The sequence below is a fragment of the Salvelinus namaycush genome, chromosome 16 (assembly GCF_016432855.1).
Source record: "Salvelinus namaycush isolate Seneca chromosome 16, SaNama_1.0, whole genome shotgun sequence".
Taxonomy (NCBI): domain Eukaryota; kingdom Metazoa; phylum Chordata; class Actinopteri; order Salmoniformes; family Salmonidae; genus Salvelinus; species Salvelinus namaycush.
This window is the reverse complement of record NC_052322.1, coordinates 33,797,563-33,858,510: the sequence shown is the minus strand read 5'-3', so window position 1 is coordinate 33,858,510 and position 60,948 is coordinate 33,797,563. Positions and strand designations below refer to the sequence as shown.

General features: G+C 42.1%; 3 protein-coding genes and 1 long non-coding RNA gene across 4 annotated transcripts; all 4 read left to right on the top strand.

Moving 5' to 3' along the window:
* The first annotated feature begins 1,668 nt into the window (after positions 1 to 1,668).
* Positions 1,669 to 10,387, top strand: LOC120061345. Its single transcript, XR_005478320.1, has 4 exons — positions 1,669 to 1,753; positions 5,434 to 5,553; positions 8,925 to 9,122; positions 9,805 to 10,387. It is a non-coding gene; the product is annotated as an uncharacterized LOC120061345 (long non-coding RNA).
* Positions 10,388 to 16,886: 6,499 nt separating this feature from the next.
* Positions 16,887 to 24,287, top strand: LOC120061340 (androgen-dependent TFPI-regulating protein-like). Its single transcript, XM_039011088.1, has 6 exons — positions 16,887 to 17,113; positions 17,329 to 17,478; positions 17,634 to 17,735; positions 22,918 to 23,033; positions 23,186 to 23,358; positions 23,564 to 24,287. Exons 1-6 carry the CDS (start codon positions 16,949 to 16,951, stop codon positions 23,587 to 23,589), a joined length of 732 nt encoding a protein of 243 aa, XP_038867016.1. The 5' UTR covers positions 16,887 to 16,948; the 3' UTR covers positions 23,590 to 24,287.
* Positions 24,288 to 25,320: 1,033 nt separating this feature from the next.
* LOC120061337 (protein tyrosine phosphatase domain-containing protein 1-like) lies at positions 25,321 to 30,311 on the top strand. Its single transcript, XM_039011085.1, has 9 exons — positions 25,321 to 26,513; positions 27,039 to 27,204; positions 27,298 to 27,378; positions 27,488 to 27,609; positions 27,709 to 27,846; positions 27,957 to 28,999; positions 29,291 to 29,485; positions 29,902 to 30,012; positions 30,096 to 30,311. The coding sequence occupies exons 1-9, from the start codon at positions 26,504 to 26,506 to the stop codon at positions 30,228 to 30,230; spliced, it is 2,001 nt and encodes a 666-aa protein (XP_038867013.1). The 5' UTR covers positions 25,321 to 26,503; the 3' UTR covers positions 30,231 to 30,311.
* Positions 30,312 to 42,871: 12,560 nt separating this feature from the next.
* Positions 42,872 to 51,181, top strand: LOC120061338 (protein Wnt-7a-like). The gene is made up of 4 exons (XM_039011086.1): positions 42,872 to 43,208; positions 43,889 to 44,115; positions 47,510 to 47,781; positions 50,660 to 51,181. Exons 1-4 carry the CDS (start codon positions 43,138 to 43,140, stop codon positions 51,140 to 51,142), a joined length of 1,053 nt encoding a protein of 350 aa, XP_038867014.1. The 5' UTR covers positions 42,872 to 43,137; the 3' UTR covers positions 51,143 to 51,181.
* Positions 51,182 to 60,948: the final 9,767 nt, after the last annotated feature.

Sequence of the window (60,948 nt, the reverse complement as noted above, 5' to 3'; positions counted from 1 at the left end):
CCATTAAACTGTTTAAAGTTCTGAAGAAGAGGTCTAGCAACTGAGTCACTGACTAAAATTAAAGGACAGACTTTGTTAATCACCAAAAAAATCACAAAAGCACCTTCAAGATTTTTCCATTTGACATACATTCATCTACAAAAGGTTTCAAGTACTTTTTGGGGTGTGGCTTTTGGGGCCCAAACCATGAGCGTGCTTTTTTTTTATGTGTATGGATTTCCGAAGCAGGGCGGGCGCCTGTCGAGGGGGTTATTTATGGGGTTTTGCATTAAATGGATGCAGATGATAGGCCTATACCTGAAAAAGTAGATTAAGTGATTGGTGCACGTTGACTGACCTGTATGGTGGATGGAGTAAGGAAACCCACTTCATCCAAATAAAAAAGTGTTTATGAGTCTCTCCCTTCTCATGTCAGCTAGGCTTTATGAGATACCCTGTAAGAGCGTTTGTGCACAAGCCCCATTGCCGCGGGAAGTAGGGGTGCTGGAGGTGCTGCAGCACCCCCTGGTTGTGAGATGAAGACTGCAAGAATGGGTGGTGTTGCAAAAAAAATGGTACAAAATAAATCCAGTTGCATTATTGATCTAAATGATAATGGAATTGGGGAAGGGGAGAGAAAATAACATGGAATATTTCTATATGGGCCTCATTCTGCATGGAGAGCTATCAGCTCTGCTTTGTAAGCGGTGTGCTGATGATGTGCTTTTATCTATTCAGTTGTGGGGGTTTGGAGTTAGACAGTACGATAGACAGTTTAGTTTGAGTTGAGTTGGGTCTCTCTCTGTCCCTCTCCCATAGGCGGCATGTGAGTTTCAAGTTTGGGGAAGCTAATTTTCACCATAAAAATGCAGCTTTATAATAAAGTATTCCATGAATCTATCATTGCATTTGCAGACTTGTGTAAGATGGTTTGCTATTCCTAAAGTGATGAGTAGATTGGATAGTCATAATTTAGGCTAATCATAATTTTTTTTTAACTGCAGTGTTCAGTGCATGGCTGAGCATGTAGTGGCGTAGAGTAGGCCTAGGCTATAGGAAATATCATATCTGTTTCTTCTCCTTTTGTGTTTATAAACACATTTCAAACAATTCCACCAGACTTTGTCTGGAGACATTAGCAGAATCCTATTTTTAATTTGACAAAAAATGCAGGGTAGTATAGGCCAACAGGCTACGGCTGATGCTGACAAACAGATAAATAAAAACGACCATGTCTGCAACCATCTAATCTAGGCCTATGAAAAGGGAAAACACAAATTGTGCAATTTGAAGTCCATCTAACCTGGAGGAGGAAATTATTGTCCAAAAACAAAGTTTCAGGTGGCACTGACCCAACAATAATAAATAGTGAATATGCTCATTGCGCTTCTTTTGAGCCTATGCGCCTTTTGGAGCGCATTCTTCTCTGTCTCGATTAGCGCAACAGTGAAATGACTGACAACACTGTCAGCCAATCCGATGTCTAGCTAGTCAATTCAATTCACGGGGTTTTATTGGCATGGGAAACATATGTTAACGTTGCCTCAGCTTGTCAAATTGTCTCAACTAGCGAAAAGTCACCAATGGGAATACGAGACAGTCGCAAATAATTGTATCCAACCACCATCTCCTGTTTGACATGTGGTCCAATCATATTTGTCCTTTGACTTTAGACCCTGCCCCAACCAGAATTTTCAAAAAACTAGCGGCGGGCATGACGCTTTCCCCTGATCGGATCATTGTTGTTTACATCACACGAAGAGAGAGTTACAGCGTAAGTATATTTTATAAGCTGCATGAAATCCATTGTAATGTTATTGCTACATCTGTGAAGTTGTAAGAATGTAAAATTGAATTGTGAACATTATTATACGGTGCGATCTCTGGTGTCATCTACCTATGATGTACGTAGCATTGGTTTTGTCATCGGTAACGTTACCTAACTAACGTTAGAATCAGCCACAACTTGGCTGCATTTTTAAATAATATTTTTACAATCGTAACTATTTTAATGCGTACTATCGCTTAAAATCGTGCTTTGTTGTATGGTATAAAACGTTTGGGCAGTTGTGATAACGTTTTGAAAGCATGTGCACGCGATGCAGGCTAAAGTACAGTACAGTAACGTTAGCGTACAGTAGTGTTAGCGTACAGTAGTTTATTTTCGGTTCCAGTATATGGCACAATTTTCCAGTATATGGTACAATAAATCTAGTATTAGCTAATACATGTATTATGTTAGCTAGTTTAACGGTGTGAAAACCGTGATATTTGCCTTGCATTTCAATCTAGACATAGATATGCTTCTGCAACGTGTTGTTGCAATGTTAGGTAGGCTATTCAATCCCCTTGACGTTCTGCATGCATGAATACTTTACAATAATGGAAGATATGCATTGTGTTAATCTTACTATTTGCCCATGTAGATATGACATGCATTGAATGCTACACAACTTTATATGCATGCTTTCCATAAATGCAGTGTGTACTTTTGCAAAGATGAAAACCCTTCCATGATGACACTCCCTTCCTGTATCTTGTCATATAGGCCTATGCATTCTTTGTCTTATAGCTACATAACTAAATCTAGTAGCTGTCACTTACCATTCATGCTGCGGCTTGGCTGTAGATTTGTTCTCATGGTGCTGGGAATGCTTAGTACTGTAGCTGTCACTTATGTATTCTCTGTATGTATTATGTATGAACCCTTGAACATACAGGTACCTCCAGCGCTCCCTCCTGCCTCACGTTCGGCCCCTGCCCCTGGTAATCTACCCCAGGCCCCCTTGTATCCATCCCAGGCTTCTGTCCTTCCGGAGGCAGGAAGGACATCACCTATTCTACTGGTCTTCATGCTTTTTAAAATAATAAATGAGAAGCTTAGAAAGGATAATTGAGTATTTGCTAATGTTGCTTCTATATTGTCTGTAGCCTAGACTAATGGCAGGAACTCTCATGACAAACAAGTCTGAGGTGAGACACCAGCCTGAGATCTGTCCTTTTTTCAATGTTGGCCTCTGCCACGCTGATCTTCAACACAGGGGCCCCTCAGGGGTGAGTGCTCAGTACCGGTTCACTCATGACTGCATGGCCAAGCACGACTCCAACACCATCATTAAGTTTGCCGACGATACAGCAGTGGTAGGCCTGATCACCGACAACGATGAGACAGCCTATAGGGAGGAGGTCAGAGACCTGGCAATGTGGTGCCAGGATAACAACCTCTCCCTCAACGTGATCAAGACAAAGGAGATGATTGTGGACTACAGGAAAAGGAAGACTGAGGACACCCCCATTCTCATCGAAGGGGCTGTAGTGGAGCAGGTTGAGAGCTTCAAGTTCCTTGATGTCCACTTCACCAACAAACTATCATGTTCCAAACACACCAAGACAGTCGTGAAGAGGGCACGACAATGCCTATTCCCTCTCAGGAGACTGAAAAGATTTGGCATGTGTCCTCAGATCCTCAAAAGGTTATACAGCTGCACCATCAAGAGCATCCTGACTGGTTGCATCACTGCCTGTTATGGCAACTGCTTGGCTGCTGACCGCAAGCCACTACAGATGGTAGTGCGTACGGCCCAGTACATCAATGGGGCCAAGCTTCCTGCCATCCAGGTCCTCTATACCAGGCGGTGTCAGAGGAAGGCCTTAAAAATTACCAAAGACTCCAGCCACCCTAGTCATAGACTGTTCTCTCTGCTACCGCACGGCAGCGGTACCCGAGCACCAAGTCTAGGTCCGAAAGGCTTCTTAACAGCTTCTACTCCCAAGCCATAAGACTCCTGAACAGTTCTCTGTTTATTATCTATGCATAGTCACTTTAACTCTTCCTACATGTACATATTACATCGACTAACCTGTGCCCCCGCACATTGACTCTGAACTGGTACCCCCTGTATATAGCCTTGCTACTGTTACTGCTACTGTTTACTGCTGCTCTTTAATTATAGATTTTTTAAAATTACATATGTATTTTTTTACTTAACACTTATTTTTTCTTAACTGCATTGTTGGTAAAGGGCTTGTAAGTAAGCATTTCACTGTAAGATCTACACCTGTTCGATTTGATTTGAATTGGCCCAGTGTCGTCCGGGTTAGGGGACGGTTTGGGCAGGGTAGGCCGTTATTCTAAATAAGAATTTGTTCTTAACTGACTTGCCTAGTTAAATAAAGGTATATAAAAAAATTAAAATGAAAGTGATGCTGCTATTTGCATCATGTTTTTTTATTTTATTTTATTTCACCTTTATTTAACCAGGTAGGCTAGCTGAGAACAGGTTCTCATTTACAACTGCGACCTGGCCAAGATAAAGCAAAGCAGTTCGACACATACAACAACACATAGTTACACATGGAATAAACAAACATACAGTCAATAATACAGTAGAAAAAGTCTATATACAGTGTGTGCAAATGAGGTAGGATAAGGGAGGTAAGGCAATAAATAGGCCATGGTGGCGAAGTAATTACAATATAGCAATTTAACACTGGAATGGTGGATGTGCAGAAGATGAGTGTGCAAAGTAGAAATACTGGGGTGCAAAGGAGCAAAATAAATAAATACAGTAGTGGAAGAGGTAGTTGTTGGGGCTATTTATAGATGGGCTATGTACAGGTGCAGTGATCTGTGAGCTGCTCTGACAGCTGGTGCTTAAAGCTAGTGCGGGAGATAAGTGTTTCCAGTTTCAGAGGTTTTTGTCGTTCGTTCCAGTCAATGGCAGCAGAGAACTGGAAGGAGAGGCGGCCAAAGGAGGAATTTGCTTTGGGGGTGACAAGTGAGATATACCTGCTGGAACGCGTGCTACGGGTGTGTTCTGCTATGGTGACCAGCGAGCAGAGATAAGGCGGGACTTTACCTAGCAGGGTCTTGTAGATGACCTGGAGCCAGTGGGTTTGGCGACGAGTATGAAGCGAGTGCCAGCCATCAAGAGCGTACAGGTTGCAGTGGTGGGTAGTATATGGGGCATTTTGTATATGTGACGCAAAATGTATCATACGGGGTTGATTTCTGTATTTTGAAAGTTACATATCTTGAAAATGTGATTGCTGACAACCAAAACATTTTTGGGACTATGACAACAGTGGACTAATGAAACAAATACCAACATTTTGTTTTTGGGTGTAAGTTTCCTTTAACGTCAGCTAGCTAGGAAGCTAACTAACTAATGTTAACCATGTGGTTTAACCAAAGCCAAGGTGGTTTAGTTTTCTATACCGTTCCTGGTTTAACTAAGAGCATTGTACCATTAATGTGGATGCTACCATGATTACGGATAGTCCTGAATGAATTGTGAATAATGAGTGAGAAAGTTAGATGCACAAATATCATAATCGTAGTAGTACAAAAAGTGTTGATATGGAGGAAAATACCCTCATATTAAAGCTGACAATCTGCACTTGAACCTCATAGTCATTGTATCAAATATCTTATTTTCCTTTCTCTCATTCCAGTTGTTCTCGGGAGACAGATCAGTGTGTGTAGAGAGAAAACATTTTACCAGGTGGAGTCAGGCTTCTTCTTTGTCTTTGGACCACTACACCAACAAGGCAGAAGACGCCAAGTTTGGATCAGTGAGTCACCAACTCATCTTATGCCTTACACAACTCAGCACATACTTTTGTATATATAGTGTATGTGGACACCCCTTCAAATTTGTGACTGGCTGTTTCAGCCACAGACGTTGCTGACAGGTGAATAAAATTGAGCACACAGCCATGAAATCTCCATAGACAAGAGAATGGTCTTACTGAAGATCTCAGTGACTTTCAACGTGGCACCGTCATAGGATGCCACCTTTCCAAGTCAGTTCGTCAAATTTCGTCCCTGCTAGAGCTGCCCCGGTCAACTGTAAGTGTTGTTATTGTGAAGTGCAAACGTCTTGTAGCGACAACGGCTCAGCAGCGAAGTGGTAGGCCACACAAGCGCTGAGTACTCTTAGCAAAAATTGTTATCTTTAATTTATAATCTGTTGGAACGATGAGAATAGAAAGGTTCAGAACATTTGTTAAACATCACAGCACAGGTGAAAAATATATGGCAAAACTGGATGGCATGCAGAGATGGATGGGAGGGGTTGAATGGAGCTGAAGGGTGGGACTAAAAATAATAAGATAACTATTGTAAAATATACTGTGTCCGTAAAATGTATATAGCATGTAGTAGGCGAAGTGTTGTTGTCCATTAGTTTCGTGCAATTAAGGGAGGGGTGGTAGGGTTACGGGAAAATAATAAAGGAAAATATATATAGTGCCTTCGGGAAAGTATTTAGACCCTTTGACTTTTTCCAGATTTTGTTACGTTACAGCCTTATACTAAAATGGATTACATAAAACAATTTCCTCAGCAATCTACACACAATACCCCATAATGACAAGGCAAAAACAGGTTTTTAGACATTTTTGCAAATGTATTAAAAATAACAAATAAAAATACCTTATTTACATAAGTATTCAGACCCTTTGCAACAGTATGAGAGTCAAAATTGAGCTCAGGTGCATGTTTCCATTGATCATCCTTGATATGTTTCTACAACTTCTACAACTTGATTGGAATCCACCTGTGGTAAATTCAATTGATTGGACATGATTTCGAAAGCCACACATCTGTCTATATAAGGTCCCACAGTTGACAGTGTATGTCAGAGCTAAAACCAAGCCATGAGGTCGAAGGAATTGTCTGTAGAGCTCTGAGACAGGATGCCAAGCATCATGTCTGGAGGAAACCTGCCAACATCCCTACGGTGAAGCATGGTGGTGGCAGCATCATGCTGTGGGGATGTTTTTTAGCGGCACGGACTGGGAGACTAGTCCGGATCGAGGGAAAGATGAACGGAGCAAAGTACAAAGATCCTTGATGAAAACCTGCTCCAGAACACTCAGGACCTCAGACTGGGGTGAAGGTTCACCTTCCAACAGAACAACGACCCTAAGTACTCAGCCAAGACAACGCATGGGTGGCTTCGGGACAAGTCTCTGAATGTCCTTGAGTGGCCCAGCCAGAGCCCGGACTTGAACCCGATCCAACATCTCTGCAGAGACCTGAAAATAGCTGTGCAGCAACGCTCCCTATCCAACCTGACAGAGCTTGAGAGTATCTGCAGAGAACAATGGGAGAAAATACTCAAATACAGGTGTGCCAAGCTTTTAGCGTCATACCCAAGAAGACGCGAGGCTGTAATCACTGCCAAAGGTGCTTCAACAAAGTACTGAGTAAAGGGTCTGAATACTTATTGAAATTATATTTCAGTTTTTTATTTTGAGTACATTTGCAAACATGTCTAAAGACCTGTTTTTGCTTTGTCATTATGGGATATTGTGTGTAGATTGATGAGAAAAACAACAGTTTAATACATTTTAGAATAAGGCTGTAACCTTACAAAATATGGAAAAAGTCAAGGGGTCTGAATACTTTCCGAAGACACTGTATATACATATTTACGAAATAAAATTTATGCGGGATTGGAAATAATCCAGACAATTACATTGATGGAAGCCACAATACATCTGCAATATTAAAGCTGATATACCCCTGCCCCCCAAAAAACTATGTCTCAGCTGCGAATTGGTAGGCCACACAAGCTTACAGAATGGGACCGCCGAGAGCTGAAGCGCGTAAAAATTCCTCGGTTGCAACACTCACTACTGAGTTCCAGACTGCCTCTGGAAGCAACGTCAGCACAAGTACTGTTCGTCGGGAGCTTCGTGAATTGGGTTTCCATGGCCAAGCAGCCGTACACAAGCCTAAGATCACCATGCACAATGCCAACCGTTGACTGGAGTGGTGTAAAGCTCGCCATCATTGGACTCTGGAGCAGTAGAAACACGTTCTCTGGAGTGATGAATCACACTTCACAATCTGGCAGTTCAACAGACGAATCTGGGTTTGGTGGATGCCAGGAGAATGCTACCTGCCCGAATGCATAGTGCCAACTGTAAAATATGGTGTAGGAGGAATAATGGTCTGGGGCTGTTTTCATGGTTCGCGCTAGGCCCCTTAGTTCCAGTGCGGTACCGGAGCGCCAAGTCTAGGTCCAAAAGGTTTCTTAACAGCTTCTACTGCTGAACAGTTAATAAAATTGCTCCCTGGACTATTTGCAATTACCTCGACTAACCTGTACCCCCGCACATTGACTCGGGGGTACTTTTATTTTATTTTGTTACTTTTTATTTCGTATTTATGAAAATATATATGTTTTCCTTTAGTTTATTTTGTAAATATTTTCTTAACTCCTTTTTTTTCTTAAACTTCGTTGTTGGTTAAGGACTTGTAAGTAAGCATTTCACGGTAAGGTCTACACCTGTTGTATTTGGTGCATGTGAGAAATACAATTTTATTTGATTTGAAGGGAAATCTTAAAGCTATAGCATACAATGACATTCTATACGATTCTGTGCTTCCAACTTTGTGGCAACAGTTTGGGGAAGGCCCTTTACTGTTTCAACATGACAATACCCCAGTGCACAAAGCGAGGTCCATACATTAATGGTTTGAGATTAGTGTGGAAGAACTTGACTTGACACAGAGTCCTGACCTCAACCACATTGAACACCTTTGGGATGAATTGGAATGCTGACTGCAAGCCAGGCCTAATCGCCCAAAATTAGTGCCTGACCTCACTAATGCTCTTGTGGCTGAATGGAAGCAAGTCCCCGCAGCAATGTTAGTGGAAAGCCTTCCCAGAAGATGTTAGCTGTTATAGCAGCAAAGGGGGGCCTGACTCCATATTAATGCCCATGAGTTTGGAATGAGATGTTAGACAAGTAGGTGTCCACACCTTTTTGGTCATGTAGTGTATGTATCGCTCTACCTTGCTCAAACTCCAGTGCCCTACTTTTGTTTACCTTTTTACCTATGTCTATCCTTGTACAAGGATTTTAAGTTGGGACTTCGACTCCATACTAAATCTAATTCCATATCCTGTATTGTTCTGCACTCTCGATAGATTATGCTGATGCCCCACTAAGAACCTGGAGATCTTCACTGTTTCTGGGGGAGGTGACGTGGCCACAAACAATGCGTGGGACACCTTCCAACGCTACCTCTGTCTGCCAGAGGGTGATCAAGACATCTTCAACCCCATTGGAGGAGACGACCCAAGGTTCCTCGCCTCAGACTTCCTCCAATGGGTTTTGAGAAGGATGTGAGTAGTGAGGAGTTGAGCAGAGATTCATTGGGACAGAGCTCATGTCATTGTTTTAGGTGGAAATGTATTCTGTTTGCAGCACAGGAGGTTGGTGGTGCTGTACCTTAATTGAGGATAACGTGCTGGTGGTAATGACGAGCGGAATGAGTGGAGTAGTATCAAATACATCAAACACATGGTTTCCAGGTGTTTGATGCCAATCCATTTGCTCCGTTCCAGCCATTATTTTGAGCTGTTCTCCCCTCGGCAGCCTTCTGTGGTCACACTTACATATTTTGTTCTACTTGTGCTCTTTCCACAGATTGAAGGTTATTTATTTATTTATTTAATTGAACCTTTATTTAACCAGGCAAGTCAGTTAAGAACAAATTCTTATTTACAATGACGGCCTACACTGGCCAAACCCGGACGACGCTGGGCCAATTGTGTGCCGCCCTATGGGACTCCCAATCACGGCCGGTTGTGATACAGCCTGGATTCGAACCAGGGTGTCTGTAGTGGCTCTGGCTTGCTGATATCATCTGATCTGATGAGACTCCCTGCGATTTGACTCCTGTATTACTGACAGTTTTAAATAAAACTTCCTAAGATAAATTGAAATAATTTGAGATTCTGTAATTGAAAGACAATTGTAGTTCCCAATCAGACAATTACTATAAAACAAATCTGTTTTCCTCAGTGCAGTTGTAAACAACCATCAACGAGTCCATCCTCAGCTCCTCCATCACTGCAACGGATTGTCCGGTCTGCTGAGAGGGTCATTGGCTGCCACCTGCCCTCCTTCGAGGTCCTGCACGACTCCAGGGCAAGGAAGCGTGCAGGAAAGATCATTGCCAACCCCTTCCGTCCCCTCTGGCAAACGGTTCAGGTCAATCACGACCAAAACCTCACACCACCTGAACAGTTTCTTCCCCTTGTGCCATGGCCCTCATCCAGCCGGCAACCTGGTCTACGATGATCCTGTCATCCATGGACTTTGTACTCTGCGCTATTCATCCACAGACTATTCACTGCACTATCATCCCAGAACTGCACATGGCTCTTTGCACTGTCTGCACATCTCTTACATGCATCATTTATAATGTAGCTTATAGCGCTCACAGTGTACATACTGTATGTGAATCTGTGGAGATTCTGCATCTATATATTTTTTGGTCTGTAAATGTTGTTTATCGTCTGTCTGTATATTGTTTATTGTGGCAGCACCATTTCAGTCATTCCTGTACATGCAAATGTATTTGGCGAATAAAGCTGATATGTTAACCTGAGTTTATCATAGGTCAGTTAATATTCTATTATTTGAGACTGGTTATGTACTGAATGAACTGTAGCAGATTCTTCCCTTTGTGTCTTCATGTAATTCAACATTCCCCATGTGCTGTGTGTGTCCTTGGGCTTAACCTAAGCATTGGCTCCTGCCTGTAATTAGTGGACTTGTTTTATGGTGTTTGCTAGAGCTGACTGTCTGCTTTTACAGACACACATTTCTGGCTAACAAGTAATAAGCTATAACTGACTTTAGCAAGTAGATTCCACTGAACTCAACGTATAGTATACCTATTAGAATTTATTTGGTTATCAAGCTGCTGGGTTTCCCAAGTTGTTTGGCGCTTACTGCTCAAACCTACTAGCTAGCTAAAAAGACAGCTCTTCTATGGTATATTGGCGATTGCCCAATTGAATGTGCATCCCGCCACCTACTGTGTGGGATGGAAACAGCATCCCCCCTCAAAAAAACTGAAACAAACTACCAAAAAAACGACCATATCTGATCCCTACACATGCTCAAGGGGAGCCTGGGAGGGTGGGCCGTCTTCCGGCGCCAGTACCCCTTGCAAGTCTTCAGATGTAAAATCCTTAAGTCCCAAAAACTTCTCTGCCGCAGCCACAATAATGTCCAGTTTCTTAGATTTATTTTAGACTTATAGTTTATAACTGTGGCAATGAATGCCACAAAATCCACCTTAACACACAGGGTATCTTTTGACTGGCAGGGAACATTTACTACACGCTGTGGTGCATCCACTACCATATTGTCACTAGCATCACTTGTTTTCTCAATTATTTTAATTCCCTTTCTATAGGAGATTCGAATGGTTGCTCTAACTTTTGCCACCCCAATCTCCTTCACCTTTACAGGGAACTCCAGGAACTCGGGATCATGATCCCCACCACCACCATCTGACATAACCAAGCTTCTCATGCGTAGGTAGATGCTCTATATCAGGGGTGTCAAACTCATTCCACGGAGGGCCTAGTGTCTGCAGGTTTTTGGTTTTTCCTTTCAATAAAGCCCTAGACAACCAGGTGTGGGGAGTTCCTAACTAATTAGTGATGTTAATTCATCAATCAAGTACAAGGGAGGAGCGAAAACCCGCAGACACTTGGCCCCCCGTGGAATGAGTTTGACACCTGTGCTCTATATCAAAAAACAACAGGATGGACAGACTTTCTTATTTTTCTCCATTCACCCGGTGGGTCAGATGCCGGGCAGCAACCACACCAGGAATTATCTTCAGGTATTCAAATTGAACCCCTGCGATGACTCCTTTGACAGGTGCTCTACTCCGAAGTTCAAAGGACGAAACTTCTGCTGTCTGGATTCTTTTGAGGTCCACTGCAATCTTCCTCTGTTCTTCAGAAATACAATGAGTTGAAAATAAGACCACTCCTGGTCACTTTGACAGACTTTTTTGTTACAGTTTTCGACACTACTGTTGTCCATGGGGCGACGCACAATTGGCATAGCGTCGTCCGGGTTAGGGAGGGTTTGGCCGGTAGGGATATCTTTGTCTCAGTATGTAAAAATGTAATGAAATGTAAAAATGTAATAAAATGTATGCACTCTACTGTAAGTCGCTCTGGATAAGAGCGTCTGCTAAATGACTAAAATGTAAATGTAAATGTCCATTCAGGACATCCATTTTCACCAACTGCTAGACACACTGCTTGATTCAAACTCAGCATCCACTTCCCCACACATGTCTGTCTGAAGCATCATTATACACAAGACCTGCACCCAGGCCTCTACTGTGTTCTTTGTTTTTTTCTCTCACTCTTGTGTTCTGCCCGCTTTTTGCAACGCACCAATCAACTCAATCAAATCGCTCTGCAGTGCATCACAAACAGAAGGCTCATAATAGCCAATCACATCACAGGACTTGCCAATGATAGGAACTTGTTAGTTCGTCCTACACTCCAGTGAAAGTGACCAATCGAAGATTTCTAGACACGCACCCGCCTTTAAGCCCGCCCCCATCAGCCGAGGTCCAACCCCAAAACTGCCAAGACTTGAGAGAACAATTTGAGAAATTGAGAGAGAAAACTTTACAATGATAAGTTACTATTGCTGGTAGACAATTTTATGCTTTCATATAAAGTTTTAGACGTTTGAATCACGTTTCTTTGCTTACAGTTCTATATGTACTGTTTAAGAAATGTCTATTTTTGAGCTGTGGCAATGATGTTCTGCTCGCTCAATGTCACACTTGCAAACTCTCAAATTTAATCTGCGCTCTCGGCGGGCATGTATACTTCTGGGACCTGTCCTGACCTCTGCTTTGTCGACCAACTTTCTTCTCTCGACTGTTTGCTTGCGCAATGATGTTTAATTTTACTCGCGTGCGCCATCTAGTGCTCGTTTAATTTTTGCATTGGATTTGACACCATACCCCGTAGCCGACGATGCTGTAGAAATGATGATGAGCAAGTTACGCACCCTGAGGACATTGCAACATTCTATTTGTGCTGTTGCACGCGATGTAATATTAGTCATAATGTGAACTGTACCGTGCGCTTACGGTTGTTAGTTAGTATTGTTTTTGTCTCTGGCGGTTAAAATCGTTACATTGGATCTTTCTGACAGTTGAGGAGTACTGCACCCGGCCTCTAGGTTGTGTTATTGATGTACGTTTAGGTTCTTTGCTGCACACTGCTACACGGATTCCAAAGATTTGTATAACTAACCCAATATAGACCACAGCCTGTCGTTTCCAATGAGAACATATTAATCATAGTGGGTAAAAAAAAAAAAAGCTAGTTATAATTGTAATGGCTTAGCAGATAATAAGAAAAGAAGAACAATATTTACCTGGCTCAAAGAGAAGAAATATAATATATGTTGTTTACAGGAAACTCATTCTACAATTTTAGATGAAGGTGAGTGGAAAATGGACTGGGGGGGGGGGGGGGGGGGGGGGTGAAATGTACTTCTCCCATGGGTAAAGAAACTCAAAAGGGGTGATGATATTAATTAACAGTCATTTTGATCTGAATGTGCAAATTGTCCAAACAGATCTGCAAGGTAGATGATTTTAAATATGTTATTGGACCATAAACAGATATGGCTCATTAACCTTTACGGACCAAATAATGATGATCATCGCTTATTTGAAAATATATATAATACATAATCAATCCTGCAAGCAATACAATACTCTATTATTATGGTGGGAGATTATAATACTGTTTTAAATACCTTAATGGACTGTAAAGGAAATCACACTACAAACTATCACCCTCATGCTCTTAAGAAAATCATGAATGTTATGGATATATTGGAACTAGTAGATATATGGAGGCTTAAATAACCTGACCTACTGAGATATACATAGCGGACGATCAATCAATCTCTTAGTCTTGACTTCTTTCTTATATCATTCTTGTTGGCACCAAAAGTGAAAAAAGTGTTGATAGGGGATAGAATGCGGTCGGACCATCAGATAATTGGCATATACATTACTCTTGCTGAATTTCCACGTGGGCGAGGATATTGGAAATGTAATCAAAGTCTATTGGATGATAACTTGTTTTTTAACTAGGACAGAGGAATTTATAACAGATTTTTTCCGACATAACATATGTACAGCAAATCCGCTTATTGTATGGGACACTTTTAAATGTGCCACTTTTAAATGTGCCTTTAGAGGCCATGCAATTGAGTAGGCTACTCATCTCTAAAACAAAAGCAATTTAGGTCAAAGGAGTCAGTACTAACAAAGGAAATAGAAGGTCTAGGGGGCGACTCTAACAGAACAGATAGACAGCAATAAAAACTGTACCATAGAGGCTCAAAATAAGTTGGAGGGAAAACAAAAAGAAATGGGGGAACTTATTCAACAAAGATCAAGTGTAATATATTAGAATAAAGCAAACTGGATGGAATATGGGGGAAAATGCAGTAAATTATGTTTTAATATTCAACATAGAAATACTTCTAAAAATAATTTACTGAAACTTGTTACAAATTACTGAGTAACCTATGATTCGCCAAATTATATTTTTAAAGAGGAAGCAAAGTACTTTAAGCATATGTTTTCGTTTCAGTCTCCTTCATCTCCTCTAACCAAAGCTAATTGTACGGATTTGTTTTCTATTAATAATGTAAAATTAACAGCCATACAGAATGACTCATGCGAAGGTGAAATTACAGAGGAATTAAAGCCTTTAAGTCCGGGAAAACTCCAGGGCTGGATGGTATACCAGTTGAGGTATACCAAACCTTTTTTGATATACTCAGAGGACGTTATTAGCATGTTTTAATCACTCATATGCAAATGGTAGATTATCAGACACTAAACAAGGTCTGATTTCATTATTACTGAAACAGGATACAAGTGGGAAATATAAAGATCCAGTCCATTAAAAAAATTGGAGCCTCCTTACAGTTGTGTTGTGATGCAAAAATGCTTGTAAAATGTATAGCGTATAGAATTAAAAAGGTATTGTCGAACATTATTCATTCTAATCAGACAGGTTTTTTACAGGGATGATACATTGGAGATAAGACTTTGAAAAGCCTTTTGATAAAGTACGACTGGAGTTTATATATAAATGCCTGGAACATTTCAATTTTGGAGAATCACTTATAAAATGGGTTAAAATTATGTATAGTAACCCTATAGTAACCCTAGGTAAATAATGGCTACATCTCAGAAAGTTTTTAACTGTCAAGAGGAGTGAAACAAGGTTGCCCACTATTGGCATATCTATTTATTATGGCCATCGAAATGTTAGCTATTCATTTCAGATCCAACAATAATATCAAGGGATTAGAAATACAGTGCTAAAAACCAAGGTGTCATTGTACACTGATGATGAATGTTTTCTTTTAAATCTACAACTTGGATCCCTCCACAGCCTCATGGAGGATCTAGATCATTTTTATAACCTCTCTGGATTACAACCAAATTATGATAATTCTACTATATTATGTATTGGATCACAAAAAAATACTACTTTTACTTTCCATGTAGTTTACCAATAAAATGGTCTGATGGTGATGTGGATATACTCGGTATACATATCCTGAAAGAAATACATGATTTCACTCCAATAAATTTTTATAGAAAGTTTGCAAAAATAGATAAGATCTTGCTACCATGGAAAGGTAAATAACTTTCTATTTGTGGAAAAATCACCCTGAAATCACCCTATTTAGTCATATCCCAGTTTACCTATTTGTTCATGGTCTTACCTACACCTAGCGAACAGTTTTAAACATTTTATGAGAAAAAAAGATTCCATTTTATTTGGAAAGGCAAGCCAGACAAAATGAAACGGACCTATTTATATAATGAATTGAATTCGACCTCCCACTAAAGGCTTCAGTCATACAAAAGTTATACTTAAATCCAAACTGGTTCTCTAGCAAATTAGTAAGAATGTCTCACCCTATGTTCAAGAAAGGCCTTTTCCCCATTATTCAAATTACAACCTCTCACTTTGAGTTATTTGAAAAAGAGATAATCTCTTAAATATCACTATTTTTTTTAAACAAGCCATAGAAAGTTGCTTGTAATTTCAATGTAATCCACCAGAAAAGACAGAACAAATAATACAACAAATATTGTGGTTAAACTCCGATATACTAACTGATAAAAAAAACATTATTTATTGATAAAAAAAAAAAAAGTATAATCTTCGTAAATTATATCATAAAAACGACGGGTGTCATACATGCAGCTAACTAAAACATATATTTATAAATTGCAAAATGGTTGGGAAGAGATTTTTGACGTACCGATTCCATGGCACATGGTTTATGAACTGAGACGCAAAACGACCCAGATTCAAAATGTTGCATTTTTCAATTTAAACTATTATACAGAATTCTCGCAACCAACAAAATGTTATTTATATGGGGGATACAACCTTCCCAGCGCAGCAGATTTTGCTGCGAAGAGGCAGAATCATTAGATCATTTGTTTTGGTACTGTCCATATGTAGCTTGTTTTTGGTCACAGGTCCAGGAATGACTGAATAATTGCAATATTTACCTGGAGCTAACCCTGCAGATAGCACTACTTGGCGATCTGAAAAGTCATAGTCAATCGATCAACAATATAATAATACTTTTTGCAAAAATGTTTATTTACAATGGAAAGGCTCAGAACTTTTGAGAAACGTCACAGCACAGTGTAAAATATATGGCAACTAGACATCCAATATGGATGTTGTTAAGAGACAGATGGGAGGGCTTGAATGGAGCTGAAGGTTGGGACTAATAGCAACTAATAACAGCAAGATAAATAATTTCAAACATACTGTGCCCGTAAAACGTATATAGGTTAAGAACTTATTTGAAAGAGCACAGTTTGAAAGATATGGCAAATAGAAATTAAACTGGATGGACATCATAAATATATGGGAGAGGTTGAGGGTAGAGGAAGGACACGAGTTAAAAACAAACAAACGGCCACTGGGCTTCCTCTCGTCATTATATGGTAGAGAGTAGAAACGGCAACCGGATGCTTCACATTTATACATCCGGTGAAATATCTGTCTCATTGTTCTATCTGTGCGGAAGCTCAAAAGCTGTCAAAATGGCTACGACCATGTCATGGGGATCATATCTCCTCATTCATGTAGTAATATTTTCATGGTATGTCTTTACCTTATCGGCGAATTGCTCATTGAAAATCACACAGGGCCACCCAGGAGCTAAAACATACGGAGGCCGCTGGAAATATCTGACTTTCCTCAATCTGGTGAGTGTGGTTGGTGGCTATGTTATGTTAGAAAATGTTAGAAATAGTTTACACATCCGCGTTATTGTATTACCCTACATAATGTTTTACCTTGCTGTGGCTTCGAGCCAAGTGAGACAATTATATAATTGCATTGCTGTGATATATAGCCATATTGCTAGAGGCGGTGTCCTAAGTAATGGTAGTCTAACCATTTCTGCATGATTTTCCCCAAGGTTCTGCAGACAGTGTTCTTCGGACTCGTTGTTTTGATTGACATTATCCACCTGATATTGCCATCCAAAAATTTGAGGTGTGGTGTACCTCTCCTCTTAGTGAAATTAAGAGACACCATTTTCACTATTTGGGCTTTTCCTATTGGGACAGTAAGTGCCTTTAATGTCTATATTTATATTTTGTGTGTGTGTGCACATTTGACTACATTTATGACGTGTATAATCAACAGTACATCTAAACTGGTATTACTGAAAACATGTATTTGGACAAAATAACCAATTTTCTCTTCATTTCTAATCCCCAGTTTGTGTTCTTGTCCTTCTGGTCAATATATCACTACAACAGAGAGCTGGTGTTTCCAAAGTTTCTTGATGACATTATTCCTATCTGGTTGAACCATGCTATGGTAAGTGTCACAATCATGTGCACGTACTGCACATGGTGGACTTTGTACTGACTGTGATCCCAATGTATTCTGTTAAATATGGGGCTGTATCCAATTGGTTGTGCAGGTCAGTGTGGCTTTGTATCACATGGATCTTTGAAGAAGTCATGTCCTAGTAATTCAAGGGTAGAGGTTTCTGAATAGGGTTATGGTCAGATTCACATGCTTTGAACAGTGTCTCTGATCTTTCAATTATGGTTGCATTTCACATTAATTAATGTAGCCAGTCACACAACAATGTGGTGTTGCCAGTGTTTTCCAACCAACTGAGCCATCAAGACTACATTAGTAATCTGTCAGCACAATGGCCACACCTCTCACTCTGTGGCCTCTGTCTCCACTGCACCTGTACTGTACACACCTGGTCAGTTTTACAATTTTAACAGTAGAATACCTTGTCAGAACTGGTTTTAACACATTGCGAGCTGTACAGGATGGCACCGACAGAGTTGGTCGCCTCGCTTTGCATTCTTAGGAAACTATGCAGTATTTACTTTTTTTTATGTATTATATCTTGCACTGTTACCCCAGGAAATCTTAAGTCTTATCACATACAGTCAGGAAGAACTATTGGATATAAGAGCAATGTCAACTTACCAACATTACGACCAGGAATACGACTTTCCCGAAGCAGATCCTCTGTTTGGACCACCACCCAGGACAATGGATCGGATCCCAGTAGGCGACCCAAAACAACGGCGCCGCAGAAGGAACAGACGGAGCGGTCTTCTGGTCAGGCTTCGTGGACGGGCACATCGCTCACCGCTCCAGAGTATACTACTCGCCAATGTTCAGTCTCTTGACAACAAGGTAGACGAAATTCGAGCAAGGGTTGCCTTCCAGAGAGACATCAGAGATTGTAACACTCTCTGTTTCTCGGAAACATGGCTCACTCGGGATACGTTATCAGAGTCAGTACAGCCACCCGGTTTCTTCACGCATCGCTCCGACAGAAACAAACATCTCTCTGGTAAGAAGAAGGGCAGGGGTAATCATAATCATAATCTTATGATTATAGAGTCGTGATGTGATCATAACAACATACAGGAACTCAAGTCCTTTTGTTCACCTGACCTAGAATTCCTTACAATCAAATCAAATTTATTTATATAGCCCTTCTTACATCAGCTGATATCTCAAAGTGCTGTACAGAAACCCAGCCTAAAACCCCAAACAGCAAGCAATGCAGGTGTAGAAGCACGGTGGCTAGGAAAAACTCCCTAGAAAGGCCAAAACCTAGGAAGAAACCTAGAGAAGAACCAGACTATGAGGGGTGGCCAGTCCTCTTCTGGCTGTGCCGGGTGGAGATTATAACAGAACATGGCCAAGATGTTCAAATGTTCATAAATGACCAGCATGGTCAAATAATAATAATCACAGTAGTTGTCGAGGGTGCAGCAAGTCAGCACCTCAGGAGTAAATGTCAGTTGGCTTTTCATAGCCGATCATTAAGAGTATCTCTACCGCTCCTGCTGCCTCTAGAGAGTTGAAAACAGCAGGTCTGGGACAGGTAGCACGTCCGGTGAACAGGTCAGGGTTCCATAGCCGCAGGCAGAACAGTTGAAACTGGAGCAACAGCACGACAAGGTGGACTTGGGACAGCAAGGAGTCATCATGCCAGGTAGTCCTGAGGCATGGTCCTAGGGCTCAGGTCCTCCGAGAGAGAGAAAGAAAGAGAGAAAGAGAGAATTAGAGAGAGCATACTTAAATTCACACAGGACACCGGATAAGACAGGAGAAGTACTCCAGATATAATAAACTGACCCTAGCCCCCCGACACATAAACTACTGCAGCATAAATACTGTAGGCTGAGACAGGAGGGGTCAGGAGACACTGTGGCCGATGACACCCCCGGACAGGGCCAAACAGGAAGGATATAACCCCACCCACTTTGCCAAAGCACAGCCCCCACACCACTAGAGGGATAACTTCAACCACCAACTTACCATCCTGAGACAAGTCCGAGTATAGCCCACAAAGATCTCCGCCACGGCACAACCCAAGGGGGGGCGCCAACCCAGATAGGAAGACCCCGTCAGTGACTCAACCCACTCAAGTGACGCACCTCTCCTAGGGACGGCATGGAAGAGCACCAGTAAGCCAGTGACTCAGCCCCTGTAATAGGGTTAGAGGCAGAGAATCCCAGTGGAGAGAGGGGAACCGGCCAGGCAGAGACAGCAAGGGCGATTCGTTGCTGACCGCATTATCTACCAAGAGAATTATCTTCGATTATAATCACAGCCGTGTATATCCCCCCCAAGCAGACACCTCGACGGCCCTGAAAGCACTTCATTGGACTCTATGTAAACTAGAAACCACATATCCTGAGGCTGCATTATTGTAGCTGGGTATTTTAACAAAGCTAATCTGAAAACAAGGTTCCCTAAATTTTATCAGCATATCGAATGCGCGACCCGGGCTGGCAGCATTCTGGATCATTGTTACTCTAACTTCCGCAACGCATACAAAGCCCTCCCTCGCTCTCCTTTCGGCATATCTGACCACGACTCCATTTTGTTGTTCCCAGCATATAGACAGAAACTAAATCAGGAAACGCCTGGGCTCAGGTCTGTTCAACGCTGGTCCACCCTTCAAGATTGCTTCGATCACGTGGATTGGGATATGTTCCGGATAGCCTCAGACAAACATTTTTGATGTATACGCTGATTCGGTGAGCGAGTTTATTATCAAGTGCATCAGTGATGTTGTACCCACAGCGACTATTAAAACCTTCCCCAACCAGAAACCGTGGATTGATGGCAGCATTCGCGCAAAACTGAAAGCCCGAACCATTGCTTTTAATCATGGCAAGGTGACCGGAAACATGACCGAATACAAACAGTGTATCTATTCCCTCTGCAAGGCAATCAAACAAGCTAAGCATCAGTATAGAGACAAAGTAGAGTCGCAATTCAACGGCTCAGACACGAGATGTATGTGGCAGGGTCTACAGTCAATCACGGATTACAAAAGGAAAACCAGCCCCGTCGCGGACACTGACGTCTTGCTCCCCGACAAACTAAACAACTTCTTTGCTCGCTTTGAAGACAATACAGTGCCACTGACACGGCCCATTACCAAAACCTGCGGGCTCTCCTTCACCACAGTCAACGTGAGTAAAACATTTAAACGTGTTAACCCTCGCAAGGCTGCCAGCCCAGACGGTATCCCTAGCCGCGTCCTCATAGCATGCGCAGACCACCTGGCTGGTGTGTTTACGGACATATTCAATCAATCCCTATCCCAGTCTGCTGTTCCCACATGCTTCAAGAGGGCCACCATTGTTCCTGTTCCCAAGAGAGCTAAGGTAACTGAGCTAAACGACTATCGCCCCGGAACACTCACTTCCATCATCATGAAGGGCTTTGAGAGACTAGTCAAGGATCATATCACCTCCACCCTACCTGACACCCTAGACCCACTCCAATTTGCTTATCGCCCCAATAGGTTCACAGACGACGCAATCACACTGCCCTAATCTATCTGGACAAGAGGAATACCTATGTAAGAATGCTGTTCATCGATTACAGCTCAGCATTTAACACCATAGTACCCTGCAAACTCATCATTAAGATCGAGACCCTGGGTCTCGACCCAGCCCTGTGCAACTGGGTCCTGGACTTTCTGACGGGCCACCCCCAGGTGGTGAGGGTAGGAAACAACATCGCCACCCCGCTGATCCTCAACACTGGGGCCCCACAAGGGTGCGTTCTCAGCCCCCTCCTGTACTTCCTGTTCACCCATGACTGCGTGGCCATGCACGCCTCCAACTCAATCATCAAGTTTGCAGACGACACTACAGTGGTAGGCTTGATTACCAACAACGATGAGACAGCCTACAGGGAGGAGGTGAGGGCCCTCGGAGTGTGGTGTCAGAAAAACAACCTCACACTCAACGTCAACAAAACAAAGGAGATGATCATGGACTTCAGGAAACAGCAGAGGGAGCACCCCCTTATCCACATCGACGGGACAGTAGTGGAGAAGGTGGAAAGTTTTAAGTTCCTCGGCGTACACATCACTGACAAAGTGAAATGGTCCACCCACACAGACAGCGTGGTGAAGAAGGCGCAACAGCGCCTCTTCAACCTCAGGAGGCTGAAGAAATTTGTCTTGTCACCGAAAACACACAAACTTTTACAGATGCACAATCGAGAGCATCCTGTCGGGCTGTATCACCACCTGGTACGGCAACTGCTCTGTCCACAACTGTAAGGCTCTCCAGAGGGTAGTGAGGTCTGCACAACGCTTCACCGGGGGAAAACTACCTGCCCTCCAGGACACCTACAGCACCCGATGCCATGGGAAGGCCAAAAAGGTCATCAATGACAACAACCACCCGAGCCACTGTCTGTTCACCCCGCTATCATCCAGAAGGTGAGGTCAGTACAGGTGCATCAAAGCTTGGACCGAGAAGTTGTTTTTCAGTATCTATCTCAAGGCCATCAGACTGTTAAACAGCCGTCACTAACATTGAGTAGCTGCTGCCAACATACTGACTCAAATCTCTAGCCACTTTAATAATTAAAAATTGGATGTAATAAATGTATCACTTGTCACTTTAAACAATGCCACTTTATATAATGTTTACATACCCTACATTACTCACCTCATACGTATATACTGTATTCTATACCATCTACTGCACCTTGCCTATGCCGCATGGCCAACGCTCATCCATATATTTATATGTACATATTCTTATTCATTCCTTTACACGTGGGAGTTGTTGTGAAATTGTTAGATATTACTGCACGGTCGGAACTAGAAGCACAAGCATTTCGCTACACTCAAATTAACATCTGCTAACCATGTGTATGTGACCAATACAATTTGATTTGATTTACAAAAGTCTAACAGACACTTGCTGTAGATGTTTCACAAGCAGGCATTGCTGAGTACATAATGGCCTGACCTCTTCCTCTATTCCTCCAGTCTATCCTATTGTTTCTCAATCTATTCCAGGTGGTGCATGTTTTTAAGTTCTTGCCTAACACTAACATGACATACCCTTGTTTATGTGGCCACAATGCATCAACACATGCAATGAACTATTACACATCTGTTACACGTGGGGCTATGATGATAGGGTTGGTTTCTGTCAATCTTTATTTCAGTCATGTCTTTTCCCTCTGCTTACAGCATACTGTCACCCTGCCATTGGCGCTGTTGCAGATGTATATTCAGCCTCATAGATATGGCAGCAAGATGAGAGGCCTTCTAGGTCTGTCCGTCTTAGCTGTTCTTTATCTGGGATGGTAAGTAAGGTTCTAGCAATCACATTGTTAAGTTGTTGTGGCTCTGTTTCTTCGAGGCCGCCTCTTACTCCTCCACTTCTTGACTGAATGTTATGATACTTTAACAACATTTGGACATCTTCCTATAACCCCTCCCCCCCTCCCTCTCTCAGGGTTCTGTGGGTGCACCATGTGGCTGGTATCTGGGTGTACCCCATCATGGAGCGTCTGAGTCCTATGGGCCTGGTGATATTCCTGGGGGTGTCGTCCATCACCATGGCCCCCCTCTACCTGCTGGGGGAGAAACTCAACCACAAGATCTGGAAGAGCACTGCAGTATCTGCAGGTGGGACAGCTCTCTGACTGTATGACAGGAAAATAACCACACTGTTTGGATGCCCCCACCATCTCAATGTAGCAGGGTTTCTGTCCTAGAGTACCACGAGGCCTCTGAATTTGCTTTGTCAGGTTGTCAGAAGAGGAGGTTACCTTTGGTGTGTCAGTGTGTTGTTCATTAACTACTCTCTACTCTCGTTCTCTCTCTCTGAAAGGGCCTCAGAGAAAGAAGAAGAAATAAGTGTGTGCTGGCATGTCAGCTGAGAGCCACAGAGGGGATCAGAGAGGAAAGACAAACAGGACCGGTACACCCAGCACTGATCACCTCATCCAAAAAGAGACTGCTGGGTCTCTTGGTGAAGGTAGAAGTTGCCCCTAATCACAGATCTAGAATCAGATTACCTTACCCTCAGTCCTATTTATAACCTTTAGGATTAAACAACTATATCTTATCCTGTATCAATAGTTAGAGTCAACTTGTACCTGCTCAGTATCTCTCAGGCAGCTCTCAGGCAGTGGGCATTATGTGCTTCTATGGTCAGATGCCAAATAATTTTAAGATTCAATTCAGCAATTAGACTTCATTTACTCCACCACAGGATATTGTGCTGTGTCACATTGAGGTAACAGCTCAATATAATATTTTATATTAAGTTGATCCTTTATTGGTTGAGTTAACCCATTGTTCTCTCATCCTACGTGGAGTAATAATATTACAGTATAAATACATTTTGTGATTCTATTACCTTTATCATGATGCTGTTTCACTTGATACGGTACTGTTGGTTGTGAAAGGCACAGTTCCTTATGTGCATTTGTTATTTTACATTTTGAATTCATGTTTATACTGTATGTTGACTTTTAGAACACTATGGTTCCTTATTTAACTTGGAGGGAAGTAAGAACAAGATAAAATGAAATTAAAAGATTTGAATTATATACATTGATGTGACTCCTTTTATTAGGTGAAATAGTTGACATATTGCAATCTGAGCTGCTTTATAAACAAAGTGAGGATTCATTCTATTTTCCTGCTCTGGAATCCTTGCCTGTCACTGCCATTTGTAGCCAGGTGGTGGAGCCATCAGGTCCATGTTTCTCCTCTGCAGGAAACCACGGTAACCCCCTGGCTATCGGAGGGTACTTCTAGCCTTGTCTGAGCCAGAAATGCCAATAGGGCACGAGCCGATCTCCTGTTTCTGTAAAGTGATGCAGTTTTTGTTTACTTAGCGAAAGCGTTCAGATCTAGATTAAGTGTCTAGGGGGAGGGACTAGAGGTTGTTTCTAGACGTTAATTTAGTTGTGTCTGTCCCTGGTTAGGCCTGCCTGGACAGCTGTCCCACACTATGATCTCATTCATCAGGCCAGGCTAATCTTCTCAACGATATCCTCTCATCCAGAGGCCATGTATCACCCTCTCTTATGTAAGACTCCTACACAATTAGATATCTGTAGAAAAGAGTACAATTAAGCAGAAAAGGAGTAGAATTTAGTCACAATTTACATATGGAGAGTCTTTGTTCCACTGTGGATGCAACCACACAATATAATTTCACAATGTAACAGCACAGTAATACAATGTTACTAGAGTCATTACAATGTAACTACACAATAAAAATGTATCTAAAGTGTTACCAAATTAAAGGTGCATTGTGTCCTCAGAGGATTCAACTAGACTGAAGTACTAAGCTAATCAGATAATACAAGAGATTACAGTAACCTTAAATCCTTCATGAACAACACAATCAGTTAAGTGCAGGACTGTCAATCCGCTAATCAATTTATCATCCTTACCATGTCACACATTCATCTGTTGTGAAAGCCATTGTAAGCAACATGTTCTACCCTAGCAGAAGGTTCTATCTTACCAGAGGGACCTCAAGGACACTTTCCCTTCCCAATTACCATTCATTGTTGCAGAATGGCCTGAGATGCGTCAGTGTCGTATCTTTCCCTTAGACGGATCCATAATCAGCTTTCAAGTACCTCAGGTAAACAAATCATGATCGAACTTGACACTGTGCTTCCTATTTCATTCAGGTCCTGCCCCTTACCTGAATAGGATCGACTCAATCTTCTCTACAGTGTCTGAACCTGGATATCACAGTCAATGACAGTTGCTTCACTTTGGTTGTTAATCCCATCAACCAACAAATGTACCATAGGATTTTCTTTGTGTGTAGGATTGATATACAGTGCAGCATAGCACACTGAATGACTCAATGAGAGTACAGTTAATATTTTGGTGTAAACATACTATACATTGGATGTATTGATTTCTGATCACATGATATCTCTGGATGATTGATCCGACTAACAAGTGTTATCTCAGTGTGGTTATGAACTGAAGGGAGTTCAAATCATTGTCAGAGATGACCAGTCATTTTTGCTCTATTGTGAGGTGGATTGGCCACGGGCTTTTGCCTGTTGAACCTATTTGTACAGTAATGAGATTAGTGGGTTAATCCAGGAGTCAGGAATAGACCTGCTGCTCTTCCTCCTGAGGGAGGTACAGTACATGACTAAGGAGGAGAGAAGAGGAGCGTCCAGGGAGGTGTCTTAACGTCCAGAGCCATGCCACGGTTCAACCTACACCTCTGATGTTCCTCCTTTCTCTGACTCCTCTCAACGGAGGCAGCCCAGGATGCTGTATTCCCATGGATCAAAATACCTGTTCCTGGTGAGATACATGGCACTGCCAGTCCAGAGATGAGCATAACGAATGCAGTGGATGGTGTCGTTGCCAAACCCTAATTTCCAGAGATAATCCAGGCTGTTTAACTGAAGACCCGTGGTGGTGCAGGACTACTAAAGCTTAGATTTAAAGCATCTGAGCAGACTACTGTCTGTGGTCCAACGTGGGCATGTGGAGTCGTTTTAGGTTGATGTCTGAAGATGCTGACGATCACTAGCTCCACATCCTTGTTGCTACAGGTGTAAGTGCTGAGGATACTTTATTTTACTATTTTGAGGTTGCTGTTACTGTTAATGTGTTTAGGTTTTTATCTTAGACTGTGTGTGTGTGTGTGTGTGTGTGTGTGCGTGTGCGTGTGTGCGCGCATGCCAAGGCACTGCCATGGCAGTGGATGTCTGCCTGAGTATTCCGTCCTCTAGTACTCCACCCTCAGACGAGCAGTGGAGTCCCCTACCGCTTCATGGAGTCAGGTATGCCTATACTATATCATAGAGGATAATATATACTGTTAATAAAACAAATTGTTCAGTATGTATGAAGAGTTGAAATAGGTTTTTGTGTTGCTATTTTTACAGTAATTCGGTTACGTCTGGTGGAGTGTGCCAGACAGATTAGCTAGCTGTAAATGGCTGAACACCTCATACTTAAGCTTGATACTACTTCTTTACATTGTGAACACCTCATAGTTAAGCTTGACACTACTTATTTACAATGTGCTAATCCAATCACAGATGTTGATTCTGCAGTTGGATTCAGAAAGAAGAAACAATGTAGTGTATGATTTACCTGTATGGTAGTCCATTGAATGTATCAGTTCTTTCCAACATGTCTCCACAAGCAGACTACAACATAAAATATAATTCTGAGCGGAAACTGCTGCGATCAGATGGTTGAAGTGACAGAGGACGATATTCTACAAACACCACCATCCCACCACCCTTGATATCACCCCTCATCTCTCCTATAAAACCCCCAATCCTCCCTGTGTCTCCCAGTCAGAACCCCTCGGGCGAATTACACGTTGGTCGGGGAGGTGATACGTCATGTCATACCTGGAGCCACACAGTGCTCCATAGGTTGTGGAGGTCTGAACTGCAAGTATGAGGACCCTGACCGCTGGAGCGAGGACGAGCAGGCCATCAAAGGCCTCTACTCCTCCTGGTAGGAATCAGAAAGGCTCTATGAAAATGTGTATGTTGAACGTAAGTGGATTATACCCATACGTTTTATGCAGAAGCATGCCTTTCTTTTCAGGGTCACAGAGAACCTACTTGCCATGGCCAGGCCCTCTACTGCATTAATAGAAAAGTACAACATCATTGACCAATTTAAAAGGTAATTTAATAGATTTACTATTTCAGGATTTACTGTCCTCATAAATCAGTTCAACAAGCTAGTAAAGATAAAATAATAGATTCCTAATTCAGTGTGTGTGTGTGTGTAGATGTGGCCTAAAGACCGTGATAAACCTGCAGAGACCAGGGGAACACGCCAGCTGTGGTCCCAACACACTGGAACCAGAGAGTGGATTCTCCTACCGACCTGAGGTGTTCATGGAGAATGATAGTAAGTTTATGACTATTTCTCTACAATGAGGAAAACTAAAGAAGCCAAAGGCAAACTTACCATGAGAATGGTAAAATAATGACTGTCCTTATACTCCAGTATATTTCTATAACTTTGGATGGAATGACTACGGGGTGGCCTCCCTCACATCCATCCTGGACATGGTGAAAGTCATGTCCTTTGCGATGCAGGAGGGGAAAATGTCTGTCCACTGTCATGCTGGTCTGGGAAGAACAGGTAATGTACTATAGGACAAAAAAGTTTGACAGTCACAGTAATCAAAATGACTATGCTTTGTGGTCACGACTGACCCTAACGCTGATGGTTTTGCCTGTGTCTTCTCTCAGGTGTGTTGTTAGCGTGTTACCTGGTCTTCGCCACCAGGATGACCGCTGACCAGGCCATCGTGTTTGTACGTTCTAAACGTCCCAACTCCATCCAAACCAGAGGTCAGCTGTATTGCGTGCGGGAGTTTGCCCAGTTCCTGGTCCCCATCAGGAGTATTTTCTCCTGCGCTGAGCCCAGGACGAACCCAGTCACCCTGTCCCAGTTCCTGACCCGCCAGAGACACATGCTGCACGGCTATGAGCGACGGGAGCTCAGGCACCTGCCCAAGATCATCCATGTGATCTGCAAGCTGCTGCTGGACATCGCTGAGCACCGTCAGGTTATCGAGGAGGACATGCTGGACGTCAATGACATGACCGCCGAGGAGGAGATGGAGTTTGAGCGCTACTACGACTTTGGCTTCACCAAGGGTAGCTTCGGGGGAGGCAGCATGGGGGACCGGCCCCGCTTACCGGGACCCCCAACGAAACATCGACACGCCAACGAACCGGCCCTCTTCTACCACCGCAAGAGCCTGAGCTACAGCGAGTCGGACGTGCAGAGGCTAGGCTCTGCACTCCACCTGCTGACCCAACCTCTCTCCAACTTTCTGCCCGCTAGCAACGTGCCTGTGGCCTGTTCTCCCTCCCTGAACTCCCTGCATAGAACCCTGGCCACGGTCAGCCCTGTCACCACCACGTACAGCTCCCAAAATGGATCCTTCCCCCATGGGTCCCTCTGGGAGCAGAAGAGCCTGGCGGAGGGATCCCCACTCCTAAAGAAGAGGCAGAAAGCCTGCCAGAGCAGCGAGTCTGAGTGCCACCCTAAGCAGAAAACGTTTGGCAGCATGTTGTTTAGGTGGAGGAAGAAGCAGAGGGAGATGTTAGAGAAAAATGAGAATGTGTCCCAGGTGTTTCAGATAGAGGAGTCAGAGGTGCCCTTCATCACCATCCAGACAGAGCTGTCCAAGGAGGCCAGGCGGGTGCTGGTGGCCCAGGCCCTGGCTGTGGATCTGGAGCTGGATGGAGAGGAGGAACACAGGGAGAGACTCCACGCCTGGCAGGTAGGAACTCTATATTTAATCGCATCGTTTTTTTAAAATACTGTCCATACAATACACCTATATTTCTATATACTGAAATATTATTAGATGTGTAATGGTACTTATAGAGTAACATAGCACAATTGACAACTCATGTTTACCTGACCCTTATCTGACAACTACATTTGTACATAAAGGAAATTCATATAGGTTTGATTTTCCTTTTTGATATTGCAGTGCCATTAGGTTAACTCCAGTAGGCCTTTTGTGTGCTTGGGCAGCAATGATTGTCTATTTTGTATCTGTTTGCAGTCCGGGTTAAACATGGGAGGGGCGTGGGAGAGGCTGTGTACATTGGAGAAGGACCCGTTTGTGCTCTCTGGGCTGATGTGGACCTGGCTGGAGCAGCTGAAGGAGCCAGTCATCTCCGTCAGAGATGTACAGAAACTGGACCTTAACGACAGTGACCCTGCAAACCCAGAGGCTGTCTTCAAACCACTGGACCAGGTCAGCAGCACTTATTGTAGGCCACATCAGGGCTTCTCACTCTGGGCCCAATCCTACTGTACATGATAGATCTACCACAGAAAACTTGGACTTGCTAAATACTGTGTGAATCTACTGACTACTTCTGTTCAGTTAACCTATTCATTTGGGTACAGCAGTTGCCTAGAGGTTAGAGCAGCCGAAAGCCCCGGGCCAGGCAACACAAAAATGGGAATTGAACCAAACCTGCAGTTGGAAGGCTGTTGGTCTCTGATCCCATGTACCATCTCCTACCTTGTGCCCTTGAGCAAGGCACTTAAACCCCCCATAATTGCTCCCCACAAAAGGCCCACAGTTTCTGGGGGTGTTCGGAAAGACACAAGACACATTTTCGTTCAACAATAAAGCTGTATTCTATTTGACCACATCCCCTCCAGGCTCCCAGGGAGATGTTGATGTGCATTCTGGACTGTATGGCTCATGTTCTCACAATACCAGAAGAGGTGGAGGCTGCTTTCCTGGAGCGCACCATCAAGGCTTTCACCAAGGTAGAATACTAGATGATGTAGCGTTCTCCCTTTTAACAACAGTAGTTTAAAGCGGTATAAACAGCTGTTTTGACTCTTCACAGATGGGACAATGCTCAGCGGTGTATCCGGCCATGACAGAGATCCTCAGGCTGGTCCTACATGACATGAGGTTTATAGCCATAGAGGAGGATGAGGTACCATTTATGCCTCCTGGCCCCATTATGCTGACCCCATAGCCCTGCTGGATTCTGTTCCAGACTGTCCCTATGTAGAGACTTGTTATATATTAAACAGCCATATACAGTGGCAAGAAAAAGTATGTGAACCCTTTGGAATTACCTGGACTTCTGCATCAATTGGTCATAAAATTTGATCTGATCTTCATCTAGGTCACAACAATAGACAAACACATTCTGCTTAAACTAATGACACACAAACAATTATATGTTTTCATGTCTTTATTGAACACACACCATGTAAACATTCGCAGTGCAGGGTGGGAAAAGTATGTGAACCCTTGGATTTAATAACTGGTTGACCCTCCGTTGGCAGCATAACCTCAAGCAAATGTTTTCTGTAGTTGAGGATCAGACCTGCACAGCGGTCAGGAGGAGAATTTTGAACCATTCCTCTTTACAAAACTGTTTCAGTTCAGCAATATTCTTGGGATGTCTGGTGTGAACTGCTCTCTTGAGGTCATGCCACAGCATCTCAATCGGGTTGAGGTCAGGACTCTGACTGGGCCATCCCAGAAGGCGTATTTTCTTCTGTTGAAGTCATTCTGTTGTTGATTTACTTCTGTGTTTTACGTCGTTGTCCTGTTGCATCACCCAACTTCTGTTGAGCTTCAATTGGCGGACAGATAGCCTTACATTCTCCTGCAAAATGTCTTGCTAAACTTGGGAATTAATTTTTCCGTCAATGATAGCAAGCTGTCCAGGCCCTGACGCAGCAAAGCAGCTCCAAACCATGATGCTCCTTTCACCATACTTTACAGTTGGGATGAGGTTTTGATGTTGGTGTGCTGTGCCTTTTTTCTCTCCACACATAGTGTTGTGTGTTCCTTCCAAACAACTCAACTTTAGTTTCATCTGTCCACAGAATATTTTGCCAGTAGCGCTGTGGAACATCCAGATGCTCTTTTGCGAACTTCAGATGTGCAGCAATGTTTTTTTTGGACAGCAGTGGCTTCTTCCGTGGTGTCCTCCCATGAACACCATTCTTGTTTAGTGTTTTACGTATTGTAGACTCGTCAACAGAGATGTTAGCATGTTCCAGAGATTTTTGTAAGTCTTTAGCTGACACTCTAGGATTCTTCTTAACCTCATTGAGCATTCTGCACTGTGCTCTTGCAGTCATCTCTGCAGGATGGCCACTCATAGGGAAAGTAGCAACAGTGCTGAACTTTCTCCATTTACAGACAATTTGTCTTACCGTGGACTGATGAACATCAAGGCTTTTAGAGATCTTTTGTAACCTTTTTCAGCTTTATGCAAGTCAACAATTCTTAATCTTAGGTCTTCTGAGATCTCTTTTGTTCGAGGCATGGTTCACATCAGGCAATGCTTCTTGTGAGTAGCAAACTCAAATTTGGAAGTGTTTTTATATGGCAAGGCAGCTCTAACCAACATCTCCAATCTCGTCTCATTGATTGGACTCCTGACTCCAAATAGCTTTTGGAGGAGTCATTAGCCTAGGGGTTCACATACTTTTTCCAACCTAGACTGTGAATGTTTAAATGATGTATTCAATATAATTTGTGTGTTATTAGTTTAAGCAGACTGTGTTTGTCTGTTTTTGTGACTTTGATGGCGATCAGATCTAATTTTATGACCAATTTATGCAGAAATCCAGATAATTCCAAAGGGTTCACATACTTTTTCTTGCCACTGTATGTTGTGCCTTCCTGCGCAGTTTGGGTTGTTTTGAATCCACAGTTTTTGTTATTTTGTCATCACATATTGTACTTTAAGTGTATTGTATATAATATATGACTTGTTTACCTCAATATTGTACAGTTACAATGCAGACCCAAAGAAATGCAGTTTATTTCAGAGTTTAAAATTAGTGTCAGTTTGGTTTTGTTAAGCAGATCAAGGTGGAGTATTTGTTACAGTATATGCCTTAAAGACTTGTAGTTATATTGAACATGTAACATCCAACACAACACACTTCATCTCCACATAAAGCCAGCTCAGTGATTATCACCATCCCTGTACAGAAATGTGGTATTACACAAAAATAAAGTATCATGGCACGGTAAACTGCAATGGTTTTCCCATTCATTCGTGCATGGGCAGGCTTAACATAATGGCAATATTAATCTGCATTAGTTATTGATTACAATGTCAATTGCATAAACAAATGGTTTATAAAGCAGGCACAATAGCAGTGATTAAACTACTCGTAAACAGTGGTGGAAAAAAGACCCAATTTTCATACTTGAGTAAAAGTAAAGATACAGTTGAAGTCGGAAGTTTTTATTTATTTCACCTTTATTTAACCAGGTAGGCTAGTTGAGAACAAGTTCTCATTTGCAACTGCGACCTGGCCAAGATGAAGCAAAGCAGTTCGACACATACAACAACAGAGTTACACATGGAGTAAAAACAAACATACAATCAATAATACAGTAGAAGAAATATATACAGCATGTGCAAATGAGGTAGGATAAGAGAGGTAAGGCAATAAATAGGCCATGGTGGCGAAGTAATTACAATATAGCAATTAAACACTGGAATGGTAGAATGTGCAGAAGATGAATGTGCAAGTAGAGATACTGAGGTGCAAAGGAGCAAGTTAAAGGAGGTGCTGGAAGGAGGTGCTCTTATTCTCCATGGACTTTACAATGTCCCAGAACTTTTTGGCGTTCGTGTTGCAGGAAGCAAATTTCTGCTTGAAAAAGCTAGCCTTGGCTTTTCTAACTGCCTGTGTATATTGGTTTCTAACTTCCCTGAAAGTTGCATATCACGGGGGCTATTCGATGCTAATGCAGAACGCCACAGGATGTTTTGGTGTTGGTTAAGGGCAGTCAGGTCTGGAGAGAACCATGGGCTATATCTGTTCCTGGTTCTAAATTTCTTGAATGGGGCATGCTTATTTAAGATGGTGAGGAAGGCATTTAAAAAAAATAACCAGGCATCCTCTACTGACGGGATGAGGTCAATATCCTTCCAGGATACCCGGGCCAGGTCGATTAGAAAGGCCTGCTCGCTGAAGTGTTTCAGGGAGCGTTTGACAATGATGAGGGGTGGTCGTTTGATCGCAGACCCATTACGGATGCAGGCAATGAGGCAGTGATCGCTGAGATCTTGATTGAAAACAGCAGAGGTGTATTTGGAGGGCGAGTTAGTTAGATGATATCTATGAGGGTGCCCGTGTTTACGGATTTGGGGTTGTACCTGGTAGGTTCATTGATAATTTGTGTGAGATTAAGGGCATCAAGCTTAGATTGTAGGATGGCCGGGGTGTTAATCATGTCCCAGTTTAGGTCACCTAGTAGCACGAGCTCAGAAGATAGATGGGGGGCAATCAATTCACATATGGTGTGGAGGGCACAGCTGGGGGCAGATGATGGTCTATAGCAAGCGGCAACGGTGAGAGACTTGTTTCTGGAAAGGTGCATTTTTAGAAGTAGAAGCTCGAATTGTTTTGGTACAGACCTGGATAGTAAGACAGAACTCTGCAGGCTATCTTTGCAGTAGATTGCAACACCGCCCCCTTTGGCAGTTCTATCTTGGAGGAAAATGTTATCGTTAGGGATGGAGATTTCAGGGTTTTTGGTGGTTTTCTTAAGCCAGGATTCAGACATCTGGGTTGGCAGAGTGTGCTAAAGCAGTGAGTAAAATAAACTTAGGGAGTAGGCTTCTAATGTTAACATGCATGAAACCAAGGCTTTTAAGGTTACAGAAGTCAACAAATGAGAGCACCTGGGGAGTGGGAGTGGAGCTAGGCACTGCAGGACCTGGATTAACCTCTATATCACCAGAGGAACAGAGAAGTAGGATAAGGGTATGGCTAAAGGCTATACGAACTGGCCGTCAAGCACATTCAGAACAGAGAGTAAAAGGAGCAGGTTTCTGGGCACGATAGCATAGATTCAAGGAATAGTGTACAGACAAAGGTAGGATGTGAGTACATTGGAGGTAAACCTAGGCATTGAGTAATGATGAGAGAGATATAGTCTCTAGAGACGTTTAAACAGGTGACGTTTAAACGTTTAAAAAGGTGATGTCATCGCATATGTAGGAGGTGGAACAACATGGTTGGTTAAGGCATATTGAGCAGGGCTAGAGGCTCTACAGTGAAATAAGACAGTAACCACTAACCAGGACAGTAATGGATGGGGCATATTGATATTAGAGAGAGGCATGTGTTGCCAAGTGATCATATGGGTCCAGTGAGTCGTTGGGCTGGCTGGGGACACGGCGATTCAGACAGTTAGCAGGGCGGGGCTAACAAGCTAGCAGTTAGTAGGCGATTTCTTTCCAAGCTAAAGGTTAGCTGATGACCGCTAGCAGTGGTTTGCTGACTGATAGCTGGTAGCTAGTTAGCTGGCTAGCTTCAATTGAGGGATTCCAGATCCTAAGTAAATATAAATACTTTAGAGAAAAAAAAACAGATCCACGCCACATTGGGTGAGGCGGGTTGCAGGAGAGTATTTAGAAGTTGAGGTTTAGGAAAATATTTAAAGATATGCGAAGAAAAATATATAAAATGATATATACAAGGGACACGACAGGACAAAGACAAAGACGTCTGACTGCCTCGCCATCTTGGAAATCAATCTTTTGGAATGTAGTGAAGTAAAAGTTGTCAAAAATATAAATAGTAAGGTACAGGTACAAAAACTACTTAAGTAAAAATACTTTTAAGTATTACTTAAGTACTTTACACCACTGCTCGTAAATATGTAGACATTTCAGTGACTGGTGCGAACTGCTGTAGAACCTGTGAAGTCCTCCCACAGGGAGGAGTGTTGCACGGGAGTTGAAAGAGTAGGCCTTCAGGACATCCTTCAAGGACATCCTTCATATCCACTGCTTCCACTGATGCCAAAATGCTTCAGTAATCACAGACCACATTATGAATGCTTTGTAAACACACGACATGAAATGTACATCAGTTCATCACTACAGTACATTCTGTCTCTGTATTTAAGTACTATCTTATTTGTTTCCTTGATGGATGGAAATGTCTTCTGTACCTGGACATGGAGTGAGAGGCTCCCAGTAAGTAGTATCGACTTTCCAGGCTGAGCCCTTTGTCTCTGTCAGTTTTCCACATCCACACTCTTAAGGACAGGTCCTGAGACGTAGTGACTACACGTAAACGATCCTGAGAGACAATCCATTTCCACACACTCTTACAAATAGATTTTTAGTCCATGAGATATCCTGGCTAAACAAGGGCCAAAGTATTTTAATGAATACATCTAGGGGAGAATAGAATATTGATCTAGAACACTGCAGATACTATGCATTGTGCTGACATGCGTTTCCCTGATACTAGTAGAGCACCAAAATAAACAATCCAATCTTATCCATGGTTATTATCATCCGTAGTAGATACGCACAACAAATAAGACTGAAAACTTTACCACATAAATGAAGGAGATTGGTCCATTAGGGTCCTTGAAGCTACTCTTTTTGGCATGGGTAGCTGGCATGGGTAGCTAGCTTGCTAATTGTTTTTGTTCGAATTATGCATCTGGACACTGTACCTAGTAGTGGGGAGTCGACTCAAATGAATCGATTCGTCGACTCCCATTTCTGGGTGTCATGCTGGAATCGACTCCTAACATTCAGTATTGTTGCAACGGAGGAAACTATTTTCCGTAGTCTACTTCGTGAACACACTTTCGCATCTTTCACAGCAACGAAAGAGCGACCTAGCGAGAGACGGAGGGGTCACAGCCAGGCATAGGCAGGCATGTCGGCCACCAGGGAGAAAGTCCGAATCGTGCATCGATAATCAAAAGATGTAGGCTATAGGCTAACGCAATGCTGTATTTCGCTATTTCTTTGCATACAATGTCTCATGCAAGTTCACTAAAGTAGGGGCTATCAATGAGTAGGCTGAGCTATTCTACTCGCAACAGACCGAAGACCAAACACATATTTAGCGTTTTTCATAGCAAAGAGAAAGAGGACCAGGAGAGGGAGAGAGAGCAGGTAGAGAGTAGGTCGGAACCGTGCACTTAGGCTATATTTTGGTAATCTGTATCTAGCAATGCCTCGTAAATTCACCAAAAGTATATGCAATAAGGCCCGAGGAGATGTGGTATATGGCCAATATACCACGACTAAGGGCTGTTCTTATGCACGACGCAATGCCTGGACACAGCCCTTAGCCGTGGTATATTGGCCATATATCACAAACACCCGAGGTGCCTTATTGCTATTATAAACTGGTTACCAACGTAATTAGAGCAGTAAAAATACATGTTTTGTCATACCCGTGGTATACGGTCTGATATACCCCGGCTGTCAGCCAATCATCATTCAGGGCTCGAACCACCCAGTTTATAATGAAGTATATATTAGGCTATCAATGATTATGGCTAAGATATTCTTATAGTGCCAGTGAATTGAAGTTGAACATTGCCAAATGCATCAGTTTAATTAGGTCTAAATGTCTAATAAAAAGTATTGCCTATAGCTTATTTAATGAAAACCTGGTAGCTCTCCACATACAGGGTTGGAGAGCCCTGTCCTAGGCAATAGATCGCAAAGCAGCATCCCCGCTAAACTTTTTGGAAATGGCAAGTTACAGTTTTTCCCAATTGTTTACACACTAAAATTGGAACTTGAAACGCAATCACAGAAACCTGAAACTCATGTACCAAATCCCTAAACCAAGTCTCCAAAATTGCAAGCACAATTCCAGCTTTACACTCATTTTTCAATTCTATATCACACTTTTTGCAAAACACTACAGACAGTTCTCTATATTAGGCACAACATTCAAAATTAAAATCTCTTTCGTCCCTTTGGAAAGCAACGCCAATCACAATGCCAAGCTCTATACACCAATTGGCAACACCCACTCCTCACAGGTGTAAACACTAGTTGCTGAATGGTTCACTTAGAAATCAGAGCTTTAGCACTAGAAAAGGCCACAGATGAGCTCTCCTGTTCTGGAGGAAAATGGATGTCAATGGTGAAGAAAGAGCTGGAGGTGAAGGAGTGAGAGTAAGAGGAGGACGAGGAAGGACAGCTGTCTCAGATGAGATCAGGGCCACATTGGTTGACCATGTGCACAACCATGGATTGACTATGAGAGAGGCTGGGCAGAGAGTTCAGCCCAACCTGAGCCGCTACACAGTTGCATCTATCATCCGTACATTCAGAAATGACAATCGGTAAGTTACCTACCATCTACATTATGCTCTTTATGTATGTATACTGTAGTATTCTGCAGTCCGAAATATCAGTAGGCCTATATTACTCAGTGATTGTTGGCCAATGTTACAGTAATATAATTTCATATTGAAAGAAAATAGATTATTTTAGCTTACTGTAACCAATCATATCATATTTGTGGTTCTTCTGCAGAACTGAGAGACGGCCAGGCCATGGTGGAAGACACCGGCTGTTCACACCAGAACAGGAGACCGCTATTGTAAACATGGTGGTGGCAAACAATACCATTAGACAATGAGAAATCCAGAACCACATAATTGCAGACAACACAATATTCAATAACATTCACCAGGTGGGCTTGTCTACATTGGACCGTGTATTACAGCGCAACCGAATCTGGATGAAACAGGTCTACAAGGTGCCATTTGAGAAAAACTCAGAGAGAGTTAAAGAACAGCGCTATGAATATGTGCAAGTACTATATTGTGAATTTACTATCATATCAGCACTGTATAGATTACAGTACTGTAATCCAGTGTATTGTGCCTCACCATATTGACTGCTCTAGGTCTATGTCACATATTGTCTTGTCTGTTTCAGAGAGCCTTAGAGCTGGATGCCGCTGCAATTCAGCATGTTTATATTTACATTGATGAGGCTGGCTTTAACCAAGCCAAAAGAAGAGGATGGGGACGGAACATTATTGGCCACCGTGCCATTGTGAATGTCCCTGGACAGCGTGGAGGGAATATCACCATGTGCGCAGCCGTTAGCCAGCAAGGCGTCCTCCATCACCATGCCAACCTTGGTCCCTACAACACCGCCCTTCTCATCACATTCCTGGACACACTACATGGCATCCTCATTCCAGTCGAGCAGTGGGGTGGATCAGAGCAGCTCAGGTATGTTGTCATCTGGGACAACGTGAGTTTCCACCGGGCTGATCTGGTCCGCAACTGGTTCATCGAACACCCACAATTTATTGTTCTATACCTCCCACCATGTTCTCCATTCCTAAACGCAATTGAATAGTTTTTTCTGCATAGCGATGGAAGGTGTATGACCGCCATCCCCTCGCACGCATGCCTCTTCTCCAGGCAATGGAGGATGTATGTGGTGAAGTTGATGTGGTGGCTGGATCCGTCACTCCAGAAGATTCTTTCCCTGCTGTTTAGCCAGGGAGAACATGGCTTGTGATGTAGATGAGGTGCTGTGGCCAGACCAAAATAGGAGGCAGGATGCAGCCTAATGTCTTTTTCCTTACATTTTGCATGTGTTTTTGTCTTTTTGTGTTTAGAGTTTTGAAAGATTGAGCCACTTTCATTTTTCTTTTTTACAGAAAACCCTTTATCTTCCTGAATGTTTTTCCTGGTTTTCTCCTGTTGGGCATGGAAAGTGTTCCATACAAAACACAAGTGTTCAGAAATACTGCATTTTGGAAGTAAATGACAATGTTTTTGTTACTGTATTGCATTTGTGTGTGTTTATTTATGTATATCTGAGTAGGTATACATTACTGTAACAATATTTTACAGCCGGCTACAGTGTAACGCTGAAAATGCAAAAGGCATAAACCTACTGATGGGATATGCATCAGTGTGTTGTTGGTTGGTAGACAGATCTATTCATATGTGTCATTTTGATGCACAAAAAAAATATTTTGGAAAGAGAGAAAACAGTTTTGAATGCAGTGTTTGCTTTTGCTAGAGATTTGCTAGAGTTTTGCATTTTGTGGTTTTGTGTTTTGGGAAAATGGGGCAAAGATTCAGAAAACGTGTGTAAACAATTGTGGAAAACTTTCTCATCCATAAACAGTCAAGTGCAAATACGGTTTAGCAGCGCAAAGCAGCAGGATGTTGGGCATTGTTATTAGGAAGGATGTCTACCATTTATTGATCGCTAAAATAATGATTATGATCACACTTCATAAATGTAAATATTATAGGGAGACCTATACATTTTGCAGCCAAGCATGAGTTATCAGTGTAGCCTATTATCGTCTAGACACGGTGTTGAAATATCGTCACGCCTACAATAAAAACCTCCAGGCTTCCATCATGAGTCAATTCAATTTGAGAAAAAAAAAAAAGAATTACAGAGGGCAGTTTGGAAAAAAGAATCCTGTGTGAATCGTCCTCTAGTTAACATTAGCCTTCTACCTCTAACTACATATTGAACTTCCATCCTCTCAGGCCAGGGGCACAACAATGTATGAATAAATGCTTGGATCAGAATCGCCATTATAATCATTGGCCAGTACAGAGAATTAAATCAAACCAAATCCCTACCTCCATCCATGGCTAATTTAGGATAGGGCGGCAACAAGGTCATACTCGTTTGGACTTGACAGTATCAAATAGATGGCCTACACGTAGAGTGACAGGGGCGCTGTTTCACTCGCTCGGATGCTTTCTCCTGTGAGATACATTCAGCCTCTTGCGAATTTAAGGAAAATTATGAAACACCGAGAGACGTAAGATGAAAATAAAAACATAAAATACTTACTTTTTTGGGGAAGCCTGGCTTCGCTTGGCGTCCATGAATATACGCCACTGACTTTACCGAACATCTTTACTGAACTTTAGACATATGAGTTACCACCCCCGGTCTCAGGGATGGTTAACTTCGGAAATTCCTTTGGTCTCTATTACATTTACATTTAAGTCATTTAGCAGACGCTCTTATCCAGAGCTACTTACAAATTGGTGCATTCACCTTATGATATCCAGTGGAACAACCACTTTACAATAGTGCATCTAACTCTTTAAGGGGGGGGGGGGGGGTTAGAAGGATTACTTTATCCTATCCTAGGTATTCCTTGAAGAGGTGGGGTTTCAGGTGTCTCCGGAAGGTGGTGATTGACTCCGCTGACCTGGCGTCGTGAGGGAGTTTGTTCCACCATTGGGGTGCCAGAGCAGCGAACAGTTTTGACTGGGCTGAGCGGGAACTGTACTTCCTCAGAGGTAGGGAGGCGAGCAGGCCAGAGGTGGATGAACGCAGTGCCCTTGTTTGGGTGTAGGGCCTGATCAGAGCCTGAAGGTACGGAGGTGCCGTTCCCCTCACAGCTCCGTAGGCAAGCACCATGGTCTTGTAGCGGATGCGAGCTTCAACTGGAAGCCAGTGGAGAGAGCGGAGGAGCGGGGTGACTATTGAGTTAGGTAAATCAGCTTTTAGGTTTCTTGCACCTTATTTGTGGAACAATCTTCAAAATGTTCTTAAATTTGATATTTTGGTGCCTCTAGTGCAATTCAGAAAGGTGATTGAGGACCTTATTACTGATGAATGTGTTTTTTTTTTTATGACCATGTTGTTCTTTTTGCTTGCATTTTGTATTTATATTGATGTGTGTTTTTTCTGTAATTAATGTAATTCAGGGCTCATCTGTAAAAGAGATCTTGGTCTCAGTATGACTCCCTGATAAATTAAAGGTTAAATTAAAATGAGATGGTGTGTATGAGCATCCATTAAATTTGTGTTTTGGGAGTCGAGCAAGAGTTGACTCCTATGACTCCAACCACAGGAGTTGGAGTTGAGCAAGAGTCGACTCCAATCACAAATCCAAATCCTGGAGTCGTGCACCACTAACTGTACCAGCTTTTTTTGTTTCACCTGGCTGCTGTTTCCCGATCTTTTGAAAACATCAATTGAAGCTTGAAAGGAATGTGAGATGCAGTAAAGGAATGCAGTACTGAGACAGAGGGCTCGTAGTGAGGACGACTGGCTACTACTCTGAACTGTGTGTGGTGAGCTTTCTGGTGGCCAGAGCTGCTGAGGCATCACACAAGGGGGTGCCATACTTTGTGAAGGAGAAGGTTCAGTAGCTACACAACTGTTTATTTGTTTTTTGAGCTTTTGAAGTGCTTTGAGATTATGAAAAGTGCTATAGAAATGTATTACAGAGTGTTGCTGCCCTTCCCTTCCAGAAGGATGTCTGAGGTCTTGCCCTCAAATACCAACAATTTCTCCACCTGCTCAACTGAAGTGGGAGGAAATGTGTGGCAGTTAGACCAAAAAGCCATTAAAAACACAACCATGAAAATGAGTACAACTGACAAAATGACACTTGGGGACAAGCTTGTTAAAGTAACAGGTTACGAGAATCTAAATAAATTAAGATATTAAACGTCTCAACTCGACACTTTACCCTGGATCTCTGACTTGTATCTAGTATTTTTAATGCTGATGTCGAACATAGAGAAAACCAATTAGTGGCAAAAAAAATCCAAATAGGGCTGCCTGTGTAAATGCAGCCTTATTGAAATAGCCTAAATTGGCAATTCCATGTTAACAGAGTGACACTGAGATTCGGATTTTTCACTTTAAAATGTACATCAAACAAAAAACAATGATTGCAAAGTTAAACAAACCACACAACTATATGCAGAAGGACCACTTTTAACAATTTCCAGTGAAACTTTGACAAAAACACATTTACTTGAAGAACAGTGCAGATGCAAAGTTTGGAAAGAGAATAAGGGCACAAACAGCACAAACCATCATTATGTTACTAAACTTTGCATCCGAGTACTCCGTTATCGTGGAATTGCCCAAATCTATCAACAGATATATTACAAATGAATAATAGCATTATGTTTCAAAGTAAAGCAACCGCTTGACAAAAGAGCAACAATATGTGGAACGTTATTCTGAAACAGATAGAGAATAGGCTATATTCAAAACTTGAATTTTTACTTATGCTTCTGAGAGTTTATTGTGACTCTCTTAGTTACTTTACAGACACTTGATGCTCGGATTAAATAATTTTCTGGAAAAAACGACAATCTTAAATCAGACAATTTTTATTTTTACAGATGTGCTGTATTGCTGGCTGTCAAATATAATTTCAGCGAATCTTTATTCAGTTTTCAACGCTACCTATCTTAATTCGTCTGCAGATGGCGCTATTATAAATGGTAACACTTATCCAAAACAGAGACGCAAGGATGCGCCGGACGTATGTGATGAAGGAAGGAGCTGTCACAGGTAAGCAAGTTATGTACAAATTGTGCCAACATGGTACATATAAAGGTGACCATTTGTTGACATGTTTTAATTCAAAGTAGGTTATGTGGACAATTTATTAAGTGAGTGCAATGAAAATGTATGCATGCAATTTAATTTGAGATGAGTTCGGCAGTTCGAGTTGGGCTATGTTTATTTTTGAAGTATAAAGGAAAGATAACATACATAGACACAGTTTTTTTTTGACGCTACAGAAATCAAAGTAGTGGCCTATTTAATGATAATCATACGCCATTAGTGAAAATAATATATTCTCATTATCAACGCACAAGATGTACAACCATCACTATCCACTGCGTGTGTGCTTTCATTTATTAGACAGGTAAAAGGCTTACTGAGTAGGTGAACTGACACAACTGGAATAGTTGTGGAGAGATTCAGCCCAGGCAGGATTCCACAGTAGGGCCCTATGTCTTCTCTGAACACGCCCCGGATATATGAGCCAGATATATAGATCATGCGGGTAGCAAATTAACTGTGAGAAGGAGATAATCACACTACAATACTTTCTCATCCTTAGTTTTACCTGTGACACCCTCGCAATGACAAGCCGGCGCAGCAAAGGGGACACTTAAGGGGAATTTACGGAAATCATTACAGCTAGGAAACTATATCAAATAATTGAGAGTAACTATTGGGGATATTCGTTGGTATCGACTTGGAGTAACTTTGGATACTTGGACAGTGACTATCGGAGAATATCTATCTATTCATCATTTTCGCTTACACATTGCATGAAACTGAGAGTGGAAGCACCATGAGTCGGAAAACTAGACGCTGGATTTTTCGGGTTTTGCTTTGCCTTGGGATTGTCTATTTGAAAATCGGGTGAGTTTGATTCTCATAGGCATGTTCATCTCACATTGTTATGTTCCTAAATATCAGAATATAAAACATAAAGAGTATAGACTATAACAGAACGTTTCGGATGTCATTTTGTCATTTTGTTCCACAGGCTACGTTTCTATAAATTAAACTTTCTTTCAATTATTGTAATTATCCAGCTACATAAACTATGTTCATTGTTCATTTGACATTGGCCCGTGAACAATGCAAGGTTTCTGAGAGTTTGTTTAATTATTCTGTTCCAAAAAGTCTATCGAGTTGATGGAAAATCTGAGTTTTTACAATTAGAAACCACATGACGAAGTTTATTCCGATCTCTTGGCCCATACAAATCAAATACATTAAGTTTATAAATTAGGCTACAGAATGCTTCAGTTTAGTCCTTTCTATTTTGAAACACACTTGTAGATTACTCAAAGACAGGTTCATTGAGTTTAAGGGAATATGTCTCGTATTTCTACAAACCAATAACCTCAAGAGGCAAGGAAAACATTAAGTCTGTGCTTTTAAATTGTATGAATGTATAAACCTATTTCATATTATAAACATGTAATAAAGCTTTAATATACACGGTTGTATCTAGGAGTTTGAAAACCATGTTGTCCATATAGCAATATCTGGCAGTCACTTTAATTCCATGTCTAACTCTTGTACCCTCACAGTGTTTTTTCATCCGTGGTCGCGCTAGGTGCGAGTATAATCTGTAACAAGATTCCCGGGTTGGCTCCCCGACAGCGGATAATCTGCCAGAGTCGCCCCGATGCCATTATTGTCATCGGAGAGGGAGCCCAAATGGGGATCAACGAGTGTCAGTTTCAATTCAAAAATGGGCGCTGGAACTGCTCTGCGCTTGGAGAGAGAACGGTCTTCGGAAAAGAGTTGAAAGTGGGTATGTTGCAAATCAATTCAAGTTTGGTTAGAGTATTTTTAAATGTCATTTTATTACTGAAAATTTCCCCAATTGTATAATATATGTAGGTTAGCTTTCGCATTGTGCGTCAAGAGCGCACAGTGCCGCATGCAGCCAAATGTCCCGTATCCTTTTGAGAACCTGGCATAGCCTATATATTCAAATGATATTTGACACAAATCGTTTGTTGCTTTTCTGAATATTATCTACGGACTCATAGGTGCTAATATATTTCCCCTTTTTAATGTCACCAGTGCGTATACATTCCTGTCTTTAGGCTATATATACTTGCATTATGTGTGCGTCGATAACATGGACACACTTTAGAGAAAGGGTATTGCGTGTCCATTTGAGAGCAACATGCTGAGGCAATTACAATATGTTGACTGAGAGATTTAAAAACGTTTCCCATAGGCTATACACTAGAAGTATCAACAGGCAACTTAATTGTAACAGCATACACATTTTCCCAATAACCTAAATTATCATGGTTAGGTTGAAGCTGTGTCATTTACTTCCTATCTCTAAAGTCTAACACTGGTCTTACAAGAGAGAGCCAGAGTGAGAGAAAGGAGAGGAACTGAACAAGTCCAAAAGGTATCAGAAGCCAGCACAGTAACAAAGCTCTTGTGAACATTGACAGCCTGTCTTTTCAGTGCAGCGTAGTCTCCTGAGACACATATTCACTGGTCTTTATCTTTCTCTATCACTGGGTGCTGTGGCTCTCACAGTAAAGACCACAATCTTACCACGGGTATAAGTTACAGTGGAGAGAAAGTACAGAGAAATAAAGTCCTAAAATACTGAACTGAACATACACAGGGGAATAATGAAAGACAGGAAAGGTTCAAATGAAGTACTGAAGCTACCTGGTCAGGCAATAGCATCGATGAATGTATTGGATGTATTTGGGGACACAGGGATGGCCTACAGTAGATGCAGGCTGAACTTGTTCAATAAGAACTTTTCCATGTTGTGCCTATCAAACATGCCCTGGAGTTGTCTGAAGGACTTCTTGGAGTATGCTCCTGTGCATAATATTGCACAAAGTCACAGATACTCTGGATAACAGAGCAGCTGATGTTGATCCCAATGTGATCAGATATTCAGCAGATGGTGAATCTGTGGCAACCACCAGATTGTTGCATATTCAGGGTGCAACTAGAATGTAGTCTAGGATCTTATCCTATCCCAACCTGGAGTTGGGCTCTTCAACAGAGTCGCACACAACACATGTAACTAATAGCATTGTAATAGAAAACTGTTGGTGTTTAAACCATCAATGACAAGTAGCTACACTCTTAGAAAAATGGGTTCCAAAAGGGTTCTTTGGCTGTCCCCATAGGAGAACCCTTTTTGTTTCCATGTAGAACCCTTTCTACAGAGAACCCAAAAGAGTTCTACCTGGAACCAAAAGTGTACGTGTACCAAAAAGGGTTCTTCAGAGGGTTCTCCTATGGGGACAGCTGAAGAACCCATTAAGGTTCTAGATAGCACCTTTTTTAAAGAGTGTAGACTACAGTATAGCTACTTGTCATCTTCTGATCTCTTATTTCCCTTCATACAATGTATTACTATAAATCCACAACTAGTGCGTTCAATAGCAGTTCGCAATATTATTGGTTGGTTGGCACTATGAAAAGGTCTTTGCTATCTACAGCTGTTGGTGTGAAAGGCATAATCCTCTCCTGCTGTTCAAGTGAAAACGGTGGTCTTTCACAATATGTTTTCTTCATGAATGAGTGGTTTAAGACATTGAAGAGTTTGGCATGGACAACCATGCAAAATAGATTGGTTTCACTGATCAGATTAGTGGTTAGAAATGAATGCCATTGTTGATGTCTAGCGTGAGTGGGGTGGAGCTTGCATGCTCTCACTTGTGGCCTAGGAAAGGCAGCCTAGGGTTTTTTTGTTTGCAGGGGTGCAAGGTGCATCTAATGTTTTTAGTATTTCAGTAGTTTTTCAGTAGTATTGTGTGCGTTGCGTATCAACCAACATGAATACTGAAATAACATTTTATTAGACTTTTTAAAAATAGACTTTTCTACATATAACTTGGTGCAATAAGAGTATTCATATTCAACACTTCAAAGCATTGCTTCCGTTGCTTTTAGGTCTTTCCACTCAGGTCTCATGACAAAGTACTAAATAATTCCTACCCTCCTTTGTTTTGAACCAATGATCTGGGGAAAAATGAACAGCGGAGCAGCCAGAACTGACTGACTTTATGCTGGCACACCTTCTTTTTTTGGCTCGGGGCCAATCGAATCTATAAAAACGTCCACATAATTGATGCCTCAATATGAGTTTTTTTTCCAATGGCAAGGGCACAGATCCAAGATGTTTATCAAGAACAGGGCAGCAGCACCTAGTGAATCTGTGTTCACCAGAAAGTACCGAGGATGGTATCATGTTTGTTTTGAGGAAATGTCAACTGGAGGAGTTTGTTTACATAGATATGATGGATATTGCCATCAGTAGCTTATTGTTTGTATATACTCTAGCTACATAACTTCAGATGCAGATATTTCACTCTCTATGCATGCACACAGAGAATTCATGTTTGGTTAATAATAAGATTGATATCTGCGACTCATTTGTTTGCATCAGGAAATAATGTTAAACTAAACTAACTCATTGGAAAATTACACAAGTATGCACTTGTACATTAAAGCTTGGTATTAAAGCTTGGTATAAGCCAGTTTCCCTGTTCCCTATTTACTTATCATCTTAAGACCTTGAAATACATGCTGTGACTAAAATATTTTTGCAAGAAGCTCTCTCTTTAATTCATGACAGGTTAACCTTAAACTATTTGCCGATAATTCAAACACCCCAGTGTGCGTAAATGATTTGTTAGTCGGACCTTGGGGAGATAACCTCTGGATCAAGATCCACCCTGCAAGAATACACAGAGCGTACCAGGCTCTGATCGGATCAATAGCTCTTCCTTCTCCAAAGCCCTCTCATTCATACTGCTTTATTGACTTGGAAGTTCACAGCCATTTTGGTTAAAAGGCAGGCCAGTTTCCGGATTACTGTAGTCATTGAGTGGTCGTGAGTGAGACTGACAAAGAGTTTGATATGAGCACTCACACTTCATGGTTAATCTGCTTTCAAATTGCTATTTTTCAACATACAGTATACAGTATATTTTATATACACCATTTAGACGGAAGTATGTAATGAAAATTCAGATTTCCTCCCTTATCCCTGTTCTATTTATCAAGTGGTGAAACATACAGCTGTAGCACCATAAATAGATGCATTATTCCTGATATCAGATATCTCCCAGATATCACACTCATTCATCATTAAAATTATGAACTGCAAGTCAGTAAAATACTCAAGTTCCTCCTATGTTCTCTCCTAGGCAGTAAAGAGGCTGCGTTCACCTATGCCATCATTGCGGCCGGAGTTGCCCACGCCATCACTGCAGCCTGTACGCAGGGAAACCTGAGTGACTGCAGCTGTGATACGGAGAAGCAGGGTTTCTACAGTAAAGGCCAGGGCTGGAAGTGGGGAGGCTGTTCAGCAGACATCAGCTACGGCCTGGGCTTCTCGAAGGTGTTCGTTGATGCCAGGGAGGTCAAACAGAACGCCAGGTCTCTCATGAACCTGCATAACAACGAGGTGGGACGCAAGGTACGTGACCACCCACTCCAAAACTTGTTTCTTTCTCCATAGGGAAGGCTCTTACAAATGTGCTATCTTAATTTGAACAGTTTCTCAATGCAGTAAAATATTCCTGCAGCAACAGGAAATGTTAATCATTATGTGGATTTTAATTAATGGACATTTCTGTAGGGGTTGATACATTTTCTGTTAGGGCAAATCAAGTCTGAAATGTTTACGTGGAAATTATGAGCCTTTTTAAATCCCAAATATACTACAAGTTTACATTTCCTGCTGTGCAGGAAAATCCTCTGAAACAAATTAAGATAGCACATCTGTAGATGGAAGGCTCCATGCATTTTCAAACAGAAAGCCAGATCTCTGATGAACCTTCACATCAACGAGGTGGGATGCAAGGTACATGACTACACCACTCCATTTCCTGTTTCTCTCTCCATAGGGAAGGATCTTAGATGGAAGGCAGCATGTATTTTCCATGGTAAAAATGTCATCCCAGCAAACCGAAACTGGATCCCAGAATATTTAATTAGGTGATGTAGGACCATTCTCCAAAAAACATTTCAATACAACAAAATCTGAGGGTAGTTCACTCAAAAAACAACAACGTTTTTTGTGGTATGAAAACATCAGACAAACATAGATTTTTCGGAACAATCTCAGTAATCTCTTATAATTTCTTTACTGTAATCAGGAACTAGTTTCTTGAAGATAAAATATGCTGTAGTTTACCCAAACTGGTACAGAGAAGACTTGAAAGTAAAGACCGAATCTAAATCTGAGACCGAAGTGTTGGTTAACGACATGGCCTTCCGAATGTAGGCTAGACCTCAGTAACCATGGCTGTTGTGATTTAGTAGTCTCCACCATGCTCAGAAGCGGGTGGACCTTGCCAAGGATCTGGGCATTGGGGCCAAGATTAAACAGGCAGTGAAATAAATGGAAGCTTTTAGGGGGGGGAAGAGCAGTTTAAGTGGCAGAGTTTGATTACGACCCAGATCTCTGGGCTGAAAACAAATTGACACTGTACACTAGAGTGCTCCCTATGCTCTGCACTTTTGGGAGAAGATACAGTTACTTCAGGTTTATCACAATACCTAAATTCCTTGGATTGTCTGATATTGCAGAGTCAAGCACTTATTGTGTGTGATAGTCTTGTGCCACAGGTTTCTATGTGATACTTATTGTCCATAACCTCTCCTAACATCGTAGAATCATATCTACTGTATCACCATGTCTCTTGGGAGCGGTTACCTGCCTAATGAAGACTTTAAAGCAACTTATGTGAGTCACCTGCTGTTTTGTATGGCTTGTAGTCTGTCAATGACTAACACTGTGGCAAATCCCTAGAAACAACCAAGATGGATCAAGGACTAGGGACTGTTCACATTCTCAGATCAAGGCTCCTGTGCATCCATGGCTGCAGCAAATAATAGATCAGCCCTGAGACTCCAGCAAGTCTGCAAGTCAAAGAAGAAGCGGAATAATTGTGCCAAACAACTTGGGCGAGGCTCCTTAGCAGTACACTGGAGTTAGTGAAGAGGAAAGAAGCACCTCTCCCTCCAGAGTCAAGCCTTACCCCTCTCTCTCTCTCTTCTTTCTGTGCCACAGAGGCCTGATTCAAACCACCAACACGTACCCAGACAGACTGAAAAGCCTTCACTCACACATTGTGCTCAACAGCTCACTGTTGCCTTTCTGTGTGGGGCCTGAATTCATCCCGCTTATCTAGACAGCTAAATTGCCTCTCACAGTGAGACGGGCTACACTAGTGGATTCAGATCAGTTGGGCTTTTTCTTTTTTCCTTCTCCTTGGTAATAAATGGCCTCTCTGTTTTGATAGTTATCCCCCCTCCTTTATTTATGCTAATCAAAGCAGTGACACTGAGCAGGAGCGCGGTTCACAGCCCCCAGGTCCAATACGACCAGACAAAGCCTGTCACAAGTGTTGGTCACAGGGCTACTGATGGATTAGGAACTGGGAAGCCAAGTGTTGTCTGGTATACCACGGAGGCCTAACTGCAAAGGCCGTTGTTTCTCCGCACTTTCATGCATTTGTATACATTTCCAGTAAAAGGCACTAAAATACAATCTGTTTTATTGATTCTAGAATTTGTGGACATGGAAAATCAATATGCATTGTTCTTATGCAACATAATTAAAGGTTTTTCACTTGTCATTGATTGCGGGAACTCTCCAAATCTCTATCTATTTTAGCATGTAGATAGTAGATACCAAACAAACTCCCCATACAATTTAGTTCAAGGAATTGGGACAAGTACATTAGTGTAGCTATATTGTTGGCTGTGCCTTTTCAGGTTGAGATAGCAGACACTTGTAATAGTCATCGGAGCAGGCTTTAACAGTAATCCACATCATTCAGCAGCTTGTCCATTCACTCCTACACACAAGGAGACTGTAACCTGATCCAGAATTATGGCTCCTGTGTACAGTCTGAATAAAGCTACTGTTTTCTAAAGGGCTGTTGTATTCACAAGTAGCTAGTTACTGATCTAATGCTGCACTGTGCACACAATGTTACCCACTTCCTTGACTTTTACATACCTGAGTCTCAGAGTATGTCACTGTGCTATGTTGCTATTTTCAGCAATCAAACTATGTAGGCCTGTAATTTACTTCAACATCCACTGACTCTTGGGCCTGCACAGAATGTTTTGATTTCAGAGGATCATGTTATTATGACAATAAACATGGAACCCTTGGGGCCATTATCGTGCAGTATAAGTGCATTATAAACATAATAGTATGGTATGTTTGCAGATGCTTTTCTTTTTCAATTACCTACTTTTATAAATAGTGATAGAAGCTTCAGCAGATGGTTTGCAAGGCCTGTAAAGGTAACCTCTCTCCTGGTTGTTTGTGTGTCTAGATCCTGGAGAAGAACATGCATCTGGAATGCAAGTGTCATGGTGTTTCGGGCTCCTGCACCACTAAAACCTGCTGGACTAAACTTCCCAAGTTTCGCGAGCTCGGCTACATTCTCAAAGAGAAGTATGCCCATGCTGTGCACGTGGAACCGGTCAAAGCCAGCCGCAACAAGCGGCCCAAATTCCTCAAGATCAAGAAGCCCTACTCCTACCGGAAGCCCATGGACACAGACCTTGTGTTCATTGAGAAGTCCCCTAACTACTGCGAGGCGGACCCGGTGACAGGCAGTATGGGGACGCAGGGCCGGATGTGTAATAAGACTGTTACGCAGCAGATCAGCGGCTGTGACCTGATGTGCTGTGGACGAGGGTACAACACACACCAGTACTCCCGCGTGTGGCAGTGCAACTGCAAGTTCCTGTGGTGCTGCTACGTCAAATGCAACACCTGCAGCGAGAGGACAGAGGTGTACACCTGCAAATGACAGTATTTATTGGACCGTCGTGTGTGTGTGTGTGTGTGTGTGTGTGTGTGTGTGTGTGTGTGTGTGTGTGTGTGTGTGTGTGTGTGTGTGTGTGTGTGTGTGTGTGTGTGTGTGTGTGTGTGTGTGTGTGTGTGTGTGTGTGTGTGTGTATATGTGTGTGTGTGTATATGTGTGTGTGTGTGTGTGTGCATAATGGAAACTTTTTTAGGTAATGGATCATTGCTGTTTTTGCAGCAGTACTGCAGCAGCAGTAGACATAAGCAGAAGATGGAACAACAGCGAATTTGTCTGCACACAATGCTCCTTCTTCCCTCTCATTGGACATATACTGAGATGCCTGCAACAGATCACCATAAAGGGAAACACACTGTGTCCTGGATGGCAGGATGGGACAGCCTCAGGACATGAACTATAACACACTGCGCTATCTGCCAGCCAGCCAGCCTATGTTTTTGGACTAGGTGTCAATGCTGAGACTGTTAAAAAGCTATGGATGGATGTGTACTATTTGTTGACTGTAGAGTGAATGGATTCCCCCAACGCTCACCATAAATCAATGCTGGATATAATGCTGGACTGTGCTACTACTGTAGTTCTCTGTACCTGTACACTCTTAGAAAAGGGGTTCTGAAAGGGCTCTTCAGCTGTCCCCATAGTATAACCCTTCCAGGTAGAACCCTTCTGGGTTCCATATAGAACCCTCTGTGGAAAGGATTTTACATGGAACCCATAAGGGTTCTACCTGGAACCAAAAATTATTATTCAAAGGGTTCTCCTATGGGGACAGCCAAAGAACCCTTTTAGGTTGTAGATAGCACATTTTTTCTAAGAGTGTAGCTCAATAAGACATGCTATGCACAAATGAAATTAAACAGCCATCGGGAATATTTAACACACTGTATTTAGAGACAAATAAATCATATTAATTTATTTCATAAAGAAACTACTGATTTTATCCATTATGGAGCAAGTCTTAATTGTGTAGATGGTGGGTTCTTCCCCAATGAGAGTTTTTGTTATTGTTTTGTTTGTTAATGCAATCCAAAATAGAACTTAGAGTCATACACTGGAATTAGGTCAACCTGGAATATTATGTTGCTCAGATTGTTCCAGGTTAGGCTGGTAATAGGCTACTGACATTGACTTTCTCATGAGTTTGTGCTTAATCTGAAATCGTACCCTATTCCCTTTGTAGTGGCTCTGGCCAAAAGTAGTGCACTATACTGGGAATAGGGTGCCATTTTGTACGTGGACTTAGTCTTCCTCTGTTTGCTGCTAGTCTGGAGAATCCCTCACTGTGGTCTAAGGGCATCAACACTACTGTCTGTGTTGAATGACAATGCTCACCTCAAGCTGACTAAATTTAACAAGACATATTCAACCAGACACTCTTTTTGGTAAATATTGGTAAAGAGAGTATATTTTGAAAAAGCCTATTTTTATATAAATGTCTTATTTATACTATTTCTTCTGGCATAATTCAATATCACACTCTTCCCTCTTTATCCCTCTGTAAAATCCATGTGGGAAAATGTGCGATCTTGTGTTTGCCACTGCTGTCACTTCATTGTTGTACTGTATACTGTATGTTATTTGGAACCATGTGTTTGTCCCTGTGAATATATGGCTGTGTTCAAACTGCTTTGTTTACTGCACTTCATGACTGCTATGGTTGGAATACAGGAACGGGATAAGACTAACAAGCCATGACTCTGAGGGTTTCATTTCACTACTAACCCTGCAGATCTTTATTTGATCACCCTGTTGTAGGAGAACTTTCCTGCACTGTAAGAAATGTCAAACTTGTAGTGTATTTCAGCTTTAAAAATACTTACGTTTGTAATTTCCCCTTTGAAATTTCAGACTTGAGTTAGCCGAAAAAAATGTATGAATGTATCAACCCGTAATTATAACCCACATAATAATTCACATTTCCGGTTGCTGCAGGATTATTTTCCTGCTGTAGCAAACTGGCTCAAATTAAGATGATACATAACTTGCACGACAAGAGAGGCAGCTCAAACTGGTTCTGATTTTCAGCCTAAATATAGCCTGGTCTCTAAAACCACAATGTTATTACATATTAATCACATGTTAACTACACATTAATTAACTATGGGCTTTATTACTTGGACTTTAAGTTGATTGTATTGTATGACAGTTTTATGCTGCCATTAGGCTACAACACGCCACATTGAGCAAACTATTCTTTGCTAAAGACAATGAAGCTAATAGACCATAGATATCATATGTGATCATGGTAAGGCTTAAATGCTTAGAGTTAAATCAATCACTGACACGGTTCACTCTATGGTTGCAAACTGTGAAGTAAGCAGGGGAAAAGAAAAAGAGACATTCTTGGAGAAAGTGCCGAAAGTTATTCAGACTTAATTGAGGGCCCATCTTGGCCTCAGACTGGGAAGGACGCGGTTGAATGTAACGGAGGAGAAAAGCGTTTGTGCGCTAATGGTAGGATGTTGGTATAATTGATGAGGCTGGTTGGGCTGGCTGTCACGGTGGTGATGACTTGCTCAGGCAGGGAGGAGTTGGAGCTGTCAGCTGATAGATGACCAGCACATCTGCTTCATTCACTCCTAAAGCCCCTAGTTGCTACAACAACTCCCTCTGCACCCCAGAAAATGTGAGGCAGTCCAAAGGAGATGCCGGCTGACATGTCAGGGAAATGTTAACGATGCTCAAGCCCACAATCGCCCACTTCCACTTTCCTAATAAAACTAGAACAGGGAGAGAAAGGTGTTAACGGATAACTTGGTTGCAATGACCCTCTGAAATAAAGTTATATATGAATTTGGCCAATAGCTCAATATTTCACAAATTTTGTGAAGACCACTTACATTCCTACAGTGAGGGCCTTCATTCATTCCCTAATAAAATCTTTTTCTGATGTAATATTCTGTTCCAGGGCCATATTCATAGAGCATCTCAGAGTAGGAGTGCTGATCTTGGACCAGTTTAGCCTTTTAGAATAATGAATGGATAGGGTGGGGGGCTGATCCTAGATCAACACTTTTACTCTGAGACACTTTATGAATATGGGCCCAGCGCTCTAAATAGGGGTCCGGCTGCACCTGAAGTACTCTAACAAAAATTATACTGGAATGTATTGCGATTGTTGACCCCTGAAGAGGGTTGTAACTGTGACTTATTTGTGGTTGAGAGAAAAGCTTCCAGTGTTCATTGCTTCAATAGAGTCCAGCATAAGAAAAGGCAGCTGGCTAAACAGCCCTGGTTAAAGTTAAACCAGGGTTTGTGTTGAAAACTCACCACATTATCACATTGTCTAAAGAAGTCTTCCCGCCCTCTACATCTCTGAGGATCTAATATGGGTCATCTTAGGCCAATTCACACTCACTTAGTCTTCAGCTAACCTTTCAATGACTGTGGAGAATCTCAGGCTTGGGTAGATTCTGTGAATGATGCGTCCTTATGTCAGAGCTCCCCTAATGGTTCAGCATCCATTTATGGTGAGTAATAATTAAATGAGGTGCTGTTACAGTCATATTGTCAGTGACCTAAAGAAACCTTCACATTGGATCTGTTTGTGTTTGTGTGTGTGTGTGTGTGTGTGTGTGTGTGTGTGTGTGTGTGTGTGTGTGTGTGTGCGTGCGTGTGCGTGTGCGTGCGCGTGTGTTTGTGTGTGCGTGCAAGGACGTACGTGTGTGTGTGTGTGTGCGCGTGTGTGATCCACCTGCCTTGTGACTCAGTAAGATCTACACCACAACAGAAGACACAGTCTCTCCCACACCCCCCACAAACACACTGTTTCATCAAACCAAAACCCCATGTTCTTTGATATCACGGCATAAGCCAGACACTCTTAATCAAGTTAGAGGATCACTGCAATACTAATTATACCCTTAACTGTGCTTCTCCATAAACAAGACTGTGTCACTGCCAAACCATTCAGGGGTGTAATAGACATGTCACTCTGAACTGGGGGGGTTGTACCCTTTGAAGGTTTGTTTACAAATACACAAGCACAAACACACACACATGTACACACACACACACACACATTGATGCCAGGGGTAGCACCTGCGTTACCTGGAGATTGGCGGTAGTGACTGATTTATAGTTAGTAGTCTGGCTGTATCTCTGTGTTGTTGCTGGAGGCTTGCCATGGCTTCCCTATCTGCTGCTGAGACCTGCTACATTAGGGCAGCCATTCAGTCTGCTGTAGCTAGTACCCACCGTCTAAATCACTCATTATTCATTTAAAGCACTTATAACTTATTCATCCTCAATATCACCTGTTTGGAATAGTGATGAGATTGCCCGTCAACAGGTTTCACCTGATGGAATCTAAAATCAGTGAGTCTTTGGCATCTATTTGAGATGCAGATGACAGCAATGTAGTCTTACCACTAATATTGACATACAAAACACAGAGTTCAACTTATTTTATCTTAATTCAAGGCTTTTGGTGCCGCTCACCAGATTTGGCACAGAATTTAATTCTATAAAAATGTCAGCTCTACTTTTCATACTCACTTCAAATCAAACCCAATCAGTTTGTATTGGTAGCATACACGTGTTTAGCAGATGTTATTACGGGTGTAGCTTAATTGTTGTGAGTCTACCTAACCATCCAGAGGATTAGAGTCCAGCGATAACATTTCATCTTTCCAGCTTTGATTTGTGAACAGGCTGGCTATATATGGTATGCATACAATGACATCTATAGTAGCGGGAGGTGACTCACAATTTCACGGCATTAAAAGTTTAAAGAAATTGGAAATATATACTTATTTACAGTATCTTAATTCAAAACAAACCAGCCTCTATGTGTCAGAACAATAATTAGCTGGTTTCAAGCACTTCACTCATAGAACACCAGTAAAGACAGTAATTTGGGAGAGGGGGAGGAGAGAGAAAATGTGCTTTCCACTCATCTGTCTGTCTGTCTGTCTGTCTGTCTGTCTGTCTGTCTGTCTGTCTGTCTGTCTGTCTCTCTCTCTCTCTCTCTCTCTCTCTCTCTCTCTCTCTCTCTCTCTCTCTCTCTCTCTCTCTCTCTCTCTCTCTCTCTCTCTCTCACTCACTCACTCACTCACTCACTCACTCACTCACTCACTCACTCACTCACTCACTCACTCACTCACTCACTCACTCACTCACTCACTCACTCACTCACTCACTCACACTCTCTCTCTCTCTCTCTCTCTCTCTCTCTCTCTCTCTCTCACTCACTCACTCTCTCTCTCACTGTCCATAAATCTTCTGACACATGATTCTGTCAGTCACAGGTACTTTTGTTTTTCCTCTGGTTGGGACATGCACAAGCACCTGAGCTCTGCAGCAGTAAATTGTAGAGTACAAGGTTGTCTTTATGCGATTTCTCTGAGATATGGGCACATACACTCATTGTGCAGTCTCTTAACAATGTGTGCGTGGTGTTGGAGGCCATGCGATTGAAGCGGCAGATAGCCGACTGTATCCACTCCCCACAAGAGAGATCCTTCATGCAACCCTCACAGGGTCTATCTGATTTCCCATGTAAACACGTTTGGCATGACAGCCTCCTGGAATTGTCGTCAGGAAGAGCCCCTGACAGAGGTCTTCTCAGCTATCTAGGGGACATTCAAGTGGAGGATACCCGTTCAAACAGCCCCTGTGGTGGAGAAAGCTCCTGAAATATGTAGTCAGGGCACAGCAATGCATATGAGCAATCAAGAAATGAGACCTTTGAGTGCACTGTTTAAAGACCGTCTTTGATGATTGCTGTGTAATATACTGTAATGCAGTATCGTCAAAAGATCTCAGCGGCCCCATGCGATACTTTTCATTTTTTCTCTGTGAGTAGTTTGAAACAGGGTATGGAAGGCCCTCATGCCCGCCCCCCTCTCTGATAACGTTACCTGAGCCAAGCTTACAGTAATCTGCCGACGTCTCGGGCGTCCTGACACGGGATGTTTTGAACAAAAACACCAACCTTAGTGTAACCCCACAAGGCCCAGAGACACTTGGGAAATATCCCTGATCTTCCTCCAGCAGTATGTCTGCCGGCAAGCCAGCCAAGCTTTCCTCTCTGGTTGACAGTGCAAAAGGTTTATAACTAACCATAGAGTTGCTCACTCTCACTGTCAGTCAGTAGTTGCCGACGGATTTCGAAAGCCCTCTCCAACTAGTGTTCACCTCACCGGTTCAACACACATAGATGTAGGATCTTAATTTGACCACTCTTTTGTTGCTGAGAATTTTCCTGCACAGAAGGAAATGCAGATGAGTTTCATGATTTACATGAATTCAGTGAAAACATACACTAACACAATGTTATATTAACAGTATTGCACTTTTCATGTAACCTAATTTTGGCCAGCTAATAGCCTAACTACCGATCAAACATTATGGACTAAATGGTCAAATTCAGTTGCTGCAACATTATTTTGCTGCGACAATACTGGTCAAATTAAGATCCAACATCTGTAACCCCATGATCTGGGAACTGGGAAGAAGAAAGGAACAGCATCTAACTTCAAATTGAGCCAAATCTTCTCCACTTTTTCAATTAAAGAGACTTACTCTTCGGACTACTCCTTCATATTAACATGTCAAATGTCATGTTTCTTTGATGTTGAAGTGGTGATGCCTGTCTTAGAGAACGGTGAGGAAAGGTGCACAAACAAGTCATTGTGGAATAAACATTCTGTGTGTACTTTACTGATGGTGCCATAGCTTCCAAACCCTGTCACTTGGCTGATGGGTTCAGAGGGAGTTGCAAGGCATTCTCTCCTCCAGCATCTTGCTACCTGCCCGAACTTGCTACTAAATGTATCATTGCAGAGAGCCATGTAACACTTTGAGCTGATGCTGCCAGTTTAAATAACTAAGCCATGTGGTCAGAGCTATTATATCATTCATCTTCTGTTCCTCGACTCCTGTTGTGCCAAGTGATGGATAACACCCAAGGCTGTAACCGGGGTTTGAGTTTTAGTGAGGTTCCAGAATTTTTTTTGAAAGTTGAAGCTCATTTACTGCATTTCTATACATTTAAACAACTTTAAAATGCTATTTGAAAAAACAAGCAAAAATGACCCCAGCCATTATCACCTTGGCTGCTGTAGGTTCATTCACCTCAGTTGATCTACAAACACATAACCTATTAGCTATACAATTGCAATGTTATACCCCTGAAAGGGGGGAAATATGAGAAATTATTCACAATGATACATACTGTAGCATCAGCAACGATACAAAAATGTCTGACATTCTTTAAACTGTATTGTTTGCATTTTGATTGCATTTGAATGTAGACTATAAGGACGATAGGCCATGTGGAGATGTTCATATGGAAACACATCTTCTTCTTTTTTTGTTCCTAACTTGTTTGACATGATTAGTACAGATGTTCTCAGGGACATGGGGCCCGAACCCCAAGTTTGGGAACCACTGTACTAACCTCTCTCTCTGCTTGCTTCCTCTCTCTCGCTGTCTCCTCTGCTTCCTCCTGCATGCATTGCAGTCTGCATCAGCCTCACCCCTGAGCGCCACATCACTGTCTGTCTCAGCCTACTTTCTGTAAATCAAAGTTATGAGAACTTGGTAGCGTATTTTTTGCTCCTGCTGAGGTAGGTTCCGTTTAACGTTAGCATCTTACTTCATCCTAGCTGGCTAAGAAATACTGGCCAGAGCCCTTCAAAGTTAATGCAATAGAAGTATCTGCCGGCAGCTATAGCCACTTCACTGAGTTGTGCACTCATTCTCCGAGACTCCGAGGTTTTTGCTTGCTTGGGTAGCAGTTTTAAAAGGGGGGAAGGTTTTAAAATTGCCTTTTGTCCAGCATCTCGCAAACACATTGTCAGCAGAGCTGACTGCGAGCTGGAGTAGGGGTAGGCCTAGTTCGTTTCACTTCTCAGGCCATCGGCCTGTGCCGCGAGAGAGCGGAGTTAGCCATTTGAGAGAGTGGTGAATGTGCTACTAAAAAGGCACAGTGAGGCAAATCTGTGGGACACAGGTGAAAATAATGTACAAAACACTGTTCATGATTCCACTGGTTCGCAAAGAGACAGGCATGAATAGATCTCAGTCAGATCAATAATATAAGCATTGCCTTTCCCTCTGGTTTTACAGATAGTAAAATACACAACAGGGGAGTTTCAACTTCCTATGTGTTTTTAGAGCAAAGCATGATTTAGCTGTAACAACAAAATCTGTAATAGCAGAGAAAATGTGTTCTGCCCAATTATAGATGCACAAGAGAGTACCACAGTATGAGTCATAATACCCATGAAACCTTGCGGTCAAACAGGGAAATGGTTCCAATTGCTTTTCCACCATTCATTTTTCCTACAGAGGATTTTAGAAACACTTAAAATATGAGCTGTGTTCCGTGTAGGCTTACCCTGGCGTGAAGTTTTGATAACCGTGTAAATCTCTCTAGGACAAGGTGACTTTTATCAATATATTCACCTGTATTTACCACCCAAAAATGAAATGTTAATTAGCTGCTAATATGGCTATCGTAAAGAACTACAAATGCCATAATGATCTGGACAGGACTGCCGAATCGAGGCAAACGTAAGAATCTCTTTATTAACTATCTAATGTTAGCTAAATGGAGTAATGAATAAACTGGTTACATTTCTTTAAATAGACAATTCTGTGAACTGTCTTGTGCAGGTTTTAAATTGACACAATACCTGTTAGCAAAGGTGTTTTGTAGTTTTGCATGATGTCTACTTTGATGCTAATTAACATTTTTTAATCTGGGAGTAAATAGTCAAATATATTGATAAAAGTCACATTGTCCGAGAGAGATTTACATGGTTATCAAAACGTCATGCCAGGGTAATCCTACACGAAACACAGCCCTTATTTTAAGTGTATTTAAAATCCCCAATGGGGAAAATGAATGGTGGAAAAACAGTTGGAACCATTTCCCTGTTTGACTGCTAGGTTTTATGGGTATTATGACACCTCCACCTCCAAAAATCCCGCCTCCATTTGCTGGTTTCTAACATTCTAATAGTTTGCTAAATTTCAGTACAAAACAGAAACATAAGAACAGGAAGCATAGAAATAGCGCACATAGAACATATCTACCTCTTCTTAGACTTGCTTTCAATGAGAATGACAGATCTATAACACACATTTCTATGTGAATTTGGTTGGGTTGCCCAAAAAGTTACAAATTGCAGCTTTAAAAAGAACCATACTGTAGATTAAAAAAACAACATAGAACTCAGTTGATTAAAGAGTAAACTTAACAGTAGATAAGGTGAGAATCTTCCACCCAGAGTAGTTCTACATCCCTGACTCCCTCTCTGTAAATGACAGGCAGTGTTTGCTGTAAACAGTTGAAAGACCTCAGTGGTGAAGAGCTTTGATGAATGGTACCTCCGGTCAGTCTCCCTATACACACTGGTTAGGCTATTCTGAAAATGTACCCCCGAGAAGAAGAAAATAATTGTTTCCACCAGGTGCTCAAAGCACTTTCCATTGTATGGGGTTGGTTGGGAAATTGACCTTATCCTCAGCCCCCATGGAAACATGTCCTGGAAAAGGCCCAGTGTGGGAATGGCCCCTTGTGACACTTGTAGATGGTTCTACAGTTCACATGGAGGTCAAAGGTTGTTGTGTGTGGCAGAGGATCACAGTTGGGTGCACTGCTCTGAGGTCAGCCTAAGTAATGGTAATGAGATAACGAACGGGACAAAAGATGGAGGATAAAGAGAGAGATGGGGGAAAAGAGGATCATTGTATCATTCAGACACCAATCAGAGGTTAGTTTGTCTCTCCAGAATGATTGCACTGATGTAAGATCTTAATTTGACCAGTTTCTCACAGCA

Coding starts and splice junctions, on each gene's coding strand:
- LOC120061338 (XM_039011086.1), top strand. CDS start 43,138: ATGAGTCGGAAAACTAGACGCTGGATTTTTCGGGTTTTGCTTTGCCTT. Junction 43,209..43,888: donor ATTGTCTATTTGAAAATCGG/GTGAGTTTGATT, acceptor GTACCCTCACAG/TGTTTTTTCATCCGTGGTCG. Junction 47,782..50,659: donor ACAACGAGGTGGGACGCAAG/GTACGTGACCAC, acceptor TTGTGTGTCTAG/ATCCTGGAGAAGAACATGCA.
- LOC120061340 (XM_039011088.1), top strand. CDS start 16,949: ATGGCTACGACCATGTCATGGGGATCATATCTCCTCATTCATGTAGTA. Junction 17,114..17,328: donor ATCTGACTTTCCTCAATCTG/GTGAGTGTGGTT, acceptor ATTTTCCCCAAG/GTTCTGCAGACAGTGTTCTT. Junction 23,359..23,563: donor GAGCACTGCAGTATCTGCAG/GTGGGACAGCTC, acceptor TCTCTCTGAAAG/GGCCTCAGAGAAAGAAGAAG.
- LOC120061337 (XM_039011085.1), top strand. Junction 27,379..27,487: donor ATCATTGACCAATTTAAAAG/GTAATTTAATAG, acceptor GTGTGTGTGTAG/ATGTGGCCTAAAGACCGTGA. Junction 27,610..27,708: donor GGTGTTCATGGAGAATGATA/GTAAGTTTATGA, acceptor CTTATACTCCAG/TATATTTCTATAACTTTGGA.